The sequence below is a fragment of the Salvia miltiorrhiza genome, chromosome 8 (genome assembly GCF_028751815.1).
Source record: "Salvia miltiorrhiza cultivar Shanhuang (shh) chromosome 8, IMPLAD_Smil_shh, whole genome shotgun sequence".
In the NCBI taxonomy this organism is placed as follows: domain Eukaryota; kingdom Viridiplantae; phylum Streptophyta; class Magnoliopsida; order Lamiales; family Lamiaceae; genus Salvia; species Salvia miltiorrhiza.
In genome coordinates this window covers 15,564,541-15,636,629 of record NC_080394.1, presented here as the reverse complement: position 1 = coordinate 15,636,629, position 72,089 = coordinate 15,564,541, and the positions used below count along the sequence as shown (strand labels likewise).

The 72,089-nt window shown below is 37.2% G+C and overlaps 2 protein-coding genes, 5 long non-coding RNA genes and 1 pseudogene across 7 annotated transcripts; 3 read left to right on the top strand and 5 right to left on the bottom strand.

Annotated features, from left to right (window-relative positions):
• Nucleotides 1–23,397: 23,397 nt before the first annotated feature.
• LOC131001374 (uncharacterized) lies at nucleotides 23,398–25,772 on the bottom strand. The gene is made up of 3 exons (XR_009093917.1): nucleotides 25,552–25,772; nucleotides 24,141–24,219; nucleotides 23,398–23,543 (listed from the first exon to the last, which is right to left on the bottom strand). It is a non-coding gene; the product is annotated as an uncharacterized LOC131001374 (long non-coding RNA).
• A 4,702-nt stretch (nucleotides 25,773–30,474) lies between these two features.
• LOC131001373 (uncharacterized) lies at nucleotides 30,475–32,897 on the bottom strand. The gene is made up of 3 exons (XR_009093916.1): nucleotides 32,677–32,897; nucleotides 31,266–31,344; nucleotides 30,475–30,668 (listed from the first exon to the last, which is right to left on the bottom strand). It is a non-coding gene; the product is annotated as an uncharacterized LOC131001373 (long non-coding RNA).
• Nucleotides 32,898–35,061: 2,164 nt separating this feature from the next.
• On the top strand, nucleotides 35,062–37,594 carry LOC131001349 (laccase-14-like). The gene is made up of 6 exons (XM_057927718.1): nucleotides 35,062–35,401; nucleotides 35,506–35,657; nucleotides 35,725–35,969; nucleotides 36,045–36,173; nucleotides 36,237–37,172; nucleotides 37,262–37,594. Exons 1-6 carry the CDS (start codon nucleotides 35,300–35,302, stop codon nucleotides 37,423–37,425), a joined length of 1,728 nt encoding a protein of 575 aa, XP_057783701.1. The 5' UTR covers nucleotides 35,062–35,299; the 3' UTR covers nucleotides 37,426–37,594.
• A 3,969-nt stretch (nucleotides 37,595–41,563) lies between these two features.
• LOC131001371 (uncharacterized) lies at nucleotides 41,564–43,648 on the bottom strand. The gene is made up of 3 exons (XR_009093914.1): nucleotides 42,595–43,648; nucleotides 42,115–42,243; nucleotides 41,564–41,796 (listed from the first exon to the last, which is right to left on the bottom strand). It is a non-coding gene; the product is annotated as an uncharacterized LOC131001371 (long non-coding RNA).
• Nucleotides 43,649–51,660: 8,012 nt separating this feature from the next.
• LOC131001375 (uncharacterized) lies at nucleotides 51,661–52,827 on the top strand. Its single transcript, XR_009093918.1, has 2 exons — nucleotides 51,661–51,881; nucleotides 52,552–52,827. It is a non-coding gene; the product is annotated as an uncharacterized LOC131001375 (long non-coding RNA).
• A 4,627-nt stretch (nucleotides 52,828–57,454) lies between these two features.
• LOC131001376 (uncharacterized) lies at nucleotides 57,455–58,654 on the top strand. The gene is made up of 2 exons (XR_009093919.1): nucleotides 57,455–57,700; nucleotides 58,379–58,654. It is a non-coding gene; the product is annotated as an uncharacterized LOC131001376 (long non-coding RNA).
• Nucleotides 58,655–59,307: 653 nt separating this feature from the next.
• Nucleotides 59,308–61,953, bottom strand: LOC131001351 (putative laccase-9; annotated as a pseudogene).
• Nucleotides 61,954–67,101: 5,148 nt separating this feature from the next.
• On the bottom strand, nucleotides 67,102–69,756 carry LOC131001350 (laccase-14-like). The gene is made up of 6 exons (XM_057927719.1): nucleotides 69,590–69,756; nucleotides 69,039–69,190; nucleotides 68,727–68,971; nucleotides 68,523–68,651; nucleotides 67,524–68,459; nucleotides 67,102–67,434 (listed from the first exon to the last, which is right to left on the bottom strand). The coding sequence occupies exons 1-6, from the start codon at nucleotides 69,689–69,691 to the stop codon at nucleotides 67,271–67,273; spliced, it is 1,728 nt and encodes a 575-aa protein (XP_057783702.1). The 5' UTR covers nucleotides 69,692–69,756; the 3' UTR covers nucleotides 67,102–67,270.
• Between the last annotated feature and the right edge of the window lie 2,333 nt (nucleotides 69,757–72,089).

Below are 72,089 nucleotides of genomic sequence, written 5' to 3'. Positions count from 1 at the left end.
CGCGCGGCCACGTCGCGCGGCCGCATGGCTGGCCCGCGTGACGAAACAGAACTCCTGACAGCTTTGCGCAGCAATTTTGTTTTGGCTCGGTCTCCCTCGTCCGAACTCCGATTGATGACCCGTTTGTGCTCACGAACTCCTATCGAGACTAACTACAACTTGTATTTCATCCAATTCTTCCAAATTCTGCTTCATTATTTCTGAAAATTCATTCAAACACAAGCAAGTAACAAATTCTTGACCATAAACGAATATAAGCTCAAATAGACCATCAAACACACAAAATCCTCACAACTAAGCATAAAAAATGATACACCAAGAGGTAAAAATGCATGTTTATCAACCCCCAAACTTGAACTATTGTCCGTCCTCGGACAAAACAAAGATGAACCAAGAATGAATCAACAAGAGCGTAGGGAAAAGTGGATAACATTGTGGCTTCAGATTTGTCAACAAAAATAACGACATGCATTTGTATCTCCTATCATCAAGATATCACACTCATGACAAACTTCAAATTGTGGTCTCAATGACTTGCAATCCTCACCAAAAAGATAAAGTATTTAAGATCTCTCAACTCTCAAGTGTGTCAATCAACATGGACGTGTATACGCTCAGTTCAAGCAAAACAAGTACTCAATCATAAGCTTGTCAATCGTCTCACCTCTCCACCACTCAATGTGTGCTCCTATAACCAAGATCAAAAAGGACTTTATTGAGGGTTGTAATGTAGACTCTTTGGTAGGGTAGGATATATTTGGCTAAGTGACTAATAAATACTCTCAATGTAGCACACTCACCAACCTTATAGCATTCTTACTCAACACAATCCTCCACCTGTCATAAACCAAAATTTTCAATACAAAATCCATCACAACTCATCAATTATTCTTCATGACATTATGACTTTCTAAAGCATCCTATGTACCCTTTTTTTTTTCTTTTCTTTTTTCAATTCTTTTTCCTTTTCTTTTCTTTTTTTTTCTTCTTTTTTTTTTCATTTTTTTTCAAACAAGTCAGGGTACTAGGATTTTTCAATCAAGATTAAAAAAAAAACATAACTCATGATCATTCATCTCCACAAACCAACTATCCCATTTCAACAATTTTCAAGCTCTCACCCAAGGCTAAATCAAAGAATATGGATAATAAGGCTCAAAAGGAGTGAACTAGGATCATATAAAGATATAGGACAAAGATGGGATATAGGCTAGCAAAGACGGTCTTCTATCATCTCAAAGTTATTAAGCACACTATGTGACCTCGAGGGAGAAACCAAGACAAGTTCTAGTGAGAAACATGCATGCTCGAACAATCACTCAAGAATAAGAAATAAGACTGTAAAATGGTGACAATCAAGGCTCAAATCTCACAGCTTATTTCATTGATTGCAACATCAAAAGAGACCATGCTTATCATTCATCAATCATGCTCAATCTCAATAATATCAACACAAACACATGCAACATCACAATTTTAAAGTAGAAATCATCATAAGCCAGTTATCCATCCAAATCCCTACACAACTCATATCTCCACCAAGGTATCATCACAGAGAAACCACCAAAGCAAGACTAACGAACTCAACAACAAAACAAACAACCAAAACAAAACGTGCACCCACGAAGACACATCCCCCCCAAACTTATTCACCATCAAGGAGAATAAGTTTGAAAAGGATTTATAGGGCACAAAAACAAACTAACAAACAAAAAGAAACGAACTAACCAAAAATTGGGTTGCCTCCCAATAAGCGCTATTTTTAACGTCGTTAGCTCGACGATCCAGCAGGCATAGGTGGCGGCCACTTTTCATCAAATTTGAGTACATCATCTTTTGCGAACCAATGATAAGGTGATTTTCCAACCTTCAAAATATCTTGAAAACTATGGCCATCCTGCGAACAATCTAAAGTACTACCACACTCCAAAAAGTGTTCATCAGATGAATCAAAATTAAATCAAAAGATGGAGTTAGATAAAAGCTAAAGAGACAAGCCTTCAATGATTTCCCTTGGTCGATGCAAGTGTCGACTACATTTAGGACATTGCGCTCTTCAACACTTTTAAAATTTTCATCCTCCAAGCTCATCTCAACTTTCCGAACTTCTTGCTCTTCTTCTATTGCTTGAGGCTCTTCATATGAAGTATCACATTCGAGCTCATCGGTCATACACTGCTCTTTTGGATTCACCACGGTATTGCTTGGGAATTGGCCCGATTGATATAGATTGTTAATAGCAGTGGCTATTTGAGTCATCTGAGTCTCAAACACCTTCATCCGGGTCCCTAAAGCAGTAGTGGTAGACTCAAGCTTCTCCATCCTCTCATCCGACTTGGAGATAAATTTCATCATCAACTCTTCCAAATTAGGCTTCTTCACCTCATTGATGACTCCATTGGTGACAGAGAAGCCTGGTGGAGCCTGAAGCGCGTTATTCGGGCACTCTCCATGATAGAACTGTTGCCAACTCTGATTGTTTCCCTGTTGTACTCTTTGAAATCCACCCTGCTGAAAATTCCTGAAATTCCAATTGCTGACAAAATTTGCCTCTTCCATCATCATCGGATTTTTCACAGCTGACTCCATCTTACCAATACTCAAAGCATTTATATTGGAAGACAATGCAGCGATTTGAGTGGCTAACAAAGTAACTGAATCAGAATTTATGGTGGCAGCAACATTCTCCAAATATACCCTCTCGGCTGGCCATTGATAGCATGTAGTGCCCATGCTATCAAAAATCTCCATAGCTGCTCATACACTACCTGGAAAAACTCCAGAACCAAAAAATAAGAACCAAAAGAAAAATAAAGAACATAAATAAAAATAACAAAAAATAAAAATCCAGATTAGTCTCAAACAATTAACAGATAGTATTGATAAAAATCAGTCCCCGGCAACGGCACCAAAAACTTGTTCGCTATTTTATTTAACACGCCGCAAGTGTACGGGTGCAATTGTGTACAGTAGCAAGCAAGGTCGTATTCCACAGAGACTAATTATTATCAATTCCTATCCTAAATTATTCTACTCTATCTGGACAAACGAAATTGAGAATTTTGTTAACACTGGAAAGAAAATAAATCAAGCTGTGAAACAGAGAAACAGATAAGAAAAGATTTCCAAAGGCAAAGGCAAAGGTTTCAACAGACTCTCCTAACTAACATGTTCAATTCAATTAATAAGATGATTCCTAAGGCAATCTCAAAACTAGTCTATACCCACTCCCGTGGCATACAAACCGTTGATTACATGCAAGGCTACCGTCCCCGAATCGCACTTCTAACATGAAACTCCTAAAAGCTCATAGGATTAACGCCCTCACAAATATCAATTCCCTTTAGAATTAAATATATGTGTTATATGTTCTTAGTTCAGGTAATAATTATCATCTCCCGATCTCAAATTAAAACCTATGATTATGCTAAATTGGTGGCCAATCAATAAAGCAAACAATAATAACAAGAACATAAAAAGGAACAACAATCTCAATTAATTGAATCAAACAGTTAGAAATTTAAATCATGTCTACTCCCTAAACCCTGGGAAAAGGGATTCTAGCCACACATAGACATATGAACTAGAATCAATATCTCAATAAAATAGAAAAACATTCAACAATAAAACCGTAGTGAAATCGAGAATCTTCAATCTTGCTTTGTCTCCGTTCTCCGTCTCTCTCAGCTCTCAGGGAAAGGAAAATATGATGAAAGGTGATAAAAGCTGCAGAGAATAAGTTCTTGGGGAGTATTTATATGCCCTAGGTCTTGTAGCTCTCAAAAATACCCAAAATCACTAAAAAACCGAATTTTGGGCGGAAATACGGCGACTCGCGCGGCCACGTCGCGCGGCCGCATGGCTGGCCCGCGCGACGAAACAGAACTCCTGACAGCTTTGCGCAGCGATTTTGTTTTGGCTCGTTCTCCCTCGTCCGAACTCCGATTGATGATCCGTTTGTGCTCACGAACTCCTATCGAGACGAACTACAACTTGTATTTCAGACAATTCTTCCAAATTCTGCTTCATTATTTCTGAAAATTCGTTCAAACACAAGCAAGTAACAAGTTCTTGACCATAAACGAATATAAGCTCAAATAGACCATCAAACACACAAAATCCTCACAACTAAGCATAAAAAATGATACACCAAGAGGTAAAAATGCATGTTTATCAATGTAGAGTTCCAGCTCTCCTATATATACAAATAACATGTTTTTGATTTTTCAAAAAAAAAAAAAAAAGGATTTCAAAAGAATTAAGACTTGAGAGTACCAATTTGACAGAAGGTAGTGTGGGTCCCAGGGGTGGGAATCGGGTCGGGTTCGGGTACCCTATCCGAAAAAATCAGGTACCCGAACCCGAAAATCGATAAAAAAATAGTACCCGATCTCGATTTTTTCGGGTCGGGTAATCGGGTACCCTATACCCGAACCCTATCTTCCCACCCCTAGTGTGGGATGTTTTGTGATGAATGATGATGCTTGGGTTTTAACCACACATATCGATTTGACTATTATCGTTTTATTATTCAAAAAAAAAAAAAACTATGAGCTGCAATAAGCATTTAATTACATTAAGTCGGTTTTCAAATTGGTCCCTATTTTTGTATGTTTCGAATTATAGTTCATTTTTTTACAAGTCGACAAATTGTAGGAACGTGATATAAAAATTATATGTAACAATCAAAATCACATCATATTTTGTGAAAGCAACTGAACAAGCGCTGCTTTTACTTTGCTAGCTGTGTTCTCAAGAGTTCTTTATGTTTTTTTTTCGTCCTTTTTTTTAAAAATAAAATTCCAATTAAGCTCTCATACAATTGTGTATATAACACTCTTGACTGAAAAACCTCTTTCAATTGTAACAATAATAATTGATAAATGGATTAATGCCCAAGACCAAAAGGTTTTGGGTTCGAGTCCCCTGTAGCGCGACCTTCAAATTCTTTATTTAGTAGTGTTAATTTACCAAAAAATAAAAAAAAATAATAACTGATAAAGTTAACAACAACTTAACTAAAAAATACACCAATATAAAACATCATATTTCCTTGCAAGGCTAATTAACTTTTCAATATCATTCAAGAAAATATCAATTACTCATATTAAACTCATCTCGATATATAGGGTGATTCTAGCATGCATGTAAGCCAAAGGTGGGGGATGGGAAGACCTTTAAATTTTGGACTCAGTGGTGGGTTGGTCAAAAGCCGTTGAAGTTTACTTTTCCTAGACTTTTTCAGTTGAGTGCGAATAAAGAAGCTGCAATCTGTGAAGTTGGGGAATGGACTGATACTGGATGGTGTTGGGATTTAAGGTGGAGAAGAGAGCTGTTTGAGAGAGAGAGGGGAGGAGTTTCGGAGCTGCTTAGCCTTGTTTCTGGTACTAATCTGTGTGCAGGTAACAAGGACGGATGGACATGGAATGGCGACACTGGGAGAGGCTTTACAACCAAGTACGCTTATGAAGCTATTAAAGATCAAGCAAACGAGACTACGGAGGCGGTGGAGGAAACTGATACGAGTACGAAGGTGTGGAAGATCCCTATTCCAAACAAAGTCAAGCTTACCGCATGGAGAATTTTGAAGAACAGAATTCCGACGTGTGACAACCTCTTGAGAAGAAATGTGATGTTGTGTGAAGTCGAGGTGGGATGTAACGCCTGCTTCCATCGGCAGGAATCCACGAACCACGTGTTGATCCACTGTCCAAAGACCTCAAAGGTATGGGAAGCAATCTTTCAATGGCTCGGAGTTAGCATGGCGCAGCCATATGACGTGCCCTCGCACTTTCAGTTCTTTACTAGTTTGAGTGGCAGGAAAAGAAATAAGAAGATCTTGATGGCTCTTTGGTGTTGTACTACTTGGCTTATTTGGAAAATGCGGAATGAGAGTAGATTTGAGAACAAAAGATGGGAGAGTGCAAACTTGTTTGGAGAAATCAAAGCTAGAGTGTGGAGTTGGGGTAGAATTTTTGGTTTTGTTAATGATGGAGTTGGGTTTCATAGGTGGATGTCGAATGATGAATCCCCGATGATTTTGTAATCTTCTTGGTACTACTGGTGCCTTTTCATTCTATAATATTTACTTTCCTTATCAAAAAAAAAAAAAAAAAAAAACCGCGGAGAAGCAAGTGCCTGATAATTATTTATTGCCATCTTACATTGATATTTTATGTTTAGGTAAGAGTTAATGGGTTCAATAGCCCTTCTTGTATAAAAAAAGGAAAAAGTGTCAACTTAAATAAAAATATGGGAAAATTAGCATTTTTTAATGTAAATGTACAATTACATCCTTAATACAGTTACACACTTTTTTCGCAAAAGTGTCTAACGTAAAAGTGTCTAATTGCTAAAAAGTGTGTAACAGTGTAAAATATACTGTTACATACTTTTCAAAAATCGTGTAATAATCGCAAAAATCGTGTAATAGTGTATGTTATACTGTTACACACTTTTTCATAAAAGTGTGTAATAACGTAAAAGTGTGCAACACTTTTTCGCTTCTAAAAAGTGTGTAATAGTGTCCTCAAAGTGACACCAAGCGGTGCGACCTCCTGTCTGTGAACAGTGAGGTCTCGAATTCAAACCCCACTGCTCCCGCTCCCCAACTCTCCCAAGTCAAAAAAAGAAAAAAAAAGATTTTGGCTAGTGCTGCCTCTATAATTAACCCCATTTTTCACCTTGAATATGATGGCGGTGAGGTGTAAAGTTTAAAGTACACAGTCTCTAAACTGTACGAAGGGACCACCATTCTCGGGACGACGACTGTTAGTAAAGGAAATGATTCCTCGTAGTGGGGAACCGATTTGCCAATCTTATTCACGTAAAGTTTAAAGTACACAGATCAAATTCACGTAGTGGGGAACCGATTTATCAATGGCGGCCTTTATAATTTGGAAATACCAGCCAGAAATGGATCCAACAATTAACAAATAATTATCTCGATTTTCAACAGATCAAATTCACGTATTTGCCAATCTTATTACAAGATTCTACGTTTTAGTAAAGGGTTAATTAATTAGATCGAAACTCAGATTTTTAATACCATGCAGGCAGGCAGGCAATCCTGCGACAGATTCTGGCTCCTTGATTGGATTTTTATATGTGTTTGACTTTGCGGTTTTAATGTTGTTTGGGTTTGAGTATGAACTCAGCAGCATGAGATCGTCGTCATTTCGACGGTAGCTTGTTGCCTTGTGTGTGATGGAAGGAAAATGTAGTTTGTTTTTTGTAAAGTCATGAATTATAAAAGGAGAACCAAATCATTCTCAACTCGACAAGTTGATACAATCAAACAATGGATAATAATAATATATGGGAGTTGATTCTTATCTTTTGATTTATTTATTTCAACTTCGCAATCAATGTGAAATACACTATGCTGTTGAAATTTTTTAATGTACGTTTTCCATTCAAAGATATACTAATAATCAGGAGAAAGGCATGACAAATATAAATAAATTGCTATATTTATGAAAAATATTTCTTTCGCAGTAAATATTTATTTAAATATGTTATCCTTTAGACATATGAGAAGTTGGGGCTCCGTTTTTTCTTCGTAAATTGGTGCGCATTTACATGCTTATTGAAGGTTAGGTATACCTACTCACTAATTAAAATCTATCAGTTGAGTATTAATTAGGTGTGGCTACTACTCTATTCTCTAACATATGAGATGTTGGGACTCTATTTTCTAATTCTCTAAGGAGGTGATTGGTATGATAGAATGGAATGAGAGTCAAATAGAATGAAAGTAGGACTGAAATGAAGATGAGAATAGAATGATAAACCTTAGGTGATTTCTATGCTTGATAAGGAATACCAAAAGAATGGAAGGGTGATAAAGTTTATGAATGTATGAAATTATTTTATTTTACTAATTTACCTTTTACATCACTTTGAAAGTATAAAAATTATAAATATAATTGAGTAGATAAAAATTTTAAGTTTTATTTTTAAAAAAATATATATTTATTCAAAAAAATACTTTATATATTTTGATCAGTAAAAAAATGAATAAGTAATAATAATAATAATAATAATAATAATAATATATGTTTCATACAAATATACATGTCAAAACTTAAATTTAGAAGGATTAAGAATGTAATGGAATGACTAATACCATGGTTGGTGGAAGGAATGGTGATTCTCATGTATGTACAAATGGTGATTCCTACAAAGAAAATATATCAAGCAAATGAATGAAATCAAGGTAAGAATCATGACACGCACCCCTCATGTGGTACGATCAAAGTACTTGTGTTGTCCAAGACGGACAGAACACTCTCCTATGCCCACAACCAAAGATTAGTCTTAGTAGTAAGTATAGGGTCGAATCCCACAGGGAGTGAGAAACCACTTTGTTCTCCAACGACAAACTGAGGTGTCACAAGTCTCAATCTGTATAACCTGCTCAAATAAGATAAACGGAAATCAAATATAACAAGGGGTAAGGTTTTCGGTTAGGTCATAACCATTGTCGATAATTGCATTGGTCATAGGCATACTGATGATCCATCCATGATCCATATAATCTCAAGACGTGGCCCAAAGACATTGGGGCATTGCAAGAGATCATACTTCACACTTACGATGGTTGAGTCCATTGTTATCACTTGGTTCGAAGATCACGGTTTTTCTCCGGTCACAAGGTTGTGCTTCACTTCCCTTTAGATAGTAGTTATACCCGTTATTCACCAAATATGACCCTCACCAACCTTCTCTCCTGAGGTCCACGGTTCCGCACCTTCGGAAGGCGTACCATCATGGAATATTCATTTTCGGAACTGCGTCCAACCAATCATGTGATACTCTTACGGATGCGTTGTGCTTCCATCGATCGATAACCATGGCTTTATGCCTCGTCACAGTTGATGGGTAGTCGCTAGAGAAGCCCAAGATCGAGAAGGGACAATGTATCCCATCAATCATTTCCTCGCCTTCCGGATCTACAACATCTTTTGTTGATGTTGTTCAGCTACTCGGTCATAGGCATATTGGTTGTCACGCCCAAGTATGCCTGGCCTTTGCTTGACATGGACAACCTTTTACCGAACGGAGATCACCCATTAGGCCCTTACTGTCCACGGTTTGGCACAGATCCATTTGGAATTACTAGACTCAACCGAAAGCACAAATGCCTCACAATAGATTTACACATCGACAATAATTATTTACACCCCTTAACCTTTGTTAGGTCCGGGGGGTCTCGAATAGGTGTATGGGGGGGGGGGGGAATACACCTATAGGCTATTTTTACAACAATCTACTGACCTCAATCAGAGGGATCTCAGTCAGAGATCAAAACGAAACTTTACACGCAAACAAGGACTCCTGTTTTATTGAAATCAGTTTTGACCAACAGGGTTGATGACTGATACTGAAAGCTCTTCAGTAATGAGTTATCAGTTAAGTTGCTGGAACTTAACTGATCCAAGTAAGGGCTTCAGTCGTGTTTGCTAAGATAGAGATGATATCACTCTTCCTTACTATCAGAGGATAGTTTAGTCAGATTGATATCATACGCAGCGGAAATTAAACTTCGTTTTGTAATAGCCTCGGTGGAGCAGATAGTTTGATTAAGGTTTCTCTTTGCTGTTAGTCAGTGTTCAGTTTTATCAAAAGAAAAAGCACAAGTAAGAATGTAAAACTGAAAGCTGTAAACAACACAGAGATTTTTACGTGGTTCGGAAAAACCCTTTCCTACATCCACGGCTGGTTGATCAGACCAACAATCCACTCCGCAAGTGCTTCACTGGTGCACTGCAAACCGTACCCGTGTGCTTGCCTAGTGCACAAAACCGTAAACTGAAGAAAACCCTTCTTCAGCACCCACACACCTCGCGTAGGATTTCCCTACTAAGCACACCTCGTGCTCAGACTTTTCACTCAGAGTTCAGAGTACCTTCCTGAACTCCGAACCACTCAAACACTCTTATGTGGGGGAGGTTTGAACGAGTGCCAACTATACTTACAAAGAACAAGTTCTTTGAAGCAAGTTTGACCTTTGGCTTCTGGGTAAACAGATATATGCCTAGGGTCTAAGAGAATGTATGTAATCAGCAGTGATTGATTTTGGCTTTGGAATTCTCTTCTTCGATTCAAGCTTTGGGGCGGTTAAGCTTTGGGCTGAGTAGCAATTTCGGCAGAGCTTCAGCTTATGTCTTTGAATCGGTGAAGGTTGAAGTGATCCTCGAGCGCTATTTGTAGGAGAACTCTTGAATAGATCCGTTGGCGTAAATCGTCCTCAAGATTTCTTCCGTTGGAGAGCAATTCGAATTTGGGCTGAGGCTTCAATCTTCGAGGTTCCTTGTCTGTGTGGAAACGGCTCTCTTTGATGGACATGAGATGTGACATCTCTGAAAAGTAACCACCAGATAGGAATGACCTCTGCAGAGATAAGATATTCTGAGATCTCTGCATTTAATGCGGCTGTACTTGTGCGTACGTGGCTTCCTCTGAACGTTGGAAGATCAGTCCTAGGAGGAATGTTCAACTGATACTTGACTTTAGTATCACTCCTTTGCGCGCATTAAATAATCAGTCTTCAACTGATACTTCAGTTGGTAACTGCAGTCTTCAGTCTTCAGTCTTCAGTCTTCGTTCTTCAGTCTTCAGTCTTCAGTCTTCGACACCGCAACTAAACTAGAAACGAACTCTAACACTTGAGTTCAAAACGATTCTAGTCTATTACATATAAGTCCTATGAATTTTGGTATCATCAAAACAAGGGTTAGGATATTCCACAAGGTTCCCAACAACCTTACCAAAAGGACTACTCACATATATTGATAAACATAAATACGAAATAACATAAACACAATATGAAGTATAAGATAAATACTTGAATTAATAAAAGTACCTAAAGTAAAGGTCTTGTTCGTGTTCCTTGTAACCGATCGAAATACTAAGAAAGCAATAAAATGTTTGAACGAAATTAAAACAACTCAAATGTAAATTGTTTCTGGAACTAAATTGCCACACGTTGGCCAAAAGATTGAAAGTTCTAAGTACGAGCAAAAAGTTCTTGATAGTTGGGGCTTTTTCTTCTTTTATACTTGCGTCTGGTGGAGGGCTAACCCTAGCTGCGCCAGTCTTCAAATCTCCATCAGGATCTTCTTTTCTTTTCTGGCTCCATCCTTGATTGATATGATTGAAGATCCGATTGATCCTTTCCTCTAGCTACAGATTAGGTCAACTCTCCATCCTTCTGGATTCTTCTACCTCTTTCTCTTGTCTTCCACGATCATCCCTCATATATCCCTGCATTAGGTTCTAAATCCTGACAATGGCTGGCTGCTTCTAATTGTAGTGGTTAGACGGATTGCTGCTTTCAGTTTGACTCATACCAGGTGGGTTTCTTCAGGTTTCCATGCCCCAAGTAACATTTGAGAGGTACTGCGCCTAGGCTCCATGCTGGTAAACATAACATTGTAATCTGGGCTGGTAATGTCCATTCCGACCATATTTCTTCCGTTTGCGCTCTACCGGACTGCTTTCTCTTTACAACCTAGTTTTTTCCCAAAACAACCTGAACTGACACAAACAAAAGGGAAAAATACAGCCAAATGGTCCAAAAGTCGAAAACGCATCAAATCACCATTCCATTCGGACGAGCCCATTTTTTGTGCTCTTTTTGCGTCTGTGTTTAGGTTTAAATCGAGTCTTTTTGCATGTTTGTGTGTGTGTTTGTGCCTGGGAGGGCATGTTTTGGGCACAGGGCGTGCAGGAGGCATAAAGAGGGAATAAGCTCCATTCAGCGAAAGAGGCAAGTACCCGACTTCAGACAGAGGCACAACCCACGCTGTGCCCATATCGAGTACCACGCGGGATCGGGTCGTGTTTGGGCAACAGGCCCAGATGGAAGCCACATGAGCAGAAAACAAAGGATTGAAGGCAAATGAAAGGAGGCCAAGAGAGAAGTTGAAGTTGGGCACAGCTGGAGTGAATAGGCACAGGAGGGAGAATCTGCCCCTCGGGTCCAGAAAAAGAAGGAAATCCACTTACCTTCCACAACTGAGATTCGTTGCCATACCGAAAGCTCTGCAGATCCTAGGGCACGCCATGGAAGGAAAGAACCAACCATGCAAAATCCTAGCCTAGCCGCCGCCTGTTCTGGGCCAAGCCCTAGCCCATGCATTCTCTATAAATATGGATGCACTACATGCCCACAGGGTCGGCAACAATCCTGAGAGTTGAAGTCCGGCGAGTGCACTGATCTAGTTCCACCCCCCTACACGGCTACTTTCCTTTAATAGCTTTCCTTAGTTTATGTTCATGTGTTGAGTGAATGTGAGGCAGATACACGACCACAGGTCACTTTACTTTTATGTTTTATGTTTTGTTTGTCTATGCCCGGAGTTGGTGCCGGCAAGTACTTTGTTTGATTTTCGCCTAGACAATTTTCAATTCAAGTATGTTTTCTTTTACCTTCTTTGCCTTTATTTTTACGTTTATGAGTAGCTAAGTTCCTTTACCCGGTATGGGATAGTCAAGGTTGATATGGGATAATAATAATTTGTGAGGTCAAAACGGGCACAAGATTTGTGTAGTCACATTCCCGAAGCATTTGGCCTGATACCAACACAACATGGGCAAACCCAGCGCTTTATTTCGGCCGGTACTATTCTACGCACGATCAAGTTACAAACAACAAGTGGATCAAAGTTAGGAGAAATCGGGCTCCACATAGTGCGGCAAATGTGGGTGAGTGGTAGTATATCTTCGGACATGCCTGTTGACCATTTGGGTCCGACAACCCTGATGCGGAGAATCTACATGAAGGGCGCAGATGAGGACGGGGTAGGATGCGCACATGACACCTGAAAGGGGCCCATCCTATTGACGACTGTCCATAGCCAAAGATGTGACCACACAAAGAAAATCCTTGAACCTGTGACCGAAAGAATTATCACATATCACACCAAGACTATGCCCAGACTAGGGTCTTTTTATTACTGATTATTTTCTTGTGTCTTATTTTTCAGTATTTACATATTGCCTATAGATAGATTTCAATTCTGTTTTGGCCACAGACTGGAGAGTGACACCTTTGCTCAAAGACGGGCAACCATTATAAAGCTTGTGACACGAGTACTGTGATACACCGATTCCCTGTGGGTTCGACCCTATTACTTGGCATTAAACTAACCTTAATTGCAGGGCATAGGAAAATATAAATATCATTTGCCCGTAGTCTCAACGACGGCCTCCGGCACATTCCCACCTCCATTCCATCATACCAATCACCTCCTAAGTTGTTGCACATTTCTCTTGTTTTCCTATGGGTGGTCGGGTAATTCAACCACAATAATCATTGTAGAAGTCAGTCACCAATGATAATCGATGCGCTCTACAAAATCGGATGACAAATGTATAATTCATCTCATATAATAAGTTAGAGTGAAAATTTAAAATGCTTTATTTCTTAAGTTATATATGAAAAATGTCATTTTTATACATATAAGCTCCCAATGTCTTATTCTTCAAATACTCTTGATCTTGATGGTTTTGCTTGGTTTTTTGTGAAAGTCCTACATATTTGACCGATTTGACAACTATTAATCATAACATGTGTAAGAAAAATCTAAAAAAGAGAACGATTTGATCGCTCGGGCGGCTAGATGATCTAGCCACCCACCGATTAGATGAACCCTTAACTAATAGTTGTCAAATCGTTCTCTTATTCAAAATTTTCTTACACATTTATGACTGATAACTGTCAAATCGATCAAATGTGAAAGACTTTCACTAAAAATCAAGCAAAATCATCAACATCATTGGATAAAATAGGTCTTCACTTAAATTTGGGCATAAAATGCTTAAATTTATAAAGTACGACATTTTTAACATACAACTTAAGGAGTAGGGCATTTTTTCCTATTAACACAAAAAATTATTCATTAAAATAAAAATATTCTCAATTTAAAAATATATATCCTTGATTTCGTGTCCAACAGTTTTGAGACATTAATAGTGGAACGAAGGGTGTAATATCCGATTATAACATTTCCTACATTGCAAAAGGATATTTTATCCATGTAGATAAAAATATGTTATGATTTTAATGAATAAAGATTTAATTGTAAAAAAAGTACTCATTGATCCATTTACAAAAAAAATGATCATATTGTGAATGATACATGTTTTAATAAAACTAGTACGTCCGCCCGTGCGTTGCACGACGAACATTGAAATTGAACAACATACTCTCTCCCTCCGCCAAAAGTATGTCACTTTGGCTGGGCACGAATTTTAATAAAATGTTTGGTGAGTGGATAAATGGTCCCACCATATATATTGTGAGGGTATTACTAATTGAAGTACTTAATCACTAATTAAGTAAGAGAGAGATAGAGAATCGATAAAGACCGCTGCTAAATTCAAATAAATAAAGCAATTAATTAAATTTTGCAATAATTACACCTCAATAAAAAACTGAAAGTGGGAAACAAATTGAGAATAGGTGCCAACACCTTAAAATTTTCAGTATACATGATAACACTTATTTTTCCATGGTTTTTAGTGTTCATATGATGTCAATTTTATAGGAAATTGAGTGTTTGATGATTGTTTTGTGCTTAAATTGATTTATCTTGTGAAATATGTTACTTGGTTGAACTTTGATGATTTTTACAGAAATATGGAGTTCGAATTTGGACTGTTGGTCTTAATGAAAGTTGTAGTTAGTCTCAATACTAGTCCGTAGGCGCAAACGGTTCGCAAATCCGAGTTCGGACGAGAAAGATATGGCCGAAACAAGAAAGTCGCGCGCAGCAGTGAATAGTGTCCGACGGGAATTTCCGAATTTTCGGGAATTTTCGGGATTTTCGGATTTTATCTGTATTTTCGAGTTCTACACTGTATTTATCTCATGTGCCTATATATAGGTCCTTTCCCTGACCTATTAGACACATCTTTTCACATCTCTTCACCTCCTTTCTTTTTCTTTTTCTTTTTCTTTTTTTTTCAGTTTTACATTCAGTTTAGATTTATTTATGCAGATTCAAGCTGTTCATCCAGAATTTCTTCTGGGTTTTATCTATTTCATTTATTTTAATTGCTTTCTTTTTATTTATGCTTTTGATTTATTTTAGTATGTCTGACTAGTTCGTTAATCTGAACCTAGGGTTTGTACATAGCTGATTAATTATGTGTGTATGATTTATTGATATCAATTTGTCTTCCAACTTGTGATTCATGATTCCTGGTGCTTAATTTCTTGTGAATTATTTGGCCAATAATTTACATGTCTAGTTGTTCAATTTGAAGACTTGAATGCGATAATTGTTCAGCCGATTCAGGAATGCATGTTATAGTAGTAGCCTTGACACTTGAATGAGATAGGTGAAACTATAGTGAGCTATTCTTTGTGTACGCTTGGGAGTTAATTTATTCCTTGGAGTCTTGAATGTGAAGGGGGGTAAATTAATCTACTTTCATAGATGTTTGTTAGAGAAGCTTGTGAATAGTTCTGTGATCTCTCATCAGGGTTGGATTAAATTGGTAATTGAATCAATAGATTAAATGCATGTAATTAATTAGTAAAAGTACACACCTAGGGTCAGAGTCTTTTAATATTTGATTTATTTATCATTGTTTTTCAGCTGTTTAGATTTTTTATTAAGTTTAGTATTTGATTCACCGTCTTATTTACTTTGCCTGTCTACTGTGAGTGTCTGTTTTGGGAATAGCTAAAGTAATTTCGGTTTTACAGTCTCTGTGGATACGATACTCGATTGCTTATTATTTGCTACAATTGCCTGTGTTAGTTGTAGTTTTTGTTGCTAAGAAATTAGTGATCAATACATTTACGAAAAAGTATAAGGAGGGAAATTAATTCCCACCAAATTCAGACTCCTACTGCACCTGTTCTAGACTTCATAAGTTATTAACTTCAAAAAAACTTCAGTTCATAAAAAATCTACAAAATGACCAACCGAAACAGGCCCGATTTTATGTTGGATGAGAAAAACAAAGTTCTTCAATAGTTGTTACAACACTTGAAGAATGGAGTTCTTACGAGAGGGGCACCAAAGGATGCAGCTGCATTTTTCAGAATCTTAGTGAGGCCAGTCCGAATAATCTGGGCAACTGCAAAACAACAAATAGAGAAAGGTGAAGTTGTGCATTTTGAAAATAAACGAATAGGTAAACAACATGTTGAGAAGATGATGCCTGATGAAGAAAGGATTAAAGCAGTTCCTGTTAGAGAAAAAATGTATAATTAGGAAGATGGCAGCCAAATTAGGAATTTTCAAATCTCTGCTTGGAGAGTGGATTAAAGAGAAACAACTAAGAGCTCACACAAGTGCTGTGAAACCTTTTCTTACTGATGATAATAAGATTGCAAGGCTTAGATTCAGTTTATGCTAACTCAATTGTGCAACAATATTGGATGACAAAATTACATTTAAGAGTATGCATAATGTAGTCCACATTGATGAAAAATGATTTTACATGTCAAACACATCGGAGAGGTATTACTTGTTGCCTGAAGAAGAAGATCCATATAGAAGCTGTAAATCCAAGAGATTTATAAGCAAAGTTATGTTTTTGTGTGTTGTCACCATACCACAAATAAAATCAACAGAGGAGGTTGATTTTGATGGCAAGATAGAGATTTTCCCTTTCACTGAAGTTGTACTGGCACAAAGAAACTCAAAAAATAAAGTTAAAGGCACAATGAAGACTAAGCCTATAAATTCAATTACCAAGTCAGTCGTTAAAGACTGCATTACTAATCGGGTAACATCTTTTAACTGTAATGCATGCATGACTATCAGAATTTGTTTCATCATTTAGTGTTATTGTCCTCTAATGAACAAGTTATACCAGCAATCAAAAGAAAATGGCCAGAGGGTGTGTTAGGTCCGGAGGGTCTTGAATAGGTGTATGGGGGAGGAGAATACATCTATAGGCTATTTTCGATCTTTGCAAGAGATCAAAATGAAACTTCAAACACAAACTCAAACACCTGTTTACTGAAAAGAGTTTTGACCAAAACAGGGTTGACGACTGATACTGAATACTCTTCAGTAAGGAGTTATCAGTTAAGTCATTTTGACTTAACTGATGCACGTAAGACTTCAGTCGAGTTTGATAAAAAGAGATGTTATGAGTCTTACTGACTATCAGAGGATAGATCAGTCAAACTGATAACACATGCAGTGAAAAACTTTTGTTTCGCAATTGCCTGTGAGTTGAGCACGTTGTTAGTCTTAGGTTTCTCTTTGCTATTAAACAGTTTTCAGTTAACGAAAGGAAGAGCACAAATAAGAAAGTAAATACTGAAAGCTGTAAATAACACAGAGATTTTTACGTGGTTCGAAAAATACTTCCTACATCCAGGGTCGGTTGATCAGAGCAACAACTTCACTGAGCAAGTGCTTACGGGTGCACTGCAAACCTGAACATGTGCTTACAGGTGCACACAATCGAAACAACCGAAGATCCAATCTTCAGTACCAACACACCTTGTTGGATTTCTCACTCCTAGCACGCACTGGGCACTAGGATCTCACGGAGACAGAACACCTTTCTGAACACCTTAGCAACACAAACACTCGATTCAAAGACAAACGCACTGGGTACTAGGATCTCAGTCGGTTGAAGGGAGGTTTGAAAACTTGCCAACTAAACTTCAAAGAACAAGTTCTTTGGAGTTAGTTTGACCTAGGCTTTGGATAAACAAGGTTTGCCTAAGGTCTAAAAGAATGTATGTAATCAGCAGTGACTGATTTTTAACTTTGAAATTCTCTTCTTCGATTCAAACTTGGGAGAATCTGGGCTTTAGCTGAGAAACAATTTTGACAGAAGTTCAGCTTATGTCGTTGAATCGGTGAATATTGAAGTGATCCTCGAGCGCTATTTATAGGAGAAGTCTTGAATAGATCCGTTGGCGGAGAAGGTCTTCAAGATTTCTTCTGTTAGAGAGTAATTTGAACTTCGGCTGAGGCTTCAATCTTCGAGGTTCCTTGTTTGGTGAGAACGGCTATGTTGAAGAGTAGGAGATGTGACATCTCTGAAAAGGTAATCACCAAAGAGGAATGACCTCTGCTGAGAAAGGACGATCCTGAGATCTCTGCATTTAATGCGGTTGTACTTCTGGAGTGTGTGGCTTCCTTTGAACATTGGAGGTTCAGTCCGATGAAGAATGTTTAACTGATACTTGACTTTAGTATCAGTCCGCTGATTCCACGTGGCTCGCATTAAGTAATCAGTTAAAAACTGATTCTTCGACTGATGCTTCAGTCGGCAACTTCAGTCTTCAGTCTTCAGAACAACAACTAAACTAGAAAAAGAACTCTAACACTTGAGTTCAAACAGTTCTAGTCTATTACAAACGAAACCTATTGATTTTGGTATCATCAAAACAAGGATTAGGATATTCCATTAAGTTCACAACAAGGTGTAAGTAAGCAAATTCTCATTCAACATGATAATGCAAAACCGCATCTGAAAGCAGATGACACAGATTTATTAGAAGTTGCAAATTCAGATGGTTTTAGCTTTATCTTAATGAGTCAACCACCGAATTCCCCTGACACCAACACAAATGATTTGGATTTTTTTAGAGTGATTCGGTCTTTGAAGGATGAGAAAAGTGCACGTAATGTGGACCAACTAGTGGAGCATGTTCTGATTGCATATGAAGAGCTAAGTACAAATACTTTGAACAACGTATTTCTCACATTGCAGTCTTGTTTGAAAGAAATAATGAAGGACAATGGAGGCAACAACTACAAGATCTCGCACATGAACAAGAATAACTTGCAAAGGATGAGAAGACTTCTAGAATGCATTCATGTAGAGTGGGAGCTTGTGAAAGATTCATTGAAACTTGATGCAAAAAGAACTTGAATCATGCACAAGTTATGATATCAGGCATCTTAAGAATGTTTTTGGATATTAATGGTTTTAGATCCTACATAGTTTTTGCTTGGTTTACAACGTATCCAGCACCGTAGAAATTTCCACTTGTTGTTTAACATGTAAACTTATTTTGCAGATACTTGTGTTAATATTTTGTCTCAACTCTTTATTTATCCAATCTTATTTTGCATCATTGACAAAACTTGCTTATACCTCCAAAACTAGGACAATAAATCCTAGTGGTGGCTCAACCTCTACAAACCAACACATCAAGAATCAGCCCACAATTATTCCAACACAGTAAGAACCAGCCCATAATTAAACTTACACACCAAGATCCAGCCAATATCAAAGAATTAGCCAAAAACTATACCAACACAGCAAGAATCAGCCAAAACTATACCAACACAGCAAGAATTAGCCCAGATTTAACCAACACAGCCAAGAACCAGCCAATATCAAAGAATCAACCAAAATTATACCAACACAACAAGAATCAGAGAAAACCTCATACATGCAACACACAAATCGCATGAGAGAGAATGTATGCACCTGATCAAAGCAATGATAAAACACTGGGACACTAGATCTGTAAGGTTGTAATGTAACTTCACCTCATCTCGGCACAAAGTGGGCAGATCGGAGAATTTGGTCCTTCGTACCATTTCATATGATTGCCTCCCACCAAGAAAGGGATTCCATCAGTTTGTAAAGCCTCGCTGTCAACGCTGTCAACTGAGGTCATCAGAGTTGCGTCGTTCATCCAAGTGGCTGCTTCGTATGTTGACATTTGGAGAATGACGCCGTCAACCGAGATACTCAGAGTTGCGCCAGCGACTACCTTTTTTAGAAAGGCGACTTCAAATGAAGAGATCGAAGGAATTTCCAAATCAATGGCCAGTATGTTGGAATCAGAGTAACCAGTGCCCAGTGAGATGGACAAACATGAGGGAGTATGGATCGATTCAATGTGAGTAGCTATAGGTATGGGTTCCAACTTATCGAGGAACCAAGCCTCGGCTGAATTGAGAGATTCACCCATTTTGGGGGAAGAATTAGGGTGACAGATATGAGCGAAAGATCTAGGGTGAGAGACAGAAGAGAGTGACGCTGTCAATCGAGGTACTCAGAGTTGCTCCAACGACTACCTTTTCGAGAGTGACGGCTTCAAATGAAGATCGAAGGAATTTCCAAATCAGTGGCCAGTATGTTGGAATCAGAGTAACCAGTGCCCAGTGAGATGGACAAACATGAAGGAGTATGGATCGATTCAGTGTGAGTAGCTATAGGTATGGGTTCCAACTCATCGAGGAACCAAGCCTCGACTGAATTGAGAGATTCACCCTTTTGGGGGAAGAATTAGGGCGACAGAGATGAGCGACAGATCTAGGGTGTGAGAGACAGAAGAGATGATTCTTCAATTGGTGCGGCGCCAATTGAAAAAAAAAAGACGAAACTCTAGGGTTTGAGTTCAGCCATGGCGGCGCAAGCAATGAGAATCAGGGTTTCACTCGAAGATGGTAGATATAGGGAGGGTTGCCAATTCATTTAATTCTATGAGTAATTAGATGGCAGGAAGTTTACGATAGGTATTTAATTAAGTTAGTGTTTTGATTAGGTATTTAATTAAGTTAGTGATTTGAAAAATAAATGATGAGTCACCATGGTTTTTTTGTAAATAATTTTAATAGTAGGGATTAAATTAATTTAAAAGTTGATGGTGGGACCATTGTCTAAAAAGAAAAGTGACACAATCTTTGCGAACGTCCAATATGGAACTTGTGACATACTTTTAGCGGACGGAGGGAGTATTTAAATAAATAAAAATTAAATTGAATCAAAATATAATCAAATGTAAAATACTCCCCCGTCCCTGAAATAAGTTCCTCTTTTTTCTTTTTGGGACGTCCCCCAAATAAGTTCCTCTTTCTTTTTTTCTATTTTTGGACAACTATCCCACCACTAATAATACTTTATTTATTCTTACTTTTCGCTTTTTCACCACTCTCAATACTAATTATAACACTTTTTCACATTTTCACCACTCTCAATACTAATTATAACATATTTTTCTCCACTATCAATACACTTTACAACTTTTCCTTAAAACCCGTGCCGTCCCCAAAGAAGAACTTATTTTGGGGACGGAGGGAGTATGTATTTAAAATATAATAATTCGCATTAATTGCTAAATAAAATTTGTAATTTGAAAATGTAAATTAGCATTACACATTTTTATTATAGAGTATTACGTATCATAATAAATAAAGAGATTTTTATACACAAACATAAATAAAAAGTCGTGTTTGAAATTATATTTTTATTATATATAATTAATTAGTCATCTATAAAGTTATCTTAAAATTAATATATATATATATATATATATATATATATATTTTCAAGAAGAGTTATCAAATGAGCCAAAATATTTTTCTTCACCTTTATTACAATCTAAACTTTTATAATTAAAAAAACATGGTATCTAATAATTTTTCATTTAGAATCACACAAAATAAATAAATATATAGAAAAAAGATATAAAATTAATAGTAGAAAAAAAAAAGTAAACATGTCCTTAGAAAGAGAGGACATTTAAAATATATATATATATTAAAGAGAATAGAGAGGAAGGAGAAAAACATTATTTTAAAATTTTAAATTACCACAACTTATTCATTATATGGGAAAATTGCACCTAAATACACAAACTTTGCCAAAAATCCATATTTGACGCGAAGTTAGGATTTTACATTTTAATACACCAACTTTTGTTGTTGTCCAAATTTGACACGACGTAATTCTTAAAAATTCAAAAAACAACACATTTTTGTAAATAATTATACAAAGACCCACTTATGTTATAATTTGAGAAATTTAAACCAAAACAAGATATTTCCTTATGATGTTTTCTTTTAAACCATTTTAGGCGCGGATCAAAGACTAAAAGAAAACATCATAAGGAAATATCTTGTTTTGGTTTAAATGTCCCAAATAAAAACATAAGTGGGTCTTTGTATAATTATTTACAAAGAGGGGCTGTTTTTTTGAAATTTTAAGAATTAAGTCGTGTCAAATTTGGACAACAACGAAAGTTGGTGTATTAAAATGTAAAATCCTAACTTCGCGTCAAATATGGATTTTTGGCAAAGTTTGTGTATTTTCACGCAATTATCCCTTATAAATTTAATTTTTATGATTTTTAAAATTAAAGAATTCTAAAATGAATCAATATAGTTTCTTTTTCTTCAATTGCACTAAAAACTATTGTAATTACAAGAGGCATATCTAATATATAATCAAATAAACAGCCACACAAAGGTGGGAAAACAACCGCATGCAGGCGGAACACTACCCACACAAAAGTGGGAAAATTACTCGCATACAAGCGGGATTTGAACCAAGACCTCTCACAAATGAGAGTTTTTTAGTGCCTCAACTTTGCCACTTGAACTAGGCATTATCAGCAAATAAATGATTGCACTCGATTAATATATGTGATAATTCAAAATTTGACATCAATTTAGCGAGAAATAAATGATTGAAAATTTGTGTTTATATATTATAATATATAGATATAAATTATCAACACAATTAGTATACTTTAAATTTAATGAGTATCGTATCGTATGTAATAGTTAAACTATAAAGATAAATTAGAACATATTTCATTTTTAATATATATAAATGTCAATCTAAAATAAATTTAATTGAAAAAAGATAATAGCAAATATATTTATATAAGTAATAAATAATTTATAGATAACATAAATAACTATTAAAAAAAATTAAACCAAACAAAAAAATTGTTCATTAGAAATTCTACCTTTCTAAATTTAATCTTACTTATCTTAATTGAATTAAATTTTATTATAATTAAAATATAAAAAAAATTAATACGTAACAAACATATAGAAAATGAAGTAAAATCAATTAAAAGAAAATAAAAATAAAAAAAGTCTTATGCTGAACATTAATAGGAAGGAGGGAAAAAATAAAAAATTTAACGAAGAGATAGAAAATAAGATATTATAAATTTTAAATTTTTCATAACTTATTCATTTTAAATTCATTTTCAATATTTTTTATGTAACATTAAAGATCTTGTCACGAACATAAATTTAAAAGAGTCAATATATGAAAGTAATAATTTCCTTTTAGTAAACTTAAAATTTATCCACTTAAATAAAAACTTTAAAAATTACCCACTTTTTGTGTTAAATGACTAAACTACCCTAAGATTCAAAAAACTACTAAATCCCTATATCTCTCTTCTCGGTCTCTCTCTCTCTTTCTCTCCTTCCTCCCCCACCCACGCTCTCTGTCACACCCCAATTCTTGAATGGATAAATATAATCGAGGTGTGAATAATTTATAGAAATAAACAAGGGAAATACTTGTTAAAACCCGAATAATAAAATAGAGAGTCGGGCTATGCCCCTTTGGATCACAAGTTTTGTTTCATGCTTCTGACAACCGACATTCATTGGCATAAATTTAGTAGTGAAGAGTCTAAGCTAGGTAAAATATATCATTTGAAATTTAACATGAAGATCTTAAGTTGGGAAAACAAAAGACTGAAATGAGTAATTGCTACAGCGGAAGTCTAACATAGGAATTTAACCCTAGCCTCAGCTCCGTCCCGTCAGCACCGGCCAGCCAACCTGAAAACATTTGAAAGTATTTTTGGGCTAAGTACTAATGTACTTAGTGGGCATGCATTTTCTGAAACATCTCATATTTTAATAAAGACAGTTTATCCAATCATAATTTACATAACTTAGAAGGTTTTAAAACGAAATAACTTCTAAGCATGTTAAAATATTTTCTTTCATTTGTGCGCACATGTCACACTCCCTTTCCGTTACTCGCTGTGATCCCGGACCTTTTAGCCACCGACGGATCCATTACTCCTGCTTTACTTGGACTGAGGGCGTAACCCAGCCAAGCTCCCATTTGGGACCCAATGCTCCGGAACACATCCCGTCGAGCACCCTTATAACGCCTCATACATGATTAGTGCCCGATGGAGATCAACCCACCAGGTCAGCTAATAGGTGTACACAATTCTCAAATAACGTGTTAGGTCAAGAGAGAACCTCGATCGATTCATTGTTGCGAGCCTTAAACGGAGCAGAGTGCACAAAATATTTTATTGGATAAACAGTTTGCATTTAATAGAATAAACAATTTGCAATTCGTTGAAACATTTAGAGCTTAATAACTCAATCATACTTTATACATTTGGAAAGTAAGCCCACCTGGATAGGCAAAGCCTGAAGATCATACACATAAAAACCTGTCTTGGGAAAGCAGCGCTAATCCCCCTGGTCACAAAGCCTACAAGAAATTCTATTCTTAATAGGTCTCGTGATGCTAACTTAATATCTTAGGGAAAATACTTAACATTCTATAATTCGTCACGTCGGGTTTCAAAATTTAATAAATAAATATTGAAAACTAACTTTCTTGAGTCAAGGACACCAACAATATCCTTACTCGATTTTCTTCACTAATTGTATTTAATGAAAACCAATTTAAATCATAAATATTTTTATTGCAAAATGCTAATGCAATTTCATGACATGCTTAAACATATAATAAGTACTTTCTTAAAATATGCACATAATAAAAGTAATATAATATTATTATGCAAATAATTTTTTTAAAATAATTAATCAAACTTTATTATAAGTCTAATTAATAAATATTGGGTAGCCCATTTAAATAAATCAAATGCAGTTTATACATTAATAAAATCAGGCCCAAATGTTAAAATAAGGAAGCCCATCTTAATAAACAACTCAATAGCCCAAAGGAGAAAATAACTCTCAGCCCAACATCCAAGGCCCAAACCCTCAAGCCCAACACAAACCCTATTTTCCCCCCAAACACACACAGTCAACACGCACACACACAATTCAACTCACGCAGCCCCCTTTCATCCCCCTCTCTCGACCTCTTGCCGCCGCGCCACCGGACGGCAGCGCCGTCGGCGGAGACCGACAGCTCCGCCTCCTCTCCCTCTTGCCCTCATCGACCTCTCTCCCTCTTCCCTCTGCTATTGCCTCCCTTCTACCTCTCTCCTCGCCGCGCCAAGCCGCGGCCGCGCCCTCCTTTTCCGGCGACCCCCGCCGCCACCATCTCCTACCCGGTGTCACCCTCACCTTCCTTCTCTCTCCTGGCCGATAGCAGCACCACCATCGCCGCTCATGCGTCGACAGCGGCGCTGCCCAGGCGCCTTCTCCCTCGACAAACTCTCTTCTTCCTCGTCTCCGGCAGTGGCGAACCACCACCACCACGACGCACGCCCTCATCTCTCATGCTCCATCCTCGGCCGGACAACAGCGGCGGAGCTGCCGCCGAGCCCTAGTCTCCCTCTGCGACCGCAGCAGCGACAACACCCAACAGACCCGACTCAGACGCACCGGCATCAACCGGCTCAACACGGCAAGCAAAAATCAAAGCTTTAAACCAAGTTTCCCTTTTTTATGTAATTAATAATATATTTGTTCTATTTGATTTCCTTATAGAATTACAGAAAATGGATGAATGCATGTTTTGATTCGAAAACAGAATTCTGTTGTAAAGTTTTGGTTGTTTTCTGTAAATTGAAAGAAAGCAGAGATCTTTGCATATGAAAATAAAACTATACAAGTTTATGAGAATTACCGATGGAGATTCGGCAGTGGGAAGAAACAGGATGAATCTTAAAAGACTGAATTTGTTTTGTTGATTTGTGAATTTGAGGATGATACAATGAGGTTTAAATAGATTGAATTTACTTGTTCGTCAAAGATTTGAACATGAACGTGTGAAAGAGATCAATCAAAGTTTGCTGCTTCAAAGTTTGCTGCTGTGGAAAAAAATCAAATCTTACAGAAAGAAATCAAATTTGGCTAGCTGTAATGTTTGTCAAGATTTTAGAAATAAAATGAATGGCTGAAAATAAATTCAAAGGTTATGGCAAAAGAAGGATACACGTTACTGCTAGCAAAAATAATTACTGCAATAAGTCCTAAATGTGTTATGGGCTTCAGTTAAAAAAAATATAGCCCAAGCAAATACCCAATAAGGCCCAATATTGAGAAATTATAGAAATATTTATTTATGGCCCAAAAGTAGGAAATTATGCAAATATTTATTCATGATTAAATCTTGAGTTAATGTATATGAGAAATGAAAGCTCTCTCTCTCTGAGCTTTTCTCTCTCTCGAAGACGACACTCTAAACGAGTGTACAGTTGAAGGCAAAAATGGAGCCTGAGATTCAATTCATCACGCCGACGCGGATCTGAGCCTCGCCAGCCCGACACCGGACTCCTCCTCATCCTCCGTTAAGCAGCAGTCCAGCACGTTACGAAGGGAATCTGCACGATTCCAGCCCGTTGACCGTGAAAAGGGGATCTGCAGCCCGTCCGCCGTGCTCGCTGCTGTTCTGGAAATCGAACACGCAGGCCGCAAGCGGCTCGCCCCACCTCACGAGCCTCCAGTCCGTCCGAAGTCGCAGCTGCAACCGCTTCTCTGCATCGGTCCGCGGCACCACCAGCGAGCTGCTGAGGCAGCAGGAGTGGCGGCAGGGGGTTTCAGGGGCGGCAGAGGTCGCGGTTGCCGGAGCTCCAGCAGGTGAAGCCGGCGACGGCCGACCGCTGGTGCTTGCTACTCAAGCAGCGGCGGATCGCGTGGAGCGCGTCCCTCACCGGTTCCAGCTGCTGATCCGTCCGTCCGATGGCGTCAAACGGCGGCAATGGCCCATCGAGCGTTGGTTGGTTCCCGCCGTTGTCTTTGGTTTCCGGTGGACTTAGTTCACAGGGCGACAGAGGGGCGCTCAATCTGCCGGTCGTCTCTAACAATTTTCTCCAAAATACTCCTCGTTACTCCGTGGTTGTAGGAGAGCACTCCGAGACCGCTTCTCTGGATCGAAGTTCGGGAGTTGCTGCTCCGCCTGCTGGTGCGTTGCCTGCGGAGCGGATCTTCAACAAACAATCTCCTCCGAGCATCACTGTCACAGATCGTTCGGCGGAGGCTGCTAGAGTTACTGCAGATGTTTCGTTCCCGGAAATCGCTGCGGTGATGACTTCCCATACTGTCGGCGTCTCTTCTCAGGCCGATGGTCCTAACGGCCTGATCCCGCCTCGCTCGATCGGGACTGCCCATCCGAAAGTGGTCAGTCCGCTGTCTGCTCCGAAGGTGCCGCCGAAAGCCTCTTTTGCAGATAAACTGAAAGCTAGGGAGGGCAGTCCGACAGAGCAAGTTTCCAAGCCTAGGGACGTCCCCGCTCATGACTATACAATCCTCCGACCAGAGTTGGTGGATCTCAAACGTTGCCTTGTTTTAGAGCCTTCTTTCCACCAAAGACAAGTCCAGCGTTTCGTCCATGCGATTCACGGCCGGCTGATCCTCCGCAAAGGTGAGTCACCTCGGTTTGCAGCGGATCTTTGGGAGGAACTTCAGCAGCTTTGGAAATCGGCTGCTGGTTGGTCGATTCATCCGCTCGGAAAAGGTTACTTCACTTTTAATTTCACCACCGACGAGGATAGGGCAGCGGCTTTCGCTAAAACGACTTGGCGTTTACGCTCAGGTATACTCCATCTCCAGGCTTGGGTGCCGAATTTTGATCCCTACAAAGCGAATTCTACCCTGGTTCAGGTATGGATTAGAATCTTTAACTTGCCACATGAATATTGGCACCCAGAGGTTCTTTCCGGGGTCGCACGAGAAGTGGGTACGCCTATCTTGATTGATGGTCAGTCTGCACAGGCTCATGTGGGTCACTTTGCTAGAATTCTTGTTGAGTTAGATGTTTCGGCTGATATTCCTGAAGCTTTAGATATTAAGTGTGGCGATATTGATTTTACTGTCAAGTTTGGATATGAGAATTTGCCTTATTACTGCTCCGTCTGCAATGTTGTGGGACATAATTCTAACGAATGCAGAAGAAATAAAACGACCACGACCGAGGAACGTCGTCAGTCCAAGGTAGATGACCACAGGGTTCATCCTCGTCCCTACACCGGAAATCAGGAAACTCCAGCATGGGCTGGAAAGGAAATTCCTGAGTTTGGACAGAAACTGAACTCTTCTTCAGACTCTCCTACCTCATCCAATCCCTTTGCTGTGTTGGTTTCTCTAGAGTTGCAAGATGAACAGAGACTTGTTGGTGATGATAACATGGACAAGCCGCCTTCTGATGGAGACCGAGCTTCAGATGCTTGCATCCCTCAGGACAGTCAGGGTAGAAAGGATATGGAACACCATTGGTTAAAAGACGAAAAGAGCCAAATTGAGGTAGTTGAGCAGGAATACGAGAGGAGTTCTGCACCTCTGATTGTTCAGCCGCTTGCTGTTGTGACTGACAACAACGCTGTGCTAACTTTGACTGGGACGACAGGACCCATTTCTCGTACACGAGGGCGTCCGAAAGGGGCTATCACCAAGAAGGGGAGAGTTTCTGATTCTTCTATCAAGCACAGGCTCCGTCGTATCATAATCAATGGCATGTCTTCGGATTTCCAAAACTCAGCACGCCGTGACGATATGCATGGCCCAGGTCTTGACACTTCTTCGCCTGTGGAGTTCCTGAATAAAGTGAAGTATGCTCAGTCTCGAGGACATATACTGCAAAACTTTGTGATCAACTCCTCTAACTCTACCGATGCAGCCCATGCTATGTCGGTTGTGGCCTCTTCAAAAATGAAGAAAAAATGGGGCGATATGTTGGACGATGAAGAGGACGATTTAGACGAGGACGACCCTCTTAAAATGTTCTCTTAGTCTTGGTTTGTTTTTTGGTTACCCGGGGTTTCTTGCGGGTGCTTTTGCTTGCTTCCTTTGTATCTGGTCTCTCTTTTTTTCTTTTTCTTTTTAATAAAATTTCTATTTCAACAACTTGAGTTAATGTATATAAGTATAAAATAAATTTCTATTGTTAAGAACATAATCTATGATTTAAAGTTATTTATCTAACTAGGGCGGTTAGATATCTGATAAGAATAAAAATAGGAATGGCTGGCTTGGAGACTTCTTTAAACAAATGTAAATAAATAGAGTAGAAATTGTTAATTTGCAGATACGAAAATAAGGTATCCAAATCCTTGAAATCATTAATAAACTATAAATGTTGAAACTTGAATAATTGTTTTAGGATCATTGCAAAAGAATTTGGCACATTAATAACAATAAGCCCAACACTAACAAAATTTATGAAAATATTTTATTCTTAATCCAAAATTAATATAATGTCCATGATAAATATATTTAAGTAAATAAATTTATTTAGGCCCAAATTTATATAAAAATATTTTAGAATATAAAACTTTATTTCTATAGGTATAACCTAGAATTTAGAGTCATACATCTAGCTAGGGAAAAAGCGGGGTGTTACATTCCTCCCTCCTTATAAAAATTTCGTCCTCGAAATTGCATATTTGGGAAATCTAGTTTGGAGTACTAGACATTCACTATCAGTGCGGCTACATAGCTTGATTGTTATCGCATCTTTCTAATTGTGAGAACACCATGTCTATAGTCTCGAGATCTGGTGACAAACGAACTCATTCTAATCATATTATGCTTATCGTGATGGAAGTAAAATCTTATTGTGACAACTACATAGTGAGAGTCTATACATTGGGATGACGCTCTACCTCGAGATCAAAAATCTTAATTGACAATCACCGAGATCTTAGTCATGTGGGCTGGCCAGACCCAGCACAACGAATCACTCAGTCAAATGGGAGCTTCGCCCTCAATCATGTCAACTTCTTATATCTTATAAAGCTCTAAGTCAACTTCTAACTTAAAGCACTTACTTCTAAGTACTTCAATCATAAATCATTGGTACCATATAAATCCATTCTATGCCGTTCTAGCGGTGCTATCACGACTAACATTCTTAAGACATTTTTGGGTGGTTCTCAACAGTTTGTAAAAGAACTCATCATTCTGATCATATAGGCAGTGAACCTAAAATGATAACATAAAACTTTCACATTCATACATACATATATACATACATTTGCTTTCTTTGAAATTTTGAGTCATATGGACATTAAATGTCCCTTTCATGAAAAATTTTGCTTATGCCGGAAAGATTCAAAGAATCTAACTCGACCATACATACATACATACATTGATTCGTTAAGGGCTCGGGTTGTCCCAAACACGAAATACATTCATTGAGTCGTTATGGGTTCGGGTAGTCCCAAACACGACAAAAAGCATTCACATAACATTATAAACATAAGGCGCACATTTTCTTGAAAATTTTCATAACTTTGAATATACATATATATTTTTGAAACTATTATCGTACCTTAGTTGCGGCAGTGTGACGGCGAGCTGAGGGCTACTGACATTCTTAGAAATCTAGAGATACTATTCTAGACTCGACATCAATAGCTTATGGTTATCAGAAACATGAAAGAAACTCGTGCTCTGATACCATTCTGTCACACCCCAATTCTTGAATGGATAAATATAATCGAGGTGTGAATAATTTATAGAAATAAACAAGGGAAATACTTGTTAAAACCCGAATAATAAAATAGAGAGTCGGGCTATGCCCCTTTGGATCACAAGTTTTGTTTCATGCTTCTGACAACCGACATTCATTGGCATAAATTTAGTAGTGAAGAGTCTAAGCTAGGTAAAATATATCATTTGAAATTTAACATGAAGATCTTAAGTTGGGAAAACAAAAGACTGAAATGAGTAATTGCTACAGCGGAAGTCTAACATAGGAATTTAACCCTAGCCTCAGCTCCGTCCCGTCAGCACCGGCCAGCCAACCTGAAAACATTTGAAAGTATTTTTGGGCTAAGTACTAATGTACTTAGTGGGCATGCATTTTCTGAAACATCTCATATTTTAATAAAGACAGTTTATCCAATCATAATTTACATAACTTAGAAGGTTTTAAAACGAAATAACTTCTAAGCATGTTAAAATATTTTCTTTCATTTGTGCGCACATGTCACACTCCCTTTCCGTTACTCGCTGTGATCCCGGACCTTTTAGCCACCGACGGATCCATTACTCCTGCTTTACTTGGACTGAGGGCGTAACCCAGCCAAGCTCCCATTTGGGACCCAATGCTCCGGAACACATCCCGTCGAGCACCCTTATAACGCCTCATACATGATTAGTGCCCGATGGAGATCAACCCACCAGGTCAGCTAATAGGTGTACACAATTCTCAAATAACGTGTTAGGTCAAGAGAGAACCTCGATCGATTCATTGTTGCGAGCCTTAAACGGAGCAGAGTGCACAAAATATTTTATTGGATAAACAGTTTGCATTTAATAGAATAAACAATTTGCAATTCGTTGAAACATTTAGAGCTTAATAACTCAATCATACTTTATACATTTGGAAAGTAAGCCCACCTGGATAGGCAAAGCCTGAAGATCATACACATAAAAACCTGTCTTGGGAAAGCAGCGCTAATCCCCCTGGTCACAAAGCCTACAAGAAATTCTATTCTTAATAGGTCTCGTGATGCTAACTTAATATCTTAGGGAAAATACTTAACATTCTATAATTCGTCACGTCGGGTTTCAAAATTTAATAAATAAATATTGAAAACTAACTTTCTTGAGTCAAGGACACCAACAATATCCTTACTCGATTTTCTTCACTAATTGTATTTAATGAAAACCAATTTAAATCATAAATATTTTTATTGCAAAATGCTAATGCAATTTCATGACATGCTTAAACATACAATAAGTACTTTCTTAAAATATGCACATAATAAAAGTAATATAATATTATTATGCAAATAATTTTTTTAAAATAATTAATCAAACTTTATTATAAGTCTAATTAATAAATATTGGGTAGCCCATTTAAATAAATCAAATGCAGTTTATACATTAATAAAATCAGGCCCAAATGTTAAAATAAGGAAGCCCATCTTAATAAACAACTCAATAGCCCAAAGGAGAAAATAACTCTCAGCCCAACATCCAAGGCCCAAACCCTCAAGCCCAACACAAACCCTATTTCCCCCCCAAACACACACAGTCAACACGCACACACACAATTCAACTCACGCAGCCCCCTTTCATCCCCCTCTCTCGACCTCTTGCCGCCGCGCCACCGGACGGCAGCGCCGTCGGCGGAGACCGACAGCTCCGCCTCCTCTCCCTCTTGCCCTCATCGACCTCTCTCCCTCTTCCCTCTGCTATTGCCTCCCTTCTACCTCTCTCCTCGCCGCGCCAAGCCGCGGCCGCGCCCTCCTTTTCCGGCGACCCCCGCCGCCACCATCTCCTACCCGGCGTCACCCTCACCTTCCTTCTCTCTCCTGGCCGATAGCAGCACCACCATCGCCGCTCATGCGTCGACAGCGGCGCTGCCCAGGCGCCTTCTCCCTCGACAAACTCTCTTCTTCCTCGTCTCCGGCAGTGGCGAACCACCACCACCACGACGCACGCCCTCATCTCTCATGCTCCATCCTCGGCCGGACAACAGCGGCGGAGCTGCCGCCGAGCCCTAGTCTCCCTCTGCGACCGCAGCAGCGACAACACCCAACAGACCCGACTCAGACGCACCGGCATCAACCGGCTCAACACGGCAAGCAAAAATCAAAGCTTTAAACCAAGTTTCCCTTTTTTATGTAATTAATAATATATTTGTTCTATTTGATTTCCTTATAGAATTACAGAAAATGGATGAATGCATGTTTTGATTCGAAAACAGAATTCTGTTGTAAAGTTTTGGTTGTTTTCTGTAAATTGAAAGAAAGCAGAGATCTTTGCATATGAAAATAAAACTATACAAGTTTATGAGAATTACCGATGGAGATTCGGCAGTGGGAAGAAACAGGATGAATCTTAAAAGACTGAATTTGTTTTGTTGATTTGTGAATTTGAGGATGATACAATGAGGTTTAAATAGATTGAATTTACTTGTTCGTCAAAGATTTGAACATGAACGTGTGAAAGAGATCAATCAAAGTTTGCTGCTTCAAAGTTTGCTGCTGTGGAAAAAAATCAAATCTTACAGAAAGAAATCAAATTTGGCTAGCTGTAATGTTTGTCAAGATTTTAGAAATAAAATGAATGGCTGAAAATAAATTCAAAGGTTATGGCAAAAGAAGGATACACGTTACTGCTAGCAAAAATAATTACTGCAATAAGTCCTAAATGTGTTATGGGCTTCAGTTAAAAAAAATATAGCCCAAGCAAATACCCAATAAGGCCCAATATTGAGAAATTATAGAAATATTTATTTATGGCCCAAAAGTAGGAAATTATGCAAATATTTATTCATGATTAAATCTTGAGTTAATGTATATAAGTATAAAATAAATTTCTATTGTTAAGAACATAATCTATGATTTAAAGTTATTTATCTAACTAGGGCGGTTAGATATCTGATAAGAATAAAAATAGGAATGGCTGGCTTGGAGACTTCTTTAAACAAATGTAAATAAATAGAGTAGAAATTGTTAATTTGCAGATACGAAAATAAGGTATCCAAATCCTTGAAATCATTAATAAACTATAAATGTTGAAACTTGAATAATTGTTTTAGGATCATTGCAAAAGAATTTGGCACATTAATAACAATAAGCCCAACACTAACAAAATTTATGAAAATATTTTATTCTTAATCCAAAATTAATATAATGTCCATGATAAATATATTTAAGTAAATAAATTTATTTAGGCCCAAATTTATATAAAAATATTTTAGAATATAAAACTTTATTTCTATAGGTATAACCTAGAATTTAGAGTCATACATCTAGCTAGGGAAAAAGCGGGGTGTTACACTCTCACTCTGTCTCTCGTCCTCGTCGCCTTCGTCGTCATTGTCGTCGGCAATAGAGTTGGGCGATTCCGACGACGTGGTGGTTGCAACACCACCGCTGGAGAAGATCTCCCACTTTCTCTCTCTGGCGGACAGATCGAAGCTGCACCGATTCAGAGTGGGGGTGCCATGAGCGAGGGAGATGAGATAGCTCAATGCTTCTTCTCTTTGGTTTTTCCCCCACTTTTTGAAGCTCATAAAGTATCCCCCATGTATATGGAGATGAACCATACTGTGAATGGAAGGATGCTTGAATCCTCCAATTTTCGGATGTCCATTGGAGTGTTAGAGAGAGAGAGACACAGAGAGAGAGAGAATTGTTTGGAGGTTTTGAATCATAAAATCCAGCTTTGTCGATGTCTCAACTTGAGACTCTCAAGTAAAAATTATATATCGATGTTGGTTTTTTATTTTGATTTGGATTTGGATTGATTATATATTGATTTAATTTTCTATTGTGGGGGTAATTGGTTTATGGTGAATGATGGCACATCGAAAATATGATTTTTGAGTTTTTTTACTTTGGTTCAGTCATTTCGTCGAACATGTGGCTTGGAAATTATGGTGAAGCAATGTTTGTGTATATTGTTAAATATGTGACTATGAATTGTGTAATAGTACGTGATTACAAAGTTAGATGTAAATTTATCCTCAATCATTGATTTTACTTTGCGTGCTGATTTGTTCAGCAATAGGGGGATATGAAAATCGAGAATTGTGTGAAAATTGAATTAGTTTGTCTGGTTAATGTTCTTAAATTCACAACTAACTCGATGAATTCACAATTGAATTATGAATTCATAATTGAATTACCAGCATTGGCTGTGAATTCACAACCAACACTATTTATAGTTGTGAATTCACGACTAACACTATTTTTAGTTGTGAATTTAAACTTTAAAATTTGAATTCACAACCAATACTAGCTATTCAGTTGTGAATTCGAGTTTCGAAGCTTGAATTCACAACCAAAATTAATGACAGATGTGAATTTGACTGGTTGTGTTTTTAAAATTTTTATATGCAAGGGTAAAATGGTAAGTGTGGCTAATTTTTAATTTTTTTATCTTAGTGGGTATTTTTTAAATTTACAATTCCAAAGTGGCTATTTTCAAAATTCACACAATTTAAAATGTATATTGAATATTTTTTCATGAATCAAATTTGGCAATACGATTAAAATAAAAAAGAATAATTGACTTGAATTATTTTGTTTTTAAAATATATTTTATATTTATTTAAATATAATGTCAATTTCGATATTCGTGGACGTTTCGTGGACGTTCTAGTGTTAATTAACTTTTACACTGCTTTAAGTGTTGACACCTATCTAAACTATGCATTTTCTTACTATTATATTGTGTTAAATGCCAAAAACACTAGAAAGTGAGCCTTTTTTCTTGGGGTTAATAATCATCCCAACTAAAATATTCGGGGTCGTGACTCGTAATATTGACACGATGCGCGCACACGTGAATCACGTTTCAGAAATAAATGAGAGGAAATGGAAAGATGTAAGCTAGAATCAACATTATAAATACGGAAAAGAGAAAAAGGAAATTCTCCTATCTAAGTAATACATACCAGAAGAGTAGTGGAAAAAATGTTTTCTTATAGGAAGCTTAACGTTTTCATCCTATGCTTCTTAGGTATTATTATGCTCGGAGGCATGGGTCCAGTCCATGCTTTAGTTCATAAGTTTGAGGTATGTTCCCCATCATATCACTAATAATATCAATTGATTTTGTAATTTTCTTATATGTTTTTTAATTTTAGAAAAGCTAGCTAATTGGAAGCCTGGATTTGCAGGTGAGAAGATCTTCACACACCAGGCTATGCAGCACCAAAAGCATGCTAACAGTAAACGGGCAGTTCCCAGGGCCAACTATATATGCTAGAAGGGGAGAATTGGTGGTAATCGATGTTATCAATCGCGCCGATGCAAATATAAGTATCCATTGGTACGTGAAATTAAAGCATATTAGTAGTATATATATGATCATATATAATATAGCATTGTGATTTCAGGCATGGAGTAAAAATGCCGAGATATCCATGGACAGACGGCGTCACCCAAGTGACGCAGTGTCCTATTAGTCCCGGCAAGAGGTTTAGACAACGGATGTTGCTCTCCAACGAAGAAGGCACTTTATTTTGGCACGCACACATCGATTGGACTCGAGCTACTGTGTATGGCGCCATCATCATTCTACCGCCCAAGACACACACTTATCCTTTCCCTAAGCCTCATGCTCAACTTCCCATCTTACTAGGTAGCTTGAATTAAGATTCTCGACCAATGTTAATTGTGTTGGATTTTTATAATTAAATTGGGAATAACATTTCAGGAGAGTGGTGGAATGCTGATGTGCAACAAGTTTTCGAGAAGTCTATAGCCGAAGGAGTAGCTGCCGATTTTTCTGATGCTTTCCTCATGAATGGTCAACCTGGCGACCTGTATCCCTGCTCAAAACAAGGTAGGCTCTCCAGATAAAATCCAAACAAATAGGAAGTTTTAGTAATTGTTTGATATGATGCAGATACATTGAAGTTGAGTGTGGAGCCGGGCAAGACTTACCTGATCAGAATGGTTAACGCAATGATGAACTACATTATGTACTTCAAAATCAAGGACCACAACGTGACGGTGGTGGGCATGGACGGCGCCTACACGAAGCCGCTGAACACCGATCACATTGCGATTGCCCCCGGCCAGACCATGGATTTCCTGCTGGAAGCCAACCAGCCGCCCAGCCGTTATTACATGGCCGGCAGAGTATGGGCCAGCCCCTATTGGCATACTTACATCCCCACCACAGGAATCGTCGAGTACGTTGGTAACTACACCCCCCCCTCGACACCGGTGCTTCCCTCTTTCCCTGGATTCCAAGGCTGGGCGGAGTCCACCCATTTCAGCAAGAGGCTCAGAAGCCTGGCCAACGACAACTATCCCATCAAACTTCCTATGAACATCACACACAACCTCTTCTTCACTCTCACCATTAATGTGGGGCCCTGTTTCTCAAATTCTTGCAAGAATAGCGGCAGGCTGCTGGCCAGCATCAACAACATCTCCATGCTCTACCCGGAAACCCAAACTATTCTTGAGGCCTATTACAAAGGGATCGGAGGAGTTTTCACGACCGATTTCCCGGCCAAGCCATCAACAATATTCGACTTCACGCAAGGTTATAAGCCCGAGGATGAGGGGCACACCCAATTCGGAACGGCTGTGTATATGTTGGACTATAACTCGGAAGTTGAGATCGTGCTTCAAGGCACCAACTTCGGCATCGGAATCGATCATCCCATACATTTACATGGACACAACTTCTACGTTATCGGAACTGGATTCGGGAACTTCGACCCAACCACCGATCCGCCACGCTATAATCTCATTGACCCGCCGTTGATGGACACGGTTTCCGTTCCAAAAAATGGATGGAGCACTATCAGATTTAAGGCTAACAATCCAGGTTTTTTTTATTTTCTCTTTTCATCTCCTTTGTAAAGTTAAGCAAAGAGTCTGATAACTAAGTAAATAAAGTTGCAATATATATCGCAGGAGTGTGGTACATGCACTGCCATTTCGAACGTCATTACACTTGGGGAATGAAGATGGTGTTCATCGTTAAGGACGGAGAAGCCCCCAATGAGAAGATGTTGCCTCCGCCCCCAGATATGCCCCGCTGTGAAGCACCATCTCAACAATTATTGTTTAGGATTTAATTATATCATTTATTAATTTGCTTGGGATTTTATTAGTATTAGTAGTACTTATCTATCAAATAAAAAAAGTCTAGCTTGTCGGCAAAGGGAAAATTCTCCTACTCCCTGTGTTCACTTTCAATTTATCAGTTTAATTAAATTTAAGTGCTATTAAAAGTTAACTTTATTATCTTCTGTTTATGTAATCATTGAAGTCATTTCAATTTTCAATTTTTATCTGCTCAGGATGCAATTATCATTCAATTTACGAGTTTTCATGACATCAGCAAGGGTTTGGCAACATAATTTTTATGCCGACAAATTATATATTTGTCTACGACAGAGATTATTTAAATTTAAATATATATTTAAACTTATAATTATGAGAAATGTTATTTTTAAATTTATGTCTATTAGATGAAATTAATATCGGCACATTCTATTGAATAATTTTCATTATTTTAAAAAAATAATTTTAAGAGTATTTGTCATTCAATTTTCGAGTTTTCATGATATCGGTAGGGAGTTTTGGCAACACAATTTTTATGCTTGGCAAATAATATTTTTGGTCGACAGAGATATATTTAAATATAAATATATACTCCCTTCGTCCCGCCCAAGATGCTACATATTCCTTTCCGGGCCGTCACAACGAAGATGCTACATTTCTATATTTGGCAAAAATAAGAAATTTTAAACACTTAACTAACACTAATTAAGTATTTCTTTATTACTTTCTCTCTCTTACTTTATCACTTTATTATTACACACTTAAAACATTAATCTACAACTCCTTAAATCTCGTGCCGAAAAGCAAATGTAGCGTTTTGGCCGGGACGGAGGGAGTATTTAAATTTATAATTGTGGGAAATATTATTTTTAAAGTTATGTCTACTAGGTAAAATCACATTTCTTTATTAAATTATCATTATTCTAAGTAAAATAATACTCCATCCGTCTCAGCCCAATAGGCTCAGTCTTAAAATAGAAATAATTAGGGGTTGTTTATATTATGATAAGGGCCTAATTTCAGATTAGATGGGGCGGCTAATTAAATATTTCTTCCGATTTTTTTTTACATTTCACTTTTGAAAGTGGCATCTCTCATCTCTCTCTTGCGAAAACCCTAAATCCTCTATTCTCTCTCTAGCGGCGTGAACTGATTCTCCAACCTCCGCCTCTCTCACCTTCGTCGATCAACTGCAACCCACCCTCGTGATTCCCCGTCGTGATGTATACTAAAAAACCCTCGCCGATTCCTGCGGAGTTCGACCGATCCTTGGTCGATTTTGTCGACCAAGAGTCTCTGAGCGGCGGATACGCTTTCGACTCCCAATTTTCTGATGGGGATTCGTCTACTCTCTAGATCTAAGTTTCTCCATTCCATGTCTACCTCGGGAGGTTCGAAGGAAGGCGGTTCGAGAGGCTCGAAGGAAGGTGGTTCGAAAGGGATTAAGAACTCTTGTATCCGATCTGTCGGAGACCTTTGTCCCTGAGACAGAACCACCGAAGGTGGTGGTGGCTGAAGAAGAGGAGGAGGTGGTGCTTGTCCCTGAGACGGGTGAGGACTTTCCTTTTACTATTGTGATGGCATATGTGATGCCCTAATTTCTTTTGTTGGTGATTGTTGGCGGTGATTGTTGTTGCATCTGTGATGCCCTAATTTCGATTGTTGGTGATTTTTGGTGGTGATTGTTGTTGCATCTGTGATGCCCTAATTTCTATTGTTGGTGATTGTTGGTGGTGATTGTTGTTGCATCTGTGATGCCCTAATTTCAGTTTTATTTTTATTCATCCGTCTTTTTCAATTCAGTTTATTTTAATAATTGAGTTAAATTAAATGAAAATGGTATAAATGAGATAAGGAAGCAAATATGATTAACAAAAAATAAAGGAATACTTAAAAGCTTAATCTTTGGTGGACTACACTACTTATCCCTTATAAAGTGAATTTCTTAATCTCCGTGCCTGGTGAATCGTAATTAAGTGGGTAGTGTCTTAACCGGTGAATCATGATCGGATTGTGAATTTTACCTAGTGTCGAACGTGAGAATTGAAAGAGAGTTGAGTGGAATTGAATTGCCAAGAACAAAGAAGAGTTTTTCCGTTGTATTGAGGAAGTGTGCACGTCAAAATACATGGTACAAGTGCATGGGTATTTATAGAATACACTTTAGAGGCAAAATAGTAATTTCAGTCTTGAAGACACGTTCCCCGCGTGGTCAGGGGTACTATGGTAATTTTGCCTGCCTTCGCTCATTCCTCTGTTCAGGGACAGAGAACCGTGTGTAACAGGGAGTTTTGGATTCCTCTACGAACAGATGATTCTTCTGCTCTGACGCTTTTCGGGTAAAGTGGTCATTTCTGCCGTTGACTGTCTGTGAGTGGAGCATTCCTCTGACCTCAGCGATTCCTCTGACCCTAGTGATTCCTCTGTCCAAGCTCATTCCTCTGCTCTGCATATATTACTCCTCATCAGTGTCAAAAGCAACTGAGCATGTTGGGCTTGGACGGAGGGAATAATAGAAATTTCACTTTTTTGAGAATACGATTTTTTTTTTTTTTATAATTTTGCAGTTTTCTTCATTTGAATCTACGTACAAACGAAAGAAAAGCCGCGTAGTTAGTGTCCTTCATCATTTTCCTGTTCCTCTCGTAATATGTAATGGTTGGCCCTATCCAACAGAGCTATTTTCCTGAATTTTGGAATTCTTAATGTAATATCTAATGGTTGGCCCGTATCTAGGATGAGATTCAGTGTCCCACAATTTTATGTGTGTTACTGTGTTCCATTCTTATATCTATTATTTTAAAAATAATTTTTATAAAAATAAAATTTATTATGATACTATGAATTATATTTAATTTTTATTTTAAAAAATTAAAATTTTTAAAAAGTATATACCATGACTTTGAATTTATTAACCTATTATTAACTAATAAAAGTGAAATTAAATGATAAAAAATAATTATATATCCTAGATTGATGGAATAAACCCTAGTTAATAATCACAAAATTAAACTAAAGCATATAAAGTTGAAATTGAAGAAAAAAATATATAAGAAAATAAATAAAATTGAAAGTGGAACATAAAGTGTGGTACACTGAATCTCATTCCCGATCGAGGTATTCCACAAAACTATCCCTCACAACTAATTTGTATTTTTTTTTAATTAAAGAAAAAGAATTAATCGAGATGGCTTTTGGTGTTTTTGTGTGCGGTTTGATTTGGGATAATTGATCGCAGAAAGGGATTAAGTACCAGTTCGGCGGCTTTTGGTGGCAATTCAGATGAGTTTTAGCTGTCTTCGCAAGCAAGTTCGATGGTTATGTGATGTAATTTTCCTTTTTAATTCCTTCTTTATTGTTCTTTATGGGGGTTAATTGCATAAAATGTTACCAAACTATGCTACTTCTATCAAATTTGTTACCAAACTTTAAAGTTTCAAAACAAATACTAAACTTGTATTTTGTAGTATCATTTAAGTTTTTTAATTCAAGTTTTCAAATAAATTTATTCCACGTGGCAATTTAAATCTACATAGTCATTCCATTTAAGTCAATTAATTAAAATATTTGCCACATCGTTTTTTTATGTAAAATAGAGTTAATAAAAGAAAACCTAATCTCAACCTACGTAAACTTAAACTCCTACTCCTACTCCTACTGCACACTACAACATATTAGCATTGTGGAAACCAGAGCCATTTTCTTCTCCCAAATATCAGAAGTTTTCTTTTGCTAAATTGTCTTCTCTTCTATGCTTCCGATCACAAGGTTTATTTCTCTCTTTTCTTTAGTTATAATATTTCTTCCTTATACTTCATATTAATCCTGCATGCTTTAGAGTCTACAATAGTATTGTTTTCATAATTATCAAGTTTGTCTTATTTTTGGCCTTGTTGATTATACGCTGACATGAAGATGAGTATCATTTATGAGATCATACTTTTATAAGAAAACTTAAAATTTCTTAATACATTACTTGATGAATTGTTTATTGAGAAGATAACATAGGTGATATGTTCTAATGGTTAACGGATGGATGATTTTTTTTCGGTAATATTGTCAGAAAATACTCATAGTTTGCCAATTTTTTGGTTTATAACATGACCTTATAATTTGACCAGAAAATATATCAATTTTCAATTTAATCGTAATTATAACATGACTTTATAACCTGACCAGAAAATATACCAATATGGCAATATTCAACTGTTAAGGTACAAAGAATAGTCAATCAAAGCCACCAACATCCTTCTTTATACAATTCATCTAGCAATCCCTTGTTCCTCCCTTAGTGCGCTAGAATCAGAGAGGAGAATTCATTCATTCTGCCAAACTTCAAGGTAAGCCTATCTTGAATTTCAACCTTCTTCCATAATTTAAGCCTACCAATATTTAAGAGATACAACAATGATTCTATTTCAGTTCCAGCTCATTTTATTCAACAACAACAAACCAACAAAGCATTCAAGGTATTCAAGTTCTTACATGCTTTGCATCCTATCAGCCTATCTTCAGTTTATAAGAAAATGTTAAGAATAAGAGGAAAAGCATGACCATATTATCCACACAGAATCCACAAACTAGATATATGATTTGAACCACATGCTTAGCCTTGAGGGAAGCATGAACTGTGTTAAGAAATAGAACACTTTTAGCAAAAGAGTAGATTTTCTAATATGCGCTAGCCATAGGAATCGAACCTAGATTTCTGTACGCGACTACCCTGTTCCGTCGAACCAGGGGGAGACGTTGAACGATGGCCTCGTCGACTCCGGAGAGGCAGCAATGTCGAACCCACGCGCAGGGCCGGTCCTGACAAAAATGGGGCTCTGGGCGAAACAAAAAAAATGGACCCTCAATATATTATTGTGTGCAATATATTAAAAAATAAAAATATTTCATTACTTATAAAAATGACTTCGTCTAGATGACTTCGTATTATTGTGTGCAATATATTAAAAAATAAAAATATTTCATTACTTATAAAAATGACTTCGTCTAGATGACTTCGTCTAGCGTTTTTGCTTGCAAATTCATCCACAACATCGTCTAAATCTATATTATCTAAAATCTCTTTTTCTATACATAATATTGCCAAGCCATGTGACTATAATCTAATATTTGCCGAAGCCAAAGATATTGAAAATCAACATTAAACGGAACGAAACAAACAAGCTTACTAGAATCCAGAAGACAATGATGGCACATCAACAATTTTTCCCACAAATCCAAACGAAGACAATCTGTAAATTGCAGTGTGAATTTTTTTGCTCAAGAAGGACAATAATCAAAGAGTAAATTGGTGAGAAGAATTAATTCGCCTCATTCTATTTATACAACTACATATGTGACTGATTCAACAGTAAAAATTGAGAAATTGAAGAGATTAATATCTTCCCCATGAAATTGGTGTTTGCAACGGCTTGAAGAAGAAGACGAAGCATGTTTTTTTTTTTCCCTAGAAATACGTCTGGCATTGAAACATATGAGATTTATTGTTTGATTTTAGATATTTAAGGATTTGGTATTTATTTGATAACAGAGTCTGGGCCCAAAATTAACAAGGTTAATATTTTTATTGCAGTTGGGCCTATAATTACTAATGAAATATAATAAAACTTTTGGGCCCTCAGATTTTTGGGGCCTTGGGCCGTCGCCCAGGCCCACCCGCCCCAGGGCCGGCCCTGCCCACGCGTGACGACCCTCCTCACCGAATCGAGAGCAACAGCCGCGGCGGCAGCTTTCGCAGAGGGGGGAAATAAGGCGGCGGCTTCGTCTTTGCTTCCAGAAAGAGAGGGACGGCGCCGAACGCCGGCCTCACTGAGTTTCCGACGCCAGAGGTGGCGCGGCGAGTTTCACGAATTTTGAAAAGGGGGGAATGGACTTTTTTTTTTCTTTTCGTCTGGGCATACCAGCGAGAGATCTAGAGGAACAGAGACACGACCATGGTGAGGACCGTGGCGACCGTCGGCCTCACCGGAGGAGGAATACCGGCTGAGCTTGTAAGCGTGTTTCCTGAAATTGGGGGTTGAGGAAGTGAGAGCATGTTCAGCTAAGAAGAGAAATAGAGGAGAGTGGCTAAGGCAGGGCGACGCCGGCATGGATGGTGGCGGCCACGCCGGCCTCGCCGTTAACGAAAGTAGAGCAAGAGATGAGCGTGCGCGTGTGTTTCTGAATAAGAGGCAGCCGTGAGTTTTGAGGATGAGAGATTGGGCCAAATATTTGGGCTCAACACTTTTTTTAGTGGCCGAATTTATGTGGTTATTTGGGCTGGAGTTATTTAGAGTTGGGCTATTTTCATTTTATTATTTTGGGCCCATTTCCCTTATAATTCAGATGGGCCGAATAATGTGGATCCTTATTGTTTGGGTTGTCATTGTTATTATTTAAGACCGACTAAAGACTAGTCCTAGATTAATTGAGTGATTAATTGGACTTGGAAGTTTTGATTATGAATTAATTTAGAAAGAAACTTGTTTAATTAGTAAGCGGGTCAAAAGACTCTAAGACGAGTAGATTAATTAAGATTATTAATCTGATCTCATAAGACGAGTTTATTTTATTATTTAATCCTATAGTTTGGGTTATTAATAGAAATTCTTGGATTATTATTTTAGAATAATAATTCTTGAATAAGAGAGTCATGCATAGTTAAATTACGCATTCTCATTAATTAAGAATTTTACTCGAGCAATGTCTTATTTTATATTTTCGCAATTAAGGTCAAGCGCGAGAGTGAAAGCTACTCAAGGAATCACAACACCTTAACAAGCTTTGCTATCAGGTGGGCTTTTCTTACGCATAAAATAAAATGTTAATGAAGAACTAGGAAAGTTTTTATGCTTCAAATGCGAGTTAGGATTTTAAGTGAATAGGCTATGCTATTTACGTTTATTTATGCCTAAATATTTTACGCTTATTTATTTACGCTTTGTTACGCCCAAGTGATCTATGCTTTATGACGCTTAAGTGATTACGCATTGTTACGCTTTATTGTTTACGCAATGATAACGCTTAAATGATTTATGTTATGCTACTTACGTTTTGTTATGCTTAAGTGATTTATGCTTTGTTACGCCTATGTGATTTATGCTTTGTTGCGCTTGAATGCTTTGCACATATTATTAATGCCTATGTGAGTTTGAATCCTGAGAGGATAGCTATCCCTGTCAGGATTTGTATACACAAAGCGACCGTGAGTCAATGAGAGGGTTGGCCGGTCAAACGTCCGTTGAGGAGGCCTCCTTCAACGGTACGATGCTAGCATCTATTGAGGGAGGCCTCACTCAACAGTACGATATGCCGTGTCCGCTGAGGGAGGCCTCCCTGACGGCGCGATGCCTTTGTTCGATGAGGAAGGCCTTCCTCACGACACGATGCTTACTTATATGACTATTAATGATGAAACGCATGCACGCTATCTATGAATATGAAAATGCTTAGTAAGCACAGGATTTGAAAGAAGGCTCCCGTGTCTTGCAGATGCTATAGTTTGTCAATAAAATGTTAAGCTTAAATTTAAGTTTTTGGCAACTGCCCACTAAGTACTTTTGTACTTAGCCCATTATATATTTAATTGTGCAGGTTGAGCTGTGATGGACAATGAAGAGTTGCTGAGCGGAGCTTTTGTCCAACTTAGAATAGGCTCAAAGATGATACATGTCTTCATACATGTATCCCGGTTATGCCTTCTGCTGCAAACACTGATTATGTTTTAGGTGAGTCTATAACTATTCCAAATACTCTTCAAGAAATATTTAACGTTTACTTGGGTTCATCGAGTATCTTTTTTAATTATATGCGTCGATTCATTAATGTCTTTATTTTTATTTCAGTAATTAATGCTAGTTATTCATGTCTATTATCGAGTAACAAACAAGTCAAACATGCCCCCCTTTCTAACCCTGCTCCTTAATTTCCTTCCCTAGTCACGATTTCTCATATTAGCTATCTTTAGCTAAGTCCGGTCGTGACAAAACACTTCTTAACATATAAAAGTGGAGCTATTTATCTCTCCACTAGGACCACTACACACAAATTCAACATTTTCTTATATCCTCCAAATTAAATCCTCCCATATAGTTATTTATTTCCAACAGTGGAGTTAGACTTTTAATTTAGGGAGATCCATTTTTTTTCAATAAAAATTAAAAATAAATTCCGTCCCAACGAAAGTGGTGCGCTTCTTTTCGACACGGGATTTAAGGAGAATAAGATTGTAGTACTGTAAAAGTGTGTAAAGGCGTGTGGGGCCACATTGTTTGTAGTGTAAAATTATTACCAAAAAAAGAAATGCACCACTTTCGTTGGAACGGCTCAAAAAGGAATACGCACCACTTGACGGAGGGAGTAATTATTAAAAGGGATAATTGCGTGAAAATACACAAACTTTGCCAAAAATCCATATTTGACGCGAAGTTAGGATTTTACATTTTAATACACCAACTTTCGTTGTTGTCCAAATTTGACACGGCTTAATTCTTAAAAATTCAAAAAACAACCACTTTTTGTAAATAATTATACAAAGACCCACTTATGTTATTATTGGGACATTTAAACCAAAACAAGATATTTCTTTATGATGTTTTCTTTTAATCTTTGATCCGCACCTAAAATGGTTTAAAAGAAAACATCATAAGGAAATATCTTGTTTTGGTTTAAATGTCTCAATAATAACATAAGTGGGTCTTTGTATAATTATTTACAAAAAGGGGTTATTTTTTGAATTTTTAAGAATTAAGTCGTGTCAAATTTGGACAACAACGAAAGTTGGTGTATTAAAATGTAAAATCCTAACTTCGCGTCAAATATGGATTTTTGGCAAAGTTTGTGTATTTAGGTGCAATTTTCCCTTATTAAAATAATTATAATATTATTTAAATTACATAAAAATTAAAACAAAATACTCTCTTATTTTTTATATTTTGTAACCTCTGCATCGTAACATTTATAAAGTACATCATTTTCGATGTAAGATGCTAAACAATCATTCAAAAGATTGTCTCTCACACGATTGTGAATAACACTTTTGATCGATGATCATATAGCTGAAAAACTTCTTTCAATTGTAACTGGGACAACTGGTAAAGTCAACGACAACTTAACTAACAAATACACCAATGAGAAAATGTCATGTTTTCTTGCAAGACGAAGTAACTTTTTTATATCATTTTAAAAAATAAAACTCTAGGATCCAAACACGACATACATAAAATTAATTATGTTTTCACTTCATTAAAATGTTGATTCGATTCTAAAGCTTGAACGTCAATCACAATGTAAAATAGCTCAACTTGATATATACTCCCTCTGTCTCATTAGTAGTGTCTCACTTTCCTTTTTGGGTTGTCCCATTAGTAATGTCTCATTCCCTTTATGGCAATATTATCTCTTTCTATACCTAATATTTAAATAATTTTCACCAATCCACTTTGTCTACTTTTTACACACTCCATAATCTCCGTGCCCAAAAAAAATGGGACACTACTAATGGGACGGAGGGAGTAATAATTAAGATTTTTCATTTTCTCCGCTCTACGTCTTCCTCTTCCTCAAGGAGTATATTCATCTTTCAAATAACATTTTTATCCCACTCTATTAACATCATCTCCATATATAGGTGATTCTAGCATGCATGTAAACCGCCGAGCAAAGGTACCGGATAATTATTTATTGCATTCGTAAATTGATATTTTATGTGTAACCCTATTTTTCACCTTGAATGGGTCGTCAAACGAAAATCTGATGTTGGTATATGTTTTGAAGGCCTAAAGTTTAAACGTGAATGTCTCTAAGTGGTCGTTTGGTTCGAGTAGAGGAATGAAAAGGGAATGGAATCAAATAAAGGGGTGGAATGGTAACAATAAGCATTACTTTTAGTGTTGGTTTAACAATGGAAATGAATCATTAGTAAGAGATTCTCTTTCTTTTGTTTCCTTTCTATTTTGAGGGGTAATATATTAGGTGATTGGATTATCCCTAACTAAGTAAGGGTAATTGTTATCTTATTATCCAAATCAAACAATGAGCAATGAATTCAATTAATTGATTCTCTTTCCAACCTTCAAAAACACTCAACCAGACATGGGCTAAATATTGAGAGTTTATTTGAACTGTACGAGTGACACCATCTCGATGGGGACCAGTGTTAGTAAATGATTCGTAGCCACTTGATGCACAATAATTAATCATACGTACACATTTGAAAATATCATACCGACGGCTGCATAGTAGAAATATGGGACCGAAAAATCTCAAAACAGATCGGCAGCGATTTCTATACGCTTAATTAAAGTCAGAGAAATACAAGAGATGAGCGAGTTACATTCAAAAGATAACCAAAATTCAACAAAACACGCTTGATTAAAGTCAGAAAATTAAAATACAAGAGCATATCGGATGAGAGTTTTCAGCAGGTCGCGGCAGCGTCTTGTAGTGAAGAGGACTTCTCTTTAATTTTATCAATGGCCTTAATAATTTCGAAATACCAGCCAAAACTATATCCAACAATTAACAAATAATTATCTCGATTTTCAACACATCAAATTCACGTGTAAACAGGGGCGTAGCCAGGGGGCCTAGAGCCCCCCCAAATTTTGATTTTTTTTTTTTTTATAATATGTCTAAAAATGTTGTTATTATTATTATTATATTTGTATTTTAGTAAAAAAATGTCTAAAATGTATTGAATGCCCCCAAAAATTTTTTTAGTAAATGTTGAACTATATTATCTATGAAAATGTTGTTATTATTATTATAATATTTGTATTTTAGTAAAAAATGTCTAAATGTATTGAATGCCCCCAAAAAAAAATTTAGTAAATGTTTTGAACTATATTATCTATGAAAATGTTGTTATTATTATTATTATATTTGTATTTTAGTAAAAAAATGTCTAAAATGTATTGAATGCCCCCAAAAAAAATTTTAGTAAATGTTTTGAACTATATTATCTATAAAAATGTTGTTATTATTATGATTATATTTGTATTTTAGTAAAAAATGTCTAAAATGTATTGAATGCCCCCAAAAAAAAATTCCCGGGGGCGGCCGTAACAGTTCAGCCCCCCCCAAAAAAATTCCTGGCTCCGCCACTGCGTGTAAAACTCATAGTGGGGAACCGTTTTGGAGTCGTCGTCATATTGACGAGGAACCTACTCTCTGATACCAAAATTGTTGGGGATATTAATTGAAACAATGGTGTCAAATGGCCACATTGAACATGCAAACACAATATTTGGCCACTAATTGAAAAAACACAAATTATGGCCATTAATTAGGCAATATGCCTAATATACCCCTAATTGGGCGGACTGGGTAGGGTCAGGATCGCGGGTCGCGTGCCGGATAGGATCAGGCACGCGGGTCGGGTTAGGCACTTATGGCACTATTAGTGCCATAATGCCAACGAATTTTTTTTTACTCCCCCTGCCCTGCCGGCCCCCCAGACCCCCGCCCCCCCGCACCCCCAAGCCAAAAGGAACTTTTTAAACACTTCCCCTAGGGTTTAGATATTTCATTTAGGGTTTAGATTATCCATTTAGGGTTTAAATGTTCCATTTAGGGTTTAGATGATGCTGTTTGTAGTAGCCCGCTCTTTTAATTATGATTAAAACTAGTAAATGCAAAAAAAAAAAAAATTTATAAATGAATCCAGTTTATGGTCCTGATTTTTTTTTTATCAGAAACGGAGTTATTATTTTAGCTTTATACTTTATAACGTATGAGAAAAATGCGACGAGGATTATTTAGTCATTCAATAATTTATTATCCAGTTTAATAACTGACTTAGCAAAGTCAAGTTATTAATTTATATGCGATAGAAATATTATTTCTATTATTTACTAGAAGTCGAGGAATTATTCCGACTGCAACACAGATTAAATCTACGGATTTAATTTAAGTTATATTACAGTTTATCAAGTTAGCAGGCAAGGAAAAAGATATCAAGCAGATACAGAAATGCGATGATTTAAAATCGAAGCCAGTATTTATTTACAGTTCACAGATTACAGTCTAGTTCCCAGCTTGGGGAAAATCGTCTAGTATATTACAAAAGCAAAAGCTCTTCAATCAATTAAAGTTTAGATAAAATTTTTATTTCCATATTTTGCTAATGATGTACACGTATTTACTCCACCAACACCACTCCAACCTTTTGCTTTCCTCCCTCAGCCAACCACCACCACTATCTCCAATATCTCCAATGATTTAACTATCAACTCCACCACCACTTGCTCCCCACCCAACAAATACAATATTCACTCTCATTTCAATTTCATCCAAAAGTTCAGAGGATCAATTCCAGTTCGTTTCAGCCGAAGCTCTCAAGGTAATGCTTGGTTTCAATGCTTTCTTCTCCTTTGATTAAGTTCATCCTGCAATTGTTAAGCAAATAAGCAATTTATTTCAGTTTCTATCCACTGATTCAAACACCACAGCAGCCAACATCAATTACAAGCCTAAATTTCTCATTGAATTCAATAGCAACAAACAGCCACCAACACCAAGCATAGCAGGTATATACTTAGCTCAGCTCCAGTTCATACATCATATCATCAAGCATATGTTTAAAAGGAAATACATAGTATACAGGTGTGTATATATATGCATAGATGGATTAAGAAATCACGAAATCAATTTTTACCTATGTTTCCTTCACAAGGCACTAAGAAACTCTTGATACAGAAACAAGCCACTATAGCTAGTAGAACCCTTGCATAATCGACATAGAACAAAAGCTTCAGGAAATGGGTGTATATTACACTTTGATAGCTATAGTTCTTCAAGAGATTCACGAACGAGGATTTATAATAGCATAGAAGTTAAACTTAGCTTTGGAGAATAAGGGCCGACTGCCCAAGCAACTGCCAAACCCCGACGCCGGACGGAGCTGGCGGAAGCTGAACGACGCCGGGAAAGAAAAGGGCCGACTGCCTCGTCCGGTGGGGACTGAGTGACGATAACGGTGACTCGGGATTTCAGAAGCGGCGCCTACGGTCGCCTCGACCTCGCTGGATTCAAGAGCAGCGGCGGACGTAGCCCAGCAGAGCGGCGATTCTGCCTGAATCGGCAGAGAGCTAAGGCTCAGGCGGCGACTCCAGGCGAAGCAGCACCCGCTCCAGACGGCGGCGATGGCTCCAGACAACGGCGGCAGCAACCTGGTAGTTGACTCTAGGGCACGATTTTGGGGGCTCTGCGCTGAGGAGAGAGAACGACGATGAGGTTTGAAGTGTCGGAAATCGAAGCCAACCAGAGCCGACGGCCGCTCCACGGCCGGGGTAGGAGGAGCCGACCTGTGCGGAGGAGGAGCCGACCTGTGCGGAGGATGGAGCCGAGCGAAAGAGTTTTCGTGAGAGAATGAGAGAGTGAATAGAATAGGAGAAGACGAGAGACATGGATGAGGACGCCGACTCGCCGGAGTTCAGAGGCGAGGCGCGGCCTCGTCAGTGACTGGACTATTCAGGGGCGGCAGAACTCGCGAGATGGCGCAGAGACATTTCAGAGAGAGGGAGAAACCGTGTTTGAGCAAATGAGGGACCTCACTTGGGGCTGAAGTTTATTCTTAGAGATGGGCTTCTGATTGGGCCGATGTATTGTTTTTAATTAGTTGGGCTTGATTAATTTAAGAGTTGGGCTGATGCATATTTTATGATGGGCTATTAGTCTAGTCCCATTTATATTTCGTTGGGCCAGTTTAATTCATCATTTGGGCCGATTAAATTGCCTTTTTGGGCTAAGATTAATTCTTTTCAGTCCACATTAATTATTATTTGGACCCCTATTTTAATTGTTTTGGGTCGAAGACTTTTTAAGTTGGGCTTTAATTCTTTTGAAGCTTGAGCTGAAGTTACTCCTTTGAGCTAAGCCTAGCAGTATCAATTTTTGATGGAGCCCAATTATTTATCAGTGGGTGAGCCGATTCGTATTCAGTAATGAGCCGCCCAGTTTATTAATTAATGTTTTTGGACTTCGGACTTTAAAACGAGCTATTATCATTTATTTCTTTAAAGCCATTGGTTTATTTAATTAATTGACTACTCTCTTTTGAGCCTATTAATTATTTGAGGTCACGCTAGTAATGATGTTTCTATCGAAAAGCCCGATAATTTCTACAAGGTCACACTTCGTTTAAAGCCGAGTTAGTCATTTTTCAATCAAGTACAAATGCGAGGTTTATTTCACGACTAGAATATTCCGATGAGGAAGGAAGAATCACAGTTTTATTCGACCGCGTTAGACGAGAATTAGCTAAATCTATTAATGAGGATTAATAGTAGAATTCCCAATTATCGCTCAGAAGATTAGTTCATGCATACCAGATTCATGCATAGTTAATTACGCTTTCTCATTAATTGAGAATTTTCCTCGAGGCAATGTCTTATTTTACATTCTCATGATTAAGGTCAAGCGCGAGAGTAAGAACTATTCAAGAAGTCACAGTACCTTAGCAAAACTTTGCTATCAGGTGGGCAATTTCTTACGCGTAAATAAAATGCTATGCATGTGTTATGCTTTAAAAGGCAAATTGGATCTTCAAGTGTGGTATGCTTTATTACGCTTAAATGAGTTAAGCTTTATTATGCTGCACGTTAAATAATTTACGCCCTATTAATTTACGCTTGATTACGCTTATTTACGCTTGAATGCTTTACGCTGATAAGTTTATGCTTATGTTTGATGCTTGCGTCTGTTGGGGGAGGCCTCCCTCAACAGTACGATGCCGTGTCCGCTGAGGAGGGCCTTCCTCACGGCGCGATGCCCGTGTCCGCTTAGGGAGGCCTCCCTAGCGGCGCGATGCCAGTATGCAGTATGCCAGTATTACAGCGTCTATTGGGGGAGGCCTCCCTCAATAGTACGATGCCGTGACCGCTGAGGGAGGCCCCCTTCACGGTGCGATGCCCGTGTTCGTTGGGGAAGGCCTTTTCCACGACACGATGTTTGTTAATGAAGATTGATGATGAAGAATGCCCTTATGATATTTATGAATTTGGAAATGTTTAATGAGCAAAGGATATGAAAGAAACTCATGCCTCTTATGCGATATTGTGAAATTGTTAATGATGTTATGTTATATGCTTGGCAACTGCCCACTAAGTACTCTTGTACTTAGCCTTTCGATGTTTATGTTTGTGCAGGTTGAGCTGTGATGGGCGATGAAGTGTTGTTGCTGAGTAGAGCTTTTGTCGAACTTAAAGTAGGCTCAGAAAGGATACATGTCTTCATACATGTATCTCAGTTATGCATTCTGCTGTAAACACTGATTATTTCAGTTACACCTTCCGTTGCAAACTTTGATAATGTTTTAGCCAAGCCCTAACGATGCCTTTTTCCTTTTAAGGAATATAACGCGTATACAAGTTCTTTGAGTACCCTTTTTATGCGAACTATGCCTTTTTCCTTTTTAAGGAATATTTCACGCGTATCCAAGCTCTTTGAGTATTCTTTTATGCACCCCTTTCTAAACCCGCTTCGTAATTTCCCTTCCCCAGTCATGGTTTTCCCGGATTAATTATCCTTAATTAAGGCCGGTCGTGACAGAGTGGTATCAGAGCAGTTCGTTTGCTCTGAGCCTAAGAGTTTATTTAAGCCAAACTTAGAATGGATCACTAAAGTGTCTAGAGTTCAATCGACAAAGCTCAGCACTTCATCGCATCACACTCAACGAAGCAGAATGGTATGCTCTTCCAAGCTTGAGTTAATGTTCACAAAAAGTGAGAATTATCGTAATAGCAAAGTTAGTAACTGTCAATAGCTTTGTTATGTTGTTATTGAATGAAATGATTTACGCAAGTGCGATTAAGTATGCCTATGGAATAAATCCCTATGAACATAGAGCTATTAAGTTATGAGATCACCACTACGACAGAACATAGAAGCAAACGTAGAAGAACTTCGACTGTATCTTTTGGTGGCTATAGTGAAAGAAGCAAGATAAGTGATGCGTATAGAATAATTTTTAAGCTCGTGATTTTATAGCCCCTATGAATCTCCATGACTTATGCCTAAGTATCCAATTTAGATGATGAGATATTATATGTTTAAGAATTGATATGACTCATGGATATGAGATGCTAAGGACCTTTAGAGCTTACTACATCAATGTTGTCATTGGAGTTATGACTTGTTTACAAGTTAGAATAAGTTAACCTGTACAAGAATTCTTTAGAGGCTTGTATTAGATTATGCTAGAGTCTACTAATTGGCACATCTTTGCTACCAGAATGCCGCCTAAGAGAGGACGCCCTGTGAGAAACAATAACAATCGCAGAAATCGTAACGTTGTACCCGAAGAACCACAAGATGCTCGAGGACATAACCCACTCCCTTCGCCCCCGACTAGGAGAGTCGAAGAACTCTTTTTAAGGCAGAACCCACCTACGTTTGACGGAACGAGTGAACCAGCTGAAGCTGAGATTTGGGTGCGTGCAAATGAACGCATCTTCAACTTTCTACATTGTACTGATGAGGAGCGCCTATCTTGCGTCTCATTCCAGCTAACAGGATCAGCGGATTTCTGGTGGGAAGCACGACGAAAAATTCTGACACCTGAACAATGGGCAAGTTATACTTGGGAAGATTTTAAGACAGGATTATATGATAAATATATTCCGAAAAGCTATAGGAAGAAGAAAGAAGCTGAGTTCTACGAGTTAAAGCAAGGAAAGAAATCTGTGGTTGAATACGACAAGGAATTCTGCAACCTGTCTAGGTTTGCTCCGCAACAAGTGGACACAGATGAGAAGATGGCAGAGAAATTTTGTACCGGTCTGCGACACGAAATTAAGATGGCACTAGCAAGCCACGGAGGACTCTCATACACGGAGTCTCTGAACAGGGCACTTGACGTTGAAGCTGCAATGCCGTCAGACAAGTCAGCCCCACCATTTATCCCAATGCCAAATGATCCACCAGTAGCCTCACATACTCTCAAAGGGAAGCGCAAGTGGGACAACAACGAAGACAATATCAATCAGAATAGTAAGAAAGTGTGGCAAGAAAAGGAACGGGCCGAACAGTTTATTCAACCAAGGTACGAGGCACAGACTAACCTTGAGTCAACTGGGGGTAGCCAAAGTCAGAGAGGAATTTCACCTTGCCCAAATTGCGGTAAGATGCATAGGGGTATCTGTCGGGCTGGAACTAACGGTTGTTACAATTGTGGCCAAAAAGGTCACTACTCCACGCAATGCCCCAACAAACAACGAGGTTCAACAATTGAGAACACCCACACCCCCTTGCCAGCAATACGTGGACACTTGCGAAATCAGCCTCAATCACATCAGTGAAAATCTTATGGAAACACCGCAGACAAGAGAAGCTACGCGGGAACTTGAAGACAAGATAAAAAAAAAAACCCCCGAACTGTTTTAGTAGAGATATGCAAATTTCGGGACGAAATTTTTGTTAAGAGGGGTAGTATGTAGTAGCCCGCTCTTTTAATTATGATTAAAACTAGTAAATGCAAAAAAAAAAAAAATTTATGAATGAATCCAGTTTATGGTCCTGATTTTTTTTTTATCAGAAACGGAGTTATTATTTTAGCTTTATACTTTATAACGTATGAGAAAAATGCGACGAGGATTATTCAGTCATTCAATAATTTATTATCCAGTTTAATAACTGACTTAGCAAAGTCAAGTTATTAATTTATATGCGATAGAAATATTATTTCTATTATTTACTAGAAGTCGAGGAATTATTCCGACTGCAACACAGATTAAATCTACGGATTTAATTTAAGTTATATTACAGTTTATCAAGTTAGCAGGCAAGGAAAAAGATATCAAGCAGATACAGAAATGCGATGATTTAAAATCGAAGCCAGTATTTATTTACAGTTCACAGATTACAGTCTAGTTCCCAGCTTGGGGAAAATCGTCTAGTATATTACAAAAGCAAAAGCTCTTCAATCAATTAAAGTTTAGATAAAATTTTTATTTCCATATTTTGCTAATGATGTACACGTATTTACTCCACCAACACCACTCCAACCTTTTGCTTTCCTCCCTCAGCCAACCACCACCACTATCTCCAATATCTCCAATGATTTAACTATCAACTCCACCACCACTTGCTCCCCACCCAACAAATACAATATTCACTCTCATTTCAATTTCATCCAAAAGTTCAGAGGATCAATTCCAGTTCGTTTCAGCCGAAGCTCTCAAGGTAATGCTTGGTTTCAATGCTTTCTTCTCCTTTGATTAAGTTCATCCTGCAATTGTTAAGCAAATAAGCAATTTATTTCAGTTTCTATCCACTGATTCAAACACCACAGCAGCCAACATCAATTACAAGCCTAAATTTCTCATTGAATTCAATAGCAACAAACAGCCACCAACACCAAGCATAGCAGGTATATACTTAGCTCAGCTCCAGTTCATACATCATATCATCAAGCATATGTTTAAAAGGAAATACATAGTATACAGGTGTGTATATATATGCATAGATGGATTAAGAAATCACGAAATCAATTTTTACCTATGTTTCCTTCACAAGGCACTAAGAAACTCTTGATACAGAAACAAGCCACTATAGCTAGTAGAACCCTTGCATAATCGACATAGAACAAAAGCTTCAGGAAATGGGTGTATATTACACTTTGATAGCTATAGTTCTTCAAGAGATTCACGAACGAGGATTTATAATAGCATAGAAGTTAAACTTAGCTTTGGAGAATAAGGGCCGACTGCCCAAGCAACTGCCAAACCCCGACGCCGGACGGAGCTGGCGGAAGCTGAACGACGCCGGGAAAGAAAAGGGCCGACTGCCTCGTCCGGTGGGGACTGAGTGACGATAACGGTGACTCGGGATTTCAGAAGCGGCGCCTACGGTCGCCTCGACCTCGCTGGATTCAAGAGCAGCGGCGGACGTAGCCCAGCAGAGCGGCGATTCTGCCTGAATCGGCAGAGAGCTAAGGCTCAGGCGGCGACTCCAGGCGAAGCAGCACCCGCTCCAGACGGCGGCGATGGCTCCAGACAACGGCGGCAGCAACCTGGTAGTTGACTCTAGGGCACGATTTTGGGGGCTCTGCGCTGAGGAGAGAGAACGACGATGAGGTTTGAAGTGTCGGAAATCGAAGCCAACCAGAGCCGACGGCCGCTCCACGGCCGGGGTAGGAGGAGCCGACCTGTGCGGAGGATGGAGCCGAGCGAAAGAGTTTTCGTGAGAGAATGAGAGAGTGAATAGAATAGGAGAAGACGAGAGACATGGATGAGGACGCCGACTCGCCGGAGTTCAGAGGCGAGGCGCGGCCTCGTCAGTGACTGGACTATTCAGGGGCGGCAGAACTCGCGAGATGGCGCAGAGACATTTCAGAGAGAGGGAGAAACCGTGTTTGAGCAAATGAGGGACCTCACTTGGGGCTGAAGTTTATTCTTAGAGATGGGCTTCTGATTGGGCCGATGTATTGTTTTTAATTAGTTGGGCTTGATTAATTTAAGAGTTGGGCTGATGCATATTTTATGATGGGCTATTATTCTAGTCCCATTTATATTTCGTTGGGCCAGTTTAATTCATCATTTGGGCCGATTAAATTGCCTTTTTGGGCTAAGATTAATTCTTTTCAGTCCACATTAATTATTATTTGGACCCCTATTTTAATTGTTTTGGGTCGAAGACTTTTTAAGTTGGGCTTTAATTCTTTTGAAGCTTGAGCTGAAGTTACTCCTTTGAGCTAAGCCTAGCAGTATCAATTTTTGATGGAGCCCAATTATTTATCAGTGGGTGAGCCGATTCGTATTCAGTAATGAGCCGCCCAGTTTATTAATTAATATTTTTGGACTTCGGACTTTAAAACGAGCTATTATCATTTATTTCTTTAAAGCCATTGGTTTATTTAATTAATTGACTACTCTCTTTTGAGCCTATTAATTATTTGAGGTTACGCTAGTAATGATGTTTCTATCGAAAAGCCCGATAATTTCTACAAGGTCACACTTCGTTTAAAGCCGAGTTAGTCATTTTTCAATCAAGTACAAATGCGAGGTTTATTTCACGACTAGAATATTCCGATGAGGAAGAAAGAATCACAGTTTTATTCGACCGCGCTAGACGAGAATTAGCTAAATCTATTAATGAGGATTAATAGTAGAATTCCCAATTATCGCTCAGAAGATTAGTTCATGCATACCAGATTCATGCATAGTTAATTACGCTTTCTCATTAATTGAGAATTTTCCTCGAGGCAATGTCTTATTTTACATTCTCATGATTAAGGTCAAGCGCGAGAGTAAGAACTATTCAAGAAGTCACAGTACCTTAGCAAAACTTTGCTATCAGGTGGGCAATTTCTTACGCGTAAATAAAATGCTATGCATGTGTTATGCTTTAAAAGGCAAATTGGATCTTCAAGTGTGGTATGCTTTATTACGCTTAAATGAGTTAAGCTTTATTATGCTGCACGTAAAATAATTTACGCCCTATTAATTTACGCTTGATTACGCTTATTTACGCTTGAATGCTTTACGCTGATAAGTTTATGCTTATGTTTGATGCTTGCGTCTGTTGGGGGAGGCCTCCCTCAACAGTACGATGCCGTGTCCGCTGAGGAGGGCCTTCCTCACGGCGCGATGCCCGTGTCCGCTTAGGGAGGCCTCCTTAGCGGCGCGATGCCAGTATGCAGTATGCCAGTATGCCAGTATTACAGCGTCTATTGGGGGAGGCCTCCCTCAATAGTACGATGCCGTGACCGCTGAGGGAGGCCCCCTTCACGGTGCGATGCCCGTGTTCGTTGGGGAAGGCCTTTTCCACGACACGATGTTTGTTAATGAAGATTGATGATGAAGAATGCCCTTATGCTATTTATGAATTTGGAAATGTTTAATGAGCAAAGGATATGAAAGAAACTCATGCCTCTTATGCGATATTGTGAAATTGTTAATGATGTTATGTTATATGCTTGGCAACTGCCCACTAAGTACTCTTGTACTTAGCCTTTCGATGTTTATGTTTGTGCAGGTTGAGCTGTGATGGGCGATGAAGTGTTGTTGCTGAGTAGAGCTTTTGTCGAACTTAAAGTAGGCTCAGAAAGGATACATGTCTTCATACATATATCTCAGTTATGCATTCCGCTGTAAACACTGATTATTTCAGTTACACCTTCCGTTGCAAACTTTGATAATGTTTTAGCCAAGCCCTAACGATGCCTTTTTCCTTTTAAGGAATATAACGCGTATACAAGTTCTTTGAGTACCCTTTTTATGCGAACTATGCCTTTTTCCTTTTTAAGGAATATTTCACGCGTATCCAAGCTCTTTGAGTATTCTTTTATGCACCCCTTTCTAAACCCGCTTCGTAATTTCCCTTCCCCAGTCATGGTTTTCCCGGATTAATTATCCTTAATTAAGACCGATCGTGACACTGTTGTTTCTATATTTGTTCTGCATGTTTGGCACTTATGGCACTAATAGTGCCATAAGTGCTAAAAAGACCATTTTACTTTATTTTATTTTGGATTTTCGTTGGCACTTATGGCACTATTAGTGCCATAAAATAAAATAACAAAAGTAAAATTTGATTTATTTTTATCTAGGGGGAGTAATTTTTTTTTTGTTTTTGGCTTGGGGGTGGGTGGGGTCGGGGGTCTGGGGGGGTAGACAGGGCAGGGGGAGTAAAAAAAAAATTCGTTGGCACTTATGGCACTAATAGTGCCATAAGTGCCTAACCCGACCCGCGTGCCTGATCCTACCCGGCACGCGACCTGCGCTCCTGACCCTACCCAGTCCGCCCAATTAAGGGCAAAAACGTCCCAAAGCTATAAAAATGGCCAAAATTTATGTTTTTTCAATGAGTGGCCATAATTTGTATTTTATGATCCATTTTGGCTATTCCAAAATTTTACTCATATTAATTTATATGAAAGAATTGAAGGAGATTATGAAGATATAATAGATGGCAAAGCTACGTACGGCTCTGGCCTTTATTTGGATTATATTGATAATACTTGATATAATGATGATCCATCTACATACCAAGGTATTAATTTATAGGTGATGGATACATGAAGAGGAATACATAATGGTGCTGACACACAATAAATATAGGTAGAGATAGTAGGAGACACTCTATAAACTGATCAAGAGACATTCATGTACAGTACGTAGCTATTACAAATTAAGCTTTAATTAACAACAATTAAATCCTAAATAATAATTGTTGAGGGGGCGGTTGACAGCGGGGCATATCTGGGGGCGGAGGCAACATCTTCTCATTGGGGGCTTCCCCGTCCTTAACGATGAACACCATCTTCATTCCCCATGTCTGATGACGATCGAAATGGCAGTGCATGTACCACACTCCTGCAACCGATATTAATTGCAACTTTCAATTACTTAGTTGTTAATTAACTCTATAAAGGAGATGGAAAGAGAAAATAAAAGAACCTGGATTGTTAGCCTTAAATCTGATAGCGCTCCATCCATTTCTTGGAACGGTAACAGCGTTCATCAAGAGCGGGTCAATGAGATTAAAGTTTTGCGGATCCCTGTTCGGATCGAAGTTCCCGTATCCAGCTCCGACAACGTAGAAGCTGTATCCATGTAAATGCATGGGATGATCGCTTCCCTCGCCAAAGTTGGTGCCTTGAAACACGATCTCCACTTCTGAGTTATAGTCCAACATATACACAGCCGTTCCGAATTCGGTGAGCCCCTCATAAATGACAGCATGGAGATGTTGTTCATGCTGGCCAGCACCCTGTTGTTCCTCTCGCAAGAATTTGTCTCACAGGGCCACATATTGATGGTGAGAGTGAAGAAGAGGTTGTGGGTGATGTTCATAGGAACTTTGATGGGGTGCTTGTCGTTGGCGAGGCTTCTGAGCTTGCTGCTGAAATGGATGGACTCGGCCCAGCCATAGCCACCGAATTTAGGGAAATATGGAAAGTCCAGTGATGAGGGGGGGATGTAGTTACCAACGTACTCAAGGATTCCGGTGGTGGGGACGTAAGTATGCCACCAGGGGCTGGCGTATACTTTGGTGGCCATGTAATAACGGCTGGGCGGCTGGTTGGCTTCCAGAAGGAAATCTATGGTCTGGCCGGGGGCAATCGCAATGTGATCGGTGTTCAGCGGTTTCGTGTAGGCCCCGTCCATGCCCACCACCGTCATGTTGTGGTCCTTGATTTTGAAGTACATAATGTAGCTCAACATTGCGTTAATCATTCTGATCAGGTAAGTCTTGCCCGGCTCCACACTCAGCTTGAATGTATCTGCATCAAACAAATTACTAAGTATATATATATATATATATATATATAGCTACAGTAAAAACACTTCTTAAAATATAAATATAAACGTTTTTTAATGTACGAATTTTATTCAACAGGGTTACGAATTCATCCAACATGGTTACGAATTGTGAAAAATAAATTTTTGCTACCTTTGGGATTCGAACCCAGGACCACGAATTCATCCAAAAGGGTTACGAATCAACCGTAGATCTTGATGATCTAAGAGTTGAAAATCATTTATATTTTATACACTTAAGAATGTTTTTATTCTAGCCCTCCCCTATATATATATATATATATATATATATATATATATAACTCTTATTAAATTGTTTGGATTTTATCTGGAGAGCCTACCTTGTTTGGAGCAAGGGTACATGTCGTCAGGTTGACCATTCATGAGGAAAGCATCAGAAAAATTGGCATCGATTCCTTGGGCTATAGCATCCTCGTAAACTTGTTGCACATCAGCATTCCACCACTCTCCTGCATGCTATACATTTATTAATTATTCCGAATTTAATTATACAAACTCACAATTAAGAATTTTAATTCGAGCTACTATATAAACCTAGTAAGATGGGCACTTCAGCATGAGGCTTAGGGAAAGGATAAGTGTGTGTCTTGGGCGGTAGAATGATGATGGCGCCATACACAGTAGCTCGAGACCAATCGCTGTGGGCGTGCTAAAATAAAGAGTCTTCTTCGTTGGAGAGCAACATCCGTTGTCTAAACCTCTTGCCGGGACTAATAGGACACTGCGTCACTTGGGTGACGCCGTCTGTCCATGGATATCTCGGCATTTTTACTCCATGCCTGAAATCACAATGCTACGTACATTACTACTAAATTAATTAATAATAGTATATCAGTTTCAAATATATGCTTTAATTTTACGTACCAATGGATACTTATATTTTGATCGGCGCGATTAATAACATCGATTACCACCAATTCTCCCCTTCTAGCATATATAGTTGGCCCTGGGAACTGCCCGTTTATCGTTAGGATGCTTTTGGTGGTGCATAGCCTGGTGTGTGAAGATCTTCTCACCTGCAAACTTACACTTCCAATTAGCTAGGTTTTCTATTATTAGAAAACAAAATCAATTAATATTACTGCATGCCCAACATACTTCAAACTTATGAACTAAAGCATGGACTGGACCCATGCCTCCGAGCAAAAACATAATAATACCAATGTACCACAGGATGAAAACCTTAATCTTCCTATAAGAAACCATTTTTTTCTATTTTTTCAGCTGCTATGTATTGTTGAGACAGGAGAATGCTTTTTCTTTTCCGTATTTATAATGTTGATCCTATCTTACATCGTCTTTCTATTTTCTCTCATTTATTTCCGAAACGTGAGTATTTATTTCACCACACGTGCATGACTTTCGCTTTCTAGTTCTAGATTATATTGGACTTGATAAGTAATTTGGAAATAATACTACATGAGCCAACTAGCTATAAGAAAATGGATGGCTAAAATTTGAGCAGAAGAGATGACTCATTACAAGACTCTTGGTTGTAATAAAAGTTTGCCGCTTCCACTCAGTGTATAACCATCAAAATTCGACCGGACTTTAAATTTTTATTTAAATTATTTATATTATTTTTGATTAATTTAACTTGATGTAATAGAGTTTACGTTATATTAATTTCAATTATCTTCGTCAATTAAATATTCATTTTTTGCTAGAATAATAAAAATACTTTTTTATATAAATTTTGTACAATTTTTTTATATTAACGGATAAAAATTAATTTAAGATCACATATGCTATATAAGCATCATCTCATCTCAACTCTATAAGACCAGAGGATCATCAAAAACTCGAAAGACAATATTTAACTTTTGAACGTCAAACTTTTGAGGATTATATCGTCTGGACCCTGAAACAATATATCTGATTTTTATGCGTCAATCGTTTGAACATTACTATTTCATACTTTAAATATCATAACTTACTTCTAAACATTATTTTCATTAGGAGCTTGAAAGACCAGGACTGACTTGTGAGACTATACAATCTGAAGCTTATAAGATCATAACTAACTTTTAAATATCATCTTGTATGGAGCTTGAAAAATCATAACATGATTATGTGCATCATCTCATTTGGAGTTTAAAATACCATAACTAACTTCTAAGATCATAACTAACTTCTAAACATCATCTTGTGTGGAGCTTAAAAAATCATAACAGAGTGCATCATCTCATTTGGAGCTTAAAATAGAATAACTGAGTTTCAAGCATCATTTCGTTTGGAGTTTGAAAGAATAAAGCTGGCTAGTAAGCATCATCTTGTTTGAAGTTTGAAAGACCATAACTAAGTTTTGAGAATCATCTCGTCTAAGGCTTAAAAAAATTGATACGAGATTCAAATTATTTACTTAGTATTTCAATTGGTAAATTTTCATAAAAAAATTAATGTGTATTCTAACTTTTTAGAAAGAAAAAAAATTGTGCAAAATATCTTTTTATGACCAAATTAAAATGAAGAAATAATTTATTTAATTACAAGTATTTATTTTTAAAAAATTAAAATTAAATAATTTTTATTTAACCAAATAAATTTGATCAACTTAAATTGACAAAGCAATTCAAATTGTTCTAATCTCAATCATTCCACCAATTAAATGTGAGTTTTTGGTTTAGAAAGTAAGAGTATCCTTTTCTATAGGTTTTATTTTGGTGAAATGTCATAAAAAATCAATGTGGGATGAGAAGATTTAGATAAATAAGAATTAATAAAGTATCAAATGACACTACTATATTTCATTTGAATGTTGTAGTGTCATTTGAATGTCATAGTGTCATTTGAAATCTTGTAGTGTCTTTTACTTGTAGATGATATTATTCTTAAGTATAATAACACTTTAGATATAGTTTCATTTACATATATTCTTGAAAACAGTAAATGACACTATGTTACTTGTTAAGTAACACTATTAAAACATTGAATTGATACTATAATCTTGTAAATGACACTTTTCTATAATTGACACTATTCGGAGATGTAAATTACACTACTTATAATAATTAACACTATCACATTTCAAAGAAACTTTAACATTTCAAAGACACAACTCCGATATAAAAATGACACTACAAGATTTCAAAAAACACTTTAAAATTTCAAAAGACACTATAACATTTGAAATGACACTTTAAGATTTAGAGGCACATAGACATTTCGAATGACACTACAAGATTTCAAAAGGCACTAAAAGATTTCAAATGACACTTAGACATTTCAAATGACACTACTAGATTTCAAATAACATTATAACATTTCTTAAGAAACTATAAAATATCAAATGATACTATAACATTTCAAAATTTCAAAGTGTCATTTTAAGTGTTGAAGTGTCATTTGAATTCTTTGAGTGTCATTTTAAGTGTTGAAGTGTCATTTGAATTCGTCGAGTGTCATATGAAATGTCAAAGTGTCATTTTAAGTGTTGAAGTGTCATTCGAAATTTCAAAGTGTCATTTTAAGTGTTGAAGTGTCATTTGAATTCTTCAAGTGTTATTTGAAGTGTTGAAGTGTCACTTTAAATGTTATAGTGGCATTTGAAATGTTATAGTGTCATTTCAAATGTCATAGTGTCATTCGAAATGCCATAATGTCATTTTAAGTGTTGAAGTGTCATTTAAATTCTTCAAGTGTCATTTCAATTGTTGAAGTTTCATTTTAAATGTCATAGTGTCATTTGAAATGTTATAGTGTCATTTTTCGAGTATCATTTTAATTCTTCAAGTGTCATTTCAATTCTTCAAATGTTATTTGATTTGTTGAAGTGTCATTTGAAATGTCATAGTGTCATTTGAATTCTTCAAGTGTCATATGAAATGTCATTGTATCATTTGAATTATTCAAGTGTCATTTGAAGTATTGAAGTGTCATTCAAAATGTCATAGTGTCATTTTAAGTGCTGAAGTGTTATTTGAATTCTTCAAGTGTCATTTAAATTCTTCGAGTGCCATTTGAATTCTTTGAGTGTCATTTGAAGTGTTGAAGCATCATTCAAAATTTCAAAGTGTCATTTTAAGTGTTGAAGTGTCATTTGAATTCTTCAAGCGTTATTTGAAGTGTTGAAGTGTCACTTGAATTCTTTGAGTGTCATTTTAAGTATTGAAGTGTCATTTGAATTCTTCGAGTGTCATATTAAATGTCAAAGTGTCATTTGAATTCTTCAAATGTTATTTCAGGTTTAATGTTTGGGTTTTAGGTTTAGGGTTTCAGGTTTCAGGTTTAGGTTTCAGGTTTAGGGTTTCAGGTTTAGGGTTTAGGGTTTAAGGTTTAAGGTTTAGATTTCAGATTTAGGGTTTAGGGTTTAAGTTTTAGGTTCAGGGTTTAGGGTTTAGGGTTTAAGGTTTAGTGTCATTTGAATTCTCAAGTGGAGTTTAGGGTTTAGGATTTAAGGTTTCAGGTTTAGGTTGAATAGTTGAAGTGTCATTTGATATTTCTTGTAGTGTCATTGAAAATATTATAGTGTCATTTAAAATCTTGTAGTGTCATTTGTATGTTAGAGTAGTGTCATTTGAAATGTTAAAGTGACATTTGAAATCTTGTAGTGTCATTTTAGGATATATTAAAAGTGTTATTTGAATATGAATGTAATATCATTTCTTAATGATATTAAAACTAAATAAAATAAAATAAATAATTAAAAATTTGAAAAGAAAAAGAAAAAAGAAACTAAAAGTATTAAAAGAAAGAAACTATAGAAAAAAGAAAAAAAAAACTACAAGTATTAAAAGAAAGAAATTACAAAAAAAAACTACAAGTATTATTTTAATAAAGAAACTACATACGAAAGAAACTACAAGTATTATTTTAATAAAGAAACTACAAAAAAAAGAAAAAGAAACTACAAGTGTTATGAAAAGAAACTACAAAAAAAAAATTCAAAATTTCACTCCTTAATGAGTTTCGAATCCAGGACCTGGCAGATTACAAAGTAGTGCCTGAACCAACTGATCTAGGTGCTCTGTTATTATTTATTTCAGTAAACGACTACAATATAGTAAAACCGTTGTATCCTTTTTTTTTTTAATTTACATATTTACTCGGATCCGGGTCGGGTCAGTGGAAGGATCCGCGCGCACACAGTGAGCGCTCGATTTGCACTGCGCTCACGTAAGTGTCCCTCAAATGAAATGGGTATTCAATTTTTTACAAAAATAAGTTAGACACAATAAAGACAATTCTACCTACTTGTTTGTGCCTAATAAATTCCAACCTGACACGCATGGATACTCCCTGCAACTTTTGGAGTCATTGTACCTTTTATTAATTTTTTAATAGGAATAGTTATGGGCTGAATGAGTTTGTTTGAGAGTAATGCTAAATAGCCACATTGTGGCTGCCCACAATTTACTTAAGTAAAAAATAATTTAATTTATTTAACTTATTTTTTAAAATAAAAATAAGATTTAGTCATTTTATCATATTCTCTACATTATAGTAATTTTTTTGCAATTTTTTGGTAACTTTTTTATTTTTATTATAAAATAAATTAAAAATAAAAAATGCAAAAAAAATTTAAAAAAATAAGTACAATATAGAGAATATAATAAAATAACTAAATCTTATTTTTATTTTAAAAAATAAATTAAATAAATCAAGATTATCCTTATTATATTAGTGTGTGGGTGGCCACAATGTGGCTCCATAGATTTATTGTTAAAAAAATTTAAAAAAATAAGTACAATATAGAGAATATAATAAAATAACTAAATCTTATTTTTATTTTAAAAAATAAATTAAATAAATCAAGATTATCCTTATTATATTAGTGTGTGGGTGGCCACAATGTGGCTCCATAGATTTATTGTTTGAAAAGAGTAATGCTAAATAGCCACATTGTGGCTGCCCACAATTTACTTAAGTAAAAAATAATTTAATTTATTTAACTTATTTTTTAAAATAAAAATAAGATTTAGTCATTTTATCATATTCTCTACATTATAGTAATTTTTTTGCAATTTTTTGGTAACTTTTTTATTTTTATTATAAAATAAATTAAAAATAAAAAATGCAAAAAAAATTTAAAAAAATAAGTACAATATAGAGAATATAATAAAATAACTAAATCTTATTTTTATTTTAAAAAATAAATTAAATAAATCAAGATTATCCTTATTATATTAGTGTGTGGGTGGCCACAATGTGGCTCCATAGATTTATTGTTTGAAAAGAGTAATGCTAAATAGCCACATTGTGGCTGAGGTTGAAAAAGTTGGGTACTATTATATTATATATTCTCACTTTAAAGAATCTCTGTCGTAGACAAATAGTATATAATTTGTCGGCATAAAACTTATGTTGCCAAACCCTTGCTGATGTCATGAAAACTTGTAAATTGAATGATAGTTGCATCCTGAGCAGATAAAAATTGAAAATTGAAATGACTTCAATGATTACATAAACAGAAGATAATAAAGTTAACTTTTAATAGCACTTAAATTTAATTAAACTGATAAATTGAAAGTGAACACAGGGAGTAGGAGAATTTTCCCTTTGCCGACAAGCTAGACTTTTTTTATTTGATAGATATGTACTACTAATACTAATAAAATCCCAAGCAAATTAATAAATGATATAATTAAATCCTAAACAATAATTGTTGAGATGGTGCTTCACAGCGGGGCATATCTGGGGGCGGAGGCAACATCTTCTCATTGGGGGCTTCTCCGTCCTTAACGATGAACACCATCTTCATTCCCCAAGTGTAATGACGTTCGAAATGGCAGTGCATGTACCACACTCCTGCGATATATATTGCAACTTTATTTACTTAGTTATCAGACTCTTTGCTTAACTTTACAAAGGAGATGGAAAGAGAAAATAAAAAAAACCTGGATTGTTAGCCTTAAATCTGATAGTGCTCCATCCATTTTTTGGAACGGAAACCGTGTCCATCAACGGCGGGTCAATGAGATTATAGCGTGGCGGATCGGTGGTTGGGTCGAAGTTCCCGAATCCAGTTCCGATAACGTAGAAGTTGTGTCCATGTAAATGTATGGGATGATCGATTCCGATGCCGAAGTTGGTGCCTTGAAGCACGATCTCAACTTCCGAGTTATAGTCCAACATATACACAGCCGTTCCGAATTGGGTGTGCCCCTCATCCTCGGGCTTATAACCTTGCGTGAAGTCGAATATTGTTGATGGCTTGGCCGGGAAATCGGTCGTGAAAACTCCTCCGATCCCTTTGTAATAGGCCTCAAGAATAGTTTGGGTTTCCGGGTAGAGCATGGAGATGTTGTTGATGCTGGCCAGCAGCCTGCCGCTATTCTTGCAAGAATTTGAGAAACAGGGCCCCACATTAATGGTGAGAGTGAAGAAGAGGTTGTGTGTGATGTTCATAGGAAGTTTGATGGGATAGTTGTCGTTGGCCAGGCTTCTGAGCCTCTTGCTGAAATGGGTGGACTCCGCCCAGCCTTGGAATCCAGGGAAAGAGGGAAGCACCGGTGTCGAGGGGGGGGTGTAGTTACCAACGTACTCGACGATTCCTGTGGTGGGGATGTAAGTATGCCAATAGGGGCTGGCCCATACTCTGCCGGCCATGTAATAACGGCTGGGCGGCTGGTTGGCTTCCAGCAGGAAATCCATGGTCTGGCCGGGGGCAATCGCAATGTGATCGGTGTTCAGCGGCTTCGTGTAGGCGCCGTCCATGCCCACCACCGTCACGTTGTGGTCCTTGATTTTGAAGTACATAATGTAGTTCATCATTGCGTTAACCATTCTGATCAGGTAAGTCTTGCCCGGCTCCACACTCAACTTCAATGTATCTGCATCATATCAAACAATTACTAAAACTTCCTATTTGTTTGGATTTTATCTGGAGAGCCTACCTTGTTTTGAGCAGGGATACAGGTCGCCAGGTTGACCATTCATGAGGAAAGCATCAGAAAAATCGGCAGCTACTCCTTCGGCTATAGACTTCTCGAAAACTTGTTGCACATCAGCATTCCACCACTCTCCTGCAATGTTATTCCCAATTTAATTATAAAAATCCAACACAATTAACATTGGTCGAGAATCTTAATTCAAGCTACCTAGTAAGATGGGAAGTTGAGCATGAGGCTTAGGGAAAGGATAAGTGTGTGTCTTGGGCGGTAGAATGATGATGGCGCCATACACAGTAGCTCGAGTCCAATCGATGTGTGCGTGCCAAAATAAAGTGCCTTCTTCGTTGGAGAGCAACATCCGTTGTCTAAACCTCTTGCCGGGACTAATAGGACACTGCGTCACTTGGGTGACGCCGTCTGTCCATGGATATCTCGGCATTTTTACTCCATGCCTGAAATCACAATGCTATATTATATATGATCATATATATACTACTAATATGCTTTAATTTCACGTACCAATGGATACTTATATTTGCATCGGCGCGATTGATAACATCGATTACCACCAATTCTCCCCTTCTAGCATATATAGTTGGCCCTGGGAACTGCCCGTTTACTGTTAGCATGCTTTTGGTGCTGCATAGCCTGGTGTGTGAAGATCTTCTCACCTGCAAATCCAGGCTTCCAATTAGCTAGCTTTTCTAAAATTAAAAAACATACTCCCTCCGTTCACGAAAGAACTTCCTATTTTTCTATTTCGGGACGTCCACGAAAGAACTTCCTACTTTTTCCTATTTTGGGACAATACCCCACCACTTAAAAAATACTCCCCTTTAAAGACAATTCCCACCACTCAAATAACATTAATTAAAACAACACAATAAATTATTAATACTTTTTCACAATTTCCAATACACTTTACAACTTTTTCTCCACTCTCAATACACTATACAACATTTTATTAAAACTCGTGTCACTCCCTCCTAGGAAATTCTTTCATGGACGGAGGGAGTATAAGAAAAATACAAAATCAATTGATATTATTAGTGATATGATGGCGAACATACCTCAAACTTATGAACTAAGGCATGGACTGGACCCATGCCTCCGAGCATAATAATACCTAAGAAGCATAGGATGAAAACCTTAAGCTTCCTATAAGAAAACATTCTTCTGGTATGTATTGCTTAGATAGGAGAATTTCCTTTTTCTCTTTTCCGTATTTATAATGTTGATTCTAGCTTACATCTTTCCATTTCCTCTCATTTATTTCTGAAACGTACGTGTGGGCGCATCGTGCATGACTTCCGCTTTACGAGTCACGACCCCAAATATTTTAGTTGGGATGATTATTAATCCCAAGAAAAAAGGCTCACTTTCTAATGTTTTTGGCATTTAACACAATATAAAACTAAGAAAATGCATAGTTTAGATAGGTGTCAATACTTAAAGCAGTGTAAACATCAAAATTGCATATTTAATTAACACTACAACGTCCATTCGTGCGAACATCAAAATTACTATATTTAAATAAATATAAAATATATTTTAAAAATAAAATAATTCACGTCAATTATTCAATAAAACTTTAAATTTAAAAATTATATTAACAACTTTGTATAAAGTGTAACAAATGATTCAATAACAAAAATTAGCACTTACACATTATTATTATAGAGTTACACGTCATAATAAATATTTTCATATACAAACCTAAATAAAAAGTTATAAAATTTTAATGAAAAGAGAGAAAATAAAATATTTAATGAATAGAGAGAAAATATAATATTTTAAAATTTTCATAACTTATTCATTTTTTATGTTTTTATACAATAGTATTAAATTTAAGATGCATATTGAAAAAAAAATCATGAATTAAATTTGACATATTTACAAAAGAATTAAATTATGAAAAACTAAAAGAAAAAAGAATGAAAAAATTCATAGAAGAAGAGAGAGAAAAAGAGAGGGAAAAGATGGAGGAAAAAACTTTTTTTTTTTTTTATATATTAGATATTGGACTTGATAAGTAATTTGGAAATACCATGAACCAATTATAAGAAAAGAGATGGTTAAATTTTTTTTGATCAAGTCAACTACCACTCAGTACATGCAGAAGAGACAACTCATTACAAGACTCTTCTGGTTGTACAAAAATTGTTACTTTAATTTATAATACTCCATCCGTCACGTTATAAATATTCCATTACTTTTAGACACGTGATTAAGGAATGTATATTTAGTAGATAAAGTAAATTAGTAAAAATATAAAAATAAATTGAGATTTGTAAAAATAGGTATAGAAAGAGAAAAAATAGTGGACCCATTAATTAATTAATCTTTTAATTATTTATATAAAAAAATGATACATTTGTAATAGAACATCCCATTATGAAAACTAAGACATTTCTAATGAGACGAAGGGAGTAGTATGTTTCATACAATTCAACTCCACTCACATTTCCTTACTCCATTACCAACTTCATTCACATCTATATCTATATAAGATATGAAAAAAGAGTTTTTCCCCTCCACTTTTTTTCTCTCTCTTCTTCCATTAATTTTCTTTCTCTTTCTTATTCTTTTTTATTTTAATCATATTGTCAAATTTGATTCATGAAAAAATATTCAATATACATTTTAAATTGAGTGGATTTTGAAAATAGTCACTTTGGAATTGTAAATTTAAAAAATACCCACTAAGATAAAAAAATTTAAAAATTAGCCACACTTACCATTTTACCCTTGCATATAAAAATTTAAAAATTATTCGCGAATTCACAGCTGGTGAAACGAGAAATAATACGGTAAATAAAAGCAGTAAACGACACCGGATTTACGTGGTTCGGTCGAGAAGACCTACGTCCACGGGGTGTTTGGGGTTTTCCACTATAACTGAGAGAGTATTTTACACTTTACAAGTTGTAAGTTAAAAAATGACTATCCTCTTGAATGAAAGCTAAAATGAGCTATTTATAGGAAAGGGAGAAAGTAAGGGCCTTGAGCCTATTTGGCCCATTAGCCCACTAGCCCTAAATAACTGGGCCCAAGCCCCTATTACATGAGCTTCGCTCCTTAATCGAACCGAGAGTCGAGCTGCGTTACTGTAGTAATTCCTGTAGCCTTGTTTAGCACAGTGCTGGTGCATATTTCAGTCCTCATCAGCTACTCCCCCCTAGTCTGGTTGAACCGGGTATTCTTCGTGTTCAGCCAGCGAAGTATTGTTAAAGCCAGCGCTGTGCTGTTTTCCTTAATCCCTGCAAATCATGAAGACATAAGAGTTTTAATACTGTAAGAAAGCAAAGATAAGCATTTTTCCCTTGACTTTGGAATTGTAGTTCCAAGTTAGATTTCCTTCTTGTTTGTTGAATGTTGACAAAGATAAATAATTTTCATTTCTTTGGGCGTATAAGAAGACCAGCGCTGAGAATACCCCATATTGAGTACTTTGCATAGATAAGCAATATAAATGCTTTGTGTTGGATGAATCAGAAGACCGTTGCAAGAATATCCGAATAACATAGGAAGACCCATGTCGAAGTTGAGAAAACCCGTCATAAATATTTG

Excerpts from the sequence above, each read along its gene's own strand:
- LOC131001349 (XM_057927718.1), top strand. The coding sequence starts at position 35,300 with ATGTTTTCTTATAGGAAGCTTAACGTTTTCATCCTATGCTTCTTAGGT. Across the intron at positions 35,402-35,505 it reads CTTTAGTTCATAAGTTTGAG|GTGAGAAGATCTTCACACAC; the intron begins GTATGTTCCCCA and ends CTGGATTTGCAG. Across the intron at positions 35,658-35,724 it reads GCAAATATAAGTATCCATTG|GCATGGAGTAAAAATGCCGA; the intron begins GTACGTGAAATT and ends TTGTGATTTCAG.
- LOC131001350 (XM_057927719.1), bottom strand. The coding sequence starts at position 69,691 with ATGTTTTCTTATAGGAAGCTTAAGGTTTTCATCCTATGCTTCTTAGGT. Across the intron at positions 69,191-69,589 it reads CCTTAGTTCATAAGTTTGAG|GTGAGAAGATCTTCACACAC; the intron begins GTATGTTCGCCA and ends CTGGATTTGCAG. Across the intron at positions 68,460-68,522 it reads GTATCCCTGCTCAAAACAAG|ATACATTGAAGTTGAGTGTG; the intron begins GTAGGCTCTCCA and ends GATATGATGCAG.